Source organism: Beta vulgaris, chromosome 2, assembly GCF_026745355.1.
Source record: "Beta vulgaris subsp. vulgaris cultivar EL10 chromosome 2, EL10.2, whole genome shotgun sequence".
In the NCBI taxonomy this organism is placed as follows: domain Eukaryota; kingdom Viridiplantae; phylum Streptophyta; class Magnoliopsida; order Caryophyllales; family Amaranthaceae; genus Beta; species Beta vulgaris.
In genome coordinates, this window is record NC_079203.1 from 32,080,693 (window position 1) to 32,152,781 (window position 72,089).

The window sequence follows — 72,089 nt, forward strand, 5'->3', positions numbered from 1 at the left end:
GGTCAAATAGAATTTAGTGAATTCATTGACTAATGTCTAAACAAAAAACTAGTTTAAGAAACTTTTAAAGGAATGGGATTGAATAATATGGGGTGACAACTTTAATCCTCAGATAAATGTTAAATTAAATAAAAAATATTTAAAATTAAATAAAAATAGATTCATAATAGTTAAGATTAAAAACAATAGAATTTGGATACACTAAATTACTCGTTAACATAATTTGGCTATTTTCAATGTCAATCATTAATATTTTTTGTCAAATAGTGTATATAATAAAATAAAATGTCAAAAAATATTTAATTCATCTTATTTATTATCACATTTGATGACATACAAATTAAATACAAGTCTACCACATAAAAAAATTAACTTGTGCATTGCACGGGCATCAAAAACTAGTTGATAGTTAAAGTTGAGATTTTATGGTTTAAGTTGAGGATTTACGAAGAATTTTCTTCAGGATCTAACTTAATAAATAAGACATTAATCTTAACATTGGATGCAAAGTATCCCTATTGATTGCTTTAAAGAGATTTAACAGGCTACCCTTTCTAACATGATGCATTTTTTAAGGAGCTTATTTCCTTAGTTACTCCACAGTTAAGCGTGTTTGGATAGGAGTAGTCTTAAAAAGGGTGACCCCTAGGAAGTTTCGCTGGGTGAGCATGAGTGAGGACAAAATGTGTTAGAGAACTTGTGATGGTTATTGAGGTGGCAATATACTCGACTCTATGACTGCATGCTGATTGTATATATAATTAATCCAAGGTTAGCCGCCTAGTGGGGGGGATTTTGGGGATATATCACCAGATGCAATCGAATATGTGATTAGTTTCCATTCTGGGGTGACCCACAGGTTGTTATGGTCGAATATGTGGAGTCGTGAGTCGCAACGAGGGCATTGATGTCCTCAAGTGGGGGTGTATATAATACCTCTCATGAATGCATTAAAGGGATTTAACATGATACTCATTTCAACATGATGCATCTTTCTTAAAAGGATCTTATTTCCTTAGTTACTCCACAATTAAGTCTGAGGAGTCTTAGGATGGGTGACCTCCTGGGAAGTTTGTTGGGGTGCTCATGAGTCAAGAAAAAATGCGGTGGAAGAACTTGTCTTGGTTATTGAGGATAATTGTTGGTTTTGGATGCGCATTGGTGACAATAGACTCGACTCTGTATGAGTTAGATGTTACATTGAAAGTTGTGGAACTTGTAAAGGAGTTAAGGCCAGAGTTAGGAGGAGTTATTTGTGTGTCTCTAAATTAATAAGTTGGACATTTTCTTATCTAAAGCGTGCTTGACTGACAATGGTGTATGAGTGCTATCTAAGTTCCATACCGGTCCTCATGGAATAACGTTGACCATCATGATCAACTCGTCCAAGGAAATACCACATTGACTAGAAATGAGTCAACTACGATACCAGCATCCATATAAATGTCTGCTACACAATCGGAAATCTACTAATGTTCTTTGCTGACTTGGGCCTGATCCAATAGATACTCTTTGAGGCCTATCGGCCTAAAGATAAGTATGAAAAGAGAATAGAACTGTATCCAACCAATAGGAGCATTGTCCAATCTAGCTTGGGACATTGTCGTCTCTTGTAAATACTCATGACCTGAGTCGTAGAGTACGTTCACATTACTAATATACTTTACATGTGATATATCGGCTTTAACACTTTACTGACTTAGGCATCAGAGACACGTTGCTCGAATCAACCCTTGAGGTTAGTTTTACGTGTTCTGTCTTGCTGGATATCAAACCGGCACACGTGATTGAGAGATATCGATTCACCCCAATAACATATATTCCATACTGGAACAATTGGCTCTAGAAGGAGGGGTAAACTATAACTTTAGTCTTAAGCCACAATCTTGCCAGCCAACCTGCCATATGGCTCCTAAGAAAACTTTTGGGATGCCGGAAACGGATGAAAACAACACTGCTCTCGACGACGCACTGCCTGGCTTCAAGACTCTGCAACTGGTGGTTGAGTCTTCCAAACCACAAGCAAACAAGCGTAAGAGGGATACTGAAGCCCCTCAACCTAACATCTTTGGCACGCTGCAGCATATGTTATATCCATGAATAGCTCAAGAGTGTCGTTGAGGTCCTTGAAGTCATGACGAGCCAGAATCCACCGGTCAGTAGTGCCAGCAAACGTCCCCTGAATAGGCCACACGTCACTGTTAGGAAGATTCGGTCTCTTCTTAGTGGCCGATAGGGTGAACAAAGTCGGCATGACCAGGATTAGGCAGAGAACTCCAAGACTGCCATGGGGCCCATGGTGGACGAGGCGGAAGAGGATTAATATGACACTAAGATCCATCAATCATCCCAGCAAGGTAGAGAAAGTGAATATGTCCGGCGTCAAGCATCGGTATCTCTCCGCACTTCCCCTTTCTCGACTAACATACTCCAAGAGCCCATGGAGAATAATAAAATGCCAATATGCAAGTACGATGTCAAAACAGATCCTAAGGACCACATATCTACTTATGAAGGACACATGCTGCTATAAACCGACACGTGCTCTATCTGGTGTAAAGTGTTCTCTTCCACTTTGTCTAGCCTAGCACAAACTTGGTTCAAAAGCAACCCGCCGGCAATTGTTCATGATTTCTGGCAACTCACCGGCTACTGCCATGTTTGTCACGCACTTCGTCAACAATAAGCCGAGAGAGATAACGATTGGTGAACCGATGTCCATTAAGCAGGGAGAAAAGGAAAGGCTGAGGGATTATATGGGTCAGTTTAACTCTGAAGCCGTTACCATCCCCAGCTTACAGCAAGAGGTCGTAGTCCTAGCACTAATGATTGGTTTGAAGGAAGGCACTGCTTTTAGGAGTTGTTAGGGCAGCAAAAACTTGACCATCCTAACTGAAGTTCTCGGTAAGGCCAATGAGTTCATCCGAGGAGAGGAATTTGACAAGGTGGCAACATCCAAACAGTCCGAAGGAGATGGCAAGGAAAAGGAGAAGGAGATTTAGAAGGACAAAGATAAGTACCAGAAAGATAAGAAGTATGACAGTTCCGGCGGAAGAGAGTAACTCGGTGAAGAATAGCTAGGAAAAAAAGCTAGAGTGCTACCACAATTTAATTCCCCTAACGGTTTCAAGGACAGAAATATATGAGATGCATAAGAAAGATAATAAGTGGCCGCGACCCAGGAAGATGTTCTACAAAGACCATGATAAATCGAAGTGGTGTGATTTCCACATATATTACGGCCATGTTATAGATGATTTTAAAGATTTGAAGGATGGGATCGAAGATTTGATACGGAGAGGCTATTTCAAGCAGTATCAAGCTAGAACTGACTAAGAAGGGTCACCACAGAAGATGACGGTAAAATAAGGCTATGAATGAAAGAATCACTGAGATACATTTACTCTCAGGAGGACGTGTTCATGGTGGTAGTATACATGCTGCCAAAGGCAGTTTGAAAGAAATAAGACAACAGGTAAATTACCACAACACTAGACTGGCCGGCACCGCCTGAGATGTCATTTGCTGCTTTTACAGGAGAGGACGCTAAGGGGATCATTTATCCTTATGATGAACCTTTAGTAGTATCTCTTCATATATCTAATGTGATCGCATCCTTGTTCATGTTGGCAGTTCCGCCACCATTCTATTCATGCCGACTTTCGAGAAAATGGGCTTGCGAAAGCCGTGCTTGAAATTGGTCGCATACCCAGTGATCAGATTCACAAGGGCATTTTTTGTCCCTGAAGGCACCTTTTCAGTTGCCGATCAGATTAGGAGAGGGACCCCAGTCACAGGATCTCATGGTGGAATTCCTAGTTGTTAATGTATCGGCATCCTATAACACCATCACAGGACAACCATTGATTCATGATGCTCATTCTGTGGTATCTGCGTGGCACTTGACAATGATATACACGTCGAACAGTGGAAAGTCGAAAGACTGAACGAAAACCATAAGTTATCTCGGGCATGTTACCTTACAGTGTCGAAATCTTCATCTCATAAAAGACTGGCAGAATCGCCACCATCAGAAAGAAAGAGGCAGAGAGTGGAGAATGAAGCCAACAAAGATCTCTCGATGGAGAATTTCAAGGGAAGGCCGGAAAAATTTGTCGCGACCTAACACAAGGAGAACCTGAAGAAGTAAGTCCAGAAATTAATAAACATGAGAGAACGATTGAGGTGGGAGCTAATTTGAGGAGATGTTAAGGTAAACTTGATAGGTTTACTAAGAAAAAATGCGGATGTCTTCGCATTCTTAGCTGATGAGATGTCGGGAATTAATCCCGAGTTTATGGTTCACCAGCCGAATATTAATAAAGATGTGAGACCGGTTAAGCAAAGGAAGAGAAACATTTCCTCCGAAAATAATGTTGTAATCAAACAAGAGGTTGATAAACTGCTAGCAACATATTTCATCGAACCTTGTGTTTACATGGAGTGGTTGACCAATGTGGTAATTGTTAAGAAGGCCAATGAGTCATGGCGGATGTGCGTCAATTTTACAGACCTGAATAAGCCATGCCCCAAGGATTGCTACCCACTGTCGAGAATCGACATACTAGTAAATTCAACTAGCGGTCACGCACTACTGAAATTTATGGATGCTTTCTCAGGGTACCATCAGATTAGCTTCCTAGAGTCTGAAATGAATGAAGCTGCATTCATCATTGATGTCGGAGTTTATGCATACAAGGCCATGCCATTCGGATTGAAGAATGCAGGAGCCACCTACCAGAAGTTGGTGGACAAGATATTCACGGCTCAGAAAGGCCGAAATGTGGAAGTTTATGTGGACAATAGCATCGTCAAAAGTGTCACGGAGGAAGCCCACATTATTGACCTGGAAGACACTTTTGCAACCTTTCGTAAGTATCGGATGAAACCTGACAAGATAAGGAAAATAAGTGAAAGGGGGATAGATGCAAACCCGGACAAGATCAGGAAAATAAGTGAGCTATCGGAGAAGAGCATTCGGGATATCCAAAAGCTTATCAGAAGAATGGCGGCCTTGACCGGGTTCGTCTCCAAGTCAGCTGAGAAAGCCCTATCGTTCTTCAAAGTCTTGAGAGGGAATAAAAAGTTCGAATAGGGAGATGAGCAAAGACAGGTTGTTTTGCCTGTAAAGGAGCACTTCAAAAAGCTCCCGACTAACAATAGACCGAAAATGGGGGATAAGCTCCAGCTATATGTACCAGTTTTGGTGAAAACAGTAGCAACAATATTAATGGTTGAAAAGGACAAACCATAACATCCTATCTATTTTGTGAGCCAGGTGCTCGCAGGAGAGAAATAAAGATACAGCTGTTGAAAAAGATGGCATACGCCGTACTGATAGCGACAAGGAAACTCAGGCCATATATAATTTGACTTTCACACCATCCAGGTAGGCAGGTACTCATCAATCAAACCCTAGAGAAAGCACTCAATAAGCTAGACACTATCGGTAGGTTACTCAAATGGGTAATTAAGTTATCAGAATTCGACATATAGTACCGGCCACGTACAACCATCAAGGCGCAAGCTCTGGCCGACTTCATCGTCGAAACAACATATGAAGATATTGAGGAGCCTACCGGCACATGGCTGATAGCGGTAGACGGTTCGATGGCTCAAATAGGAGCTGGAGCTGGGGTGGTCATGACATCACTAGAAGGGGATATATTCGAATATGCCATCCGCTCCCGGTTCAAAGCGTTAAAAGACAAAACAGAGTATGAAGCAGCTATTGCTAGGATCAATCTGAGCACCGCGACAATAGCTAAAAGAGTGACAATAGACTCCCAACTCATAACAAGTTAGATAGAGGGGACAAACGAAGCCGGAGAGCCGGCTATGAAAAAATATCTAAGCACGGTAAAATAGATAACGACCCCACTGTAAATATTTAAGGTAGTCTTTGTACTGAGAATAGAGAACATGGATGCAGATGCCTTCTCTAAGCTAGCTAGCTTGAGTTCGATCGACGTGAAGAGAAGTGTAATGATCAAGATTTCGGTGGAAAGAAGTGTCGATGCCATCCAATCAGAGGTAAACGTGATTGATCAGCATAAAGAATACTACGACTAGATTGGCGGCGAAGAAGATTAAAAGAAGAGACTATGTGGTTTTGCATACCAGCGATAACTTTACAAGAAAGGTCTCTCACCTCCATTCCTAAGGTGAGTAACGGCCCACGAGAGCACAAAGATTATAGAAGAAATTCATGAAGGAGTGTGTGAGAATCACATAGGAGGAAAAAAATTGGCACTAAAGGCCTTGAGAGTTAGTTTCTACTGGCGAGCAAAGTTGGCAGACACGCAAGCTTATGTGAAAAAATGCGACAAGTGCCAAAGATTCGCTCCAGTCACTATCCATTAATCAGCAAATGATTTGCAGCCGATCATAGATCCAATCTCTTCCGCTCAGTGGGAGATGGGTATCATAATACCATTCACACTGGCATCTGGGGGAAGAAAGTTTCTGATATTAGGTTTTAATTACTTCACTAAATGGATTGAAGCAGAACCGACCACAAAGCTCACAACCAGTCAAGTAAGAAAATTCATCTAACAGAACCTCATCACAAGGTTCAGAATTCCCATGGTGATTGTTATGGACCATGGCGTCCAGTTTGATTGCGGACATATCAAGAATTTCACGAGTCCTTCCGGCATCAAGTTTGTATACTTATCAGTGTGCCACCCACAAAGTAACGGCCAAGCTGAGGCCGCTAACAAGCAAATCTTGAACGCACTGAAAAGAAGCTAGATGACTTAAAAGGGGCATGGGTAGTTATGGTCCCAACAGTGTTGTGGTCCACTAAGACCACTGAGAAAGAAGCAACAGGGGAAACCCATTTCAGGCTGGCATTTGGCACTGAAGTTGTGTTATCCGTCGAAGTCGAGCTACCAAACTGGAGAATCCTGAACTATGATCCCGAGGTAGATGATAAGCTTCATAAAGAAGATCTTGATCTATAATCGAAATTCAGGCTAGTTACAGAGCTCAGATCAGCCGCTTACAAAAATCGGATAAGCAAAACCTACAACAAAAGAGTGTGAAACCGGGTAATAGAGAAAGGAGACTTGGTCCTAAGGTGCACAACAGCTACATACAAGCCCCATGCTGATGGCAAGTTAATAGCTAACTGGGCAAGGCCCTACCTAGTGAAAGAGGAAATCGTTCTAGGGGAACACTGGTTAGAAGACATGGCGGGCAAGCTACGTACTGAAGAATAACTGGAATGTCAGCTTACTCAAAAAATACTTTGTTTAATGTTTTCTTAGTTTTATTTCTCTTAACGCTTTATTAGTTAACTTCCAGTTAATAAAACGACATTGTTGCCATGATTATCATTACTTAGCGATAAGACATTGTAGCCCAAAACTTGTATTATTTTCTTTCAGTTAAAATATTATGATATGACCGAGAAGAGCCACTTATAATAAGATGAGCATCTTCTGACCTACAAAGTGTGTAATGCAAAACTAGTTCCTTTTTGGTCAAAACCAATTGGATCTATCGTTATGAGTAACTAAGTAAACGAAAGACCTTATTGTCGGTCCACGACCTAATTGGATTGGCCAATAAAGGGGCCACAACCAACCACGTGTCCCTTGTCGGTCAATAACCTACTTGGATATGCCGACATGAGGAAGCCATAACCAACTCTCTTATCGTTCTAACCTACTTGGATCTGCCGACATGAGGAAGCCATAACCAACTCTCTTATCGTTCGATGGCCTATCCGGATTTGCTAGTACGAGAAGCAAGTAAGCTCTCTTGCTGGTCCAGGTACTAGTAGGATCTGATGGTATGAGAGACAAGCATGCTGGCTAAAGCTAATCTTGATCGGTCAATGACCTTAATGGATTTGCGGGAATAAGATAGCTTAAAAAAACATTTGTTAGTCGCCTATGAACCTACGCGGATCAATTGTTGTGCTAATACGTTGCCTCTTTTCGTTTGCCAATAGCAGGTAATATAATTGTGCAACCTCCTACATGTTGCAAATATTAAATAAAAGAGGAAGTATAATAATTTGTGGGAGCTAATTTGTCCCTTCAAGAATAAAGATGATATTATTACTTAATAGAAAAAAGGAAGGGGTTTGTGTAATAATGATCTAAATGCTTAATATGAATAAATTAACTATTCACTCCTTGCCACTAATCACAATTCACAACATTTGTTATTCACTCACCAAATCAATATATATATATATATATATATATATATGTATATATATATATGTATGTATATATATATATATGTATGTATATATATATATATGTATGTATATATATATATATATATATATATATGTATGTATGTATATATATATGTATGTATGTATATATATATATATGTATGTATGTATATATATATGTATGTATGTATATATATATGTATGTATGTATATATATATGTATGTATGTATATATATATGTATGTATGTATATATATATATGTATGTATGTATATATATATATATGTATGTATATATATATAAATATATGTATGTATATATATATATGTATGTATATATATATATATGTATGTATATATATATATATATATGTATATATATATATATATATATATATATGTATATATATATATGTTATATATATATGTATATATATATGTATATATATATATATATATGTATATATATATATATATATATGTACATATATATATATTATATGTACATATATATATATATATATGTACATATATATATATATATATGTACATATATATATATAATATATATGTACATATATATATATATATATATATATATATATATGTATATATATATATATATATATGTATATATATATATATATATATGTATATATATATATATATACATATATATATATATATATATATATATATAAAGGAGGAACTTTTTGGGAGCTTAGAGCGTGCCACATAGGATTGCCATTTCATCAAATTTTATTTTAATATTTTACAAAAATAGAGTTCTACATAGATTTAAATACATATGATCAGGAGTTCGAGATAAACTAAAATTAGAGTTTGATTTTGCATGCACATGATAAATTATTATGTTATGTAAATCGTGTATAACTTTTGCTACGCAATTCAAAATATTATAATTGTTTTTCCATCGGATAATGCTCGAAATATGCTCTGAAATATGATCCATTTACAATATAGTTATACAACTTATGAAATAGAGAGTGCCACATAGGATGGTCATATAATTAATTTTATTTTAAATATTTTTAAAAATAGATTTCTACATAGATTTAAAAATACATAAGAAGTTCTAGATAGGCTAAAATTAGAGTTTGATTTTGCATGAACAACCTAAATTATTATATCATGTAAATTGTGTAAAACTTTTGCTACGAAATTTGAAATATTATAATTTTTGCTCCATTAGATAGTGCTCGAAATATGCTCCGAAATAAGGTCCATTTATAATATAGTTCTACAACTTATGAAATAGAGAGCGCGGCGTAGGATTGTCATTTCATTAATTTTTATTTTAAATATTTTAACAAATAGAGTCCTACAAATATTTAAATATATATAATGAGTTTTGGATGACGATAACTCTTTTAAAAAAATTGAGTTCTACATAGATTTAAATACGTATAAGGAGTTTTGGATAAGCTAAAATTAGAATTTGATTTTGCATGAACAACGTAAATTATTATATTATGTAAATTGTGTATAGCTTTTGCTACGTAATTCGAAATACTATAATTTTTGTTCCATTGGATAGTGCTCGAAACATGCTCTGAAATAAGATCCATTTACAATATAGTTCTACAACTTATGAATTATAGAGCGCCACATAGGATTATCATGTCATTAATTTTATTTTAAATATTTTAAAAAATAGAGTCCTACATATATTTAAATACATAAAAGTAGTTTTGGATAATGAGAAATTAGAGTTTCGTTTTGAATAAAAAACCTAAATTATTGTATTATAATTGAATATAATTTTTGCTACCTAATTCAAAACATTATAATTTTTCACCATTTGATAGTGCTTGAAATATACTTCAAAATAAGACTCAGTTACAATATAGTTTTACAAAGCATAAAAATATATTTAACTAGATGAAGGATAAGGCATTATTTAGTCTTTCTTTTAGATAAATATAATAATAGTTATAACTATAGTGTATTGTATGTGACTATAGCATTTTATCATAGGTTCAACTTACATGATTAAACATATTATCTTTCAAAACCTCAGTCTTACGAGTCTGGATCCTCTAGAGTTTTAATACAATTCTACAAGGCAGAGTTGTATATGAACCATACATTTTAAAATCAAGAGCGTGTATTGGTGAACGGGGGGAAATAAGGGGGTGGATTTTGATGAGAAAAAATAGAGTGGGTTTTGGAAATATAATTATGAGCTATTGATTTTTTATTCAATGGGTGATATTGCTCGAACTCTACATTTGTAGAGTTCTTTTAGAACTCTAGAGGATCCAAACACCAACCTTAGTCGATAGAACCAAAACAATTTAGTATTCCAACAAAAATTATTATAGAAATTTTGTTGTTACAACAAAAATTAAAATTTATAGCAATATGATGAGAAAATTAGAGTATGATTTTACAAAAACAACCTCAGAATATTATAGAGAGCTCCACCTAAGCATGACATGTCATTCTTGTTAATTTTATATTTTTTAAAAAATAGTGTTCAACCTAGATATAAGTACAAACTAGTATTTAGGCCCAGGCGATGCCCCGGATTTTCTCTTTGCTACAATTTATTAGTAGTTAAATAAGTATTCTCATACTCATTTAAAAAAGTCATCTTATTCATTATATGTATTTCAAACGTTTTCCATTCATATGTCATCATTAATTTTGATTACAAAATCAATAATGGTATGGTGGAGTAATGGTTGGATTTCTTACTTTCATACTTGAGGTTATGGGTTCGAATCTTTACGTAAACAATTCTTCTTTTTTTTAACTATATGAAGAAGACGTGGATATAACGTTATTGGATGAGGGAGGATGACACATGGCACATATATGTTCTTAGGAACGCCTTTTAATATATTAGTATATAGATAGATAAGGTGTCTTTAATAAGTGAAGATTACACTATGTATGAATAAACAACCTAAATTATTCAACTATGTAAATTGAATATAGCTTTTGCTACATATTCACAATATTATATTTTTTTTACCATCGAGAGTGTTTGAAATATGTTTCGAAATAAGTTTCACATAAAATATAATTTTACAATTTATGAAAATATTTTTATTTAGATGAACAATAACGTATTATAATTTATTTATTTTAAATACATATAAAATTAATTATAAAAATAGCGTATTATATGTAACAATAGCAATTATGCTTTTTAAAATTATACTTTTAAAAATTGAGTATATAAAGATAAAACAGTACAAAAATATAGTTTTGAACCTATATCATACCATGATGATATTACATAAAGAATCAAATGAAAGTTTGTCAACGACTTTCGAGAGGTACTCCCTTCGTTTCCTAAAGATCTTCATTCTTTCCGTTTAAGTGCGTTTCCAAAAAATCTTCCCTCTTTTACTTTATTCCTTATTTGGAAATTTTTTCCCCTTTTTACCCTCTCATGTCCCTATCATACGGTCCACTATTACATTATTAATTCAATTTTGCTCACTTTCTCTATCATACTTTAACCCCTTTTATTTGTTTATCTATCTTAACCCTTTTCTCTCTCCTACTTTACCCACCACATACCCCACACCCCACACAAATGTGTTGAACCCTAGTTTTGATAATGACAAAGAAACAAAAGAACAAACTAAGTAGTGAACTAATGAGTTATTTAAGTGTATGGTGTTTAAGGTATCAATAAAAGGAAGTGGGAGAATACGAAGTCAAGAGAGGATTTCAAAGGCTAAGTAAAGAAGTTTCTATGATACTGGAGCAAGCATTGGATCAAGAAGAATAGAAGCTAGGCGTTTTATTTTCTAGTTCCAATGTAAAGGAACGGAGAAAGAATGGTAAGGAACAGTGGCAGTCTATTTGAGAATGAGAGTTTGTTCTAGAGATGGCCAATAGTGCGGGCCAATCCAGCCCATCCAACCCAGCCCACCTCGTGGGCCGTGTGGGTTGGGATTGCAAAAAGCCCAGTCCAGCCCAGCTCGAACCGTGAAATTGGTGGGTGGGTCGTGGGCCAGATTTCTTGAGCCCAACCCATTAAAGCCCGCTACTAAAACCGCCAAGTCCGGACCACGAAACCGGTCCAGCCCAACCCACGAATCGGACCAGCCCAGTCCAAGTTATTATTGAACCAAATTGTGTATATTTTAATCAAATTGTATATAATTCAATCAAATTGCATATATTTTAATTCAATCAAATTGCATATATTACAATTCAATCAAATTTTAAAATAATGAAATTATTCGTCTAGTTTAATAATTGTATATATTTTTGACCATTTTAAAGATTTTATATAACAATAATGAATAATTTCAATGATTAAATAGTTTTAAAAACATAATCTCATGCCGGCCCGCCAGCCCGCCAGCCCCGTCCAGCCCACTAGACCCACGAACCGCCAGAACCGCTTCCCGAACCGTGAAAACCGGTAACAGACCGGTGTGGGCCAAGATTTTTAATCCCACGGACCAGCCCACCCAATCCATGAATTTCACGGTCCGGTCGTGGGCCATGAAATCTCAGCCCAGCCCGCTACGGCCCACGGTCCGGCCCGCCCAGCCCGCACCAGTGGCCATCACTAGTTTGTTCCTTTGTAAGGAACAAACTAAGTGGCACTAAACGAATATGTTAAAGGAACTTAGTTAATAAAAGGAACTAGACTTAGGCGTGCAACATTATAACGGTTAAAAAGATATTGAGTAAGTCATGCCTAAATTATAGGAAATTAGTTTATCTAATTTCAAATGATAAAATCAGTTTTAAAAAGAAAATCTGTTTAGAAAAAGATTTTATTTTTCGGAAAAATAAGAAAATAAATATCCGGTTGTTAGAAAGATTTTATTTAAAAGATATTATTTTCTTAAAGATTATAAATTCAGTTTTAAAGATTAAAAGAGTTTTATAAAACTGATTTTCGGATAAAGCTCAAGGAACTCCTATTACTTAGGAGTAATGGCTAAAATATACACGTTCATTTATAGTTCATGGGATCATGGGACATGATGTAAAACGTGTTCCTTAGGGGAAGGAACATCATGGGTTAATGGACTTAAACATGTACTCTATTTAATCCCACGTTCTTCATGATTAACACTATAAATATAGAAGTCTAGATAAGTTCCAAATTGTGTCTGACTAAGTAATTAAGTGAGTTTAACTTATTAAGTGTCAGTGCCTTCATTCTCTCATAATAGCCATTTGTTCTTTGCCTTCTTACTCTAATTCCACTAAGCTTATTTCGATCAATTGTATTTTGGTTTTTGGGGTAAGGGAACTTTGAGTGAAGTTCTGTAAGAGAGAGGCTTTGAGTGAAGCTTGTAGTGTGAGAAAACTTCGAGTGAAGTTGAGAGGAACTGCTGTTAAGGGAACAGTGGCTCAGGAACTTGAGTTTAGGAACTCAAGGTGTGGCTCGAGTTAGAATTAGGTTGTAACAAGTTGTTTGGCCTAATTAGTGAAAGTGTTGAGTTTAAAATCCCTAGTGGTCGAGGTTGTTTCTTCTTGTTGGGCCCAAGAAGTTTTTCCTCGTAAAAATCCCTTGTGTTCCTTTAGCTTGTTTATTCGTTTAAGTTTTAATTTCCGCAAAAAGTTACGTTTATTTCTACACCTACAATTCACCCCCCCTCTTGTAGTGTTCCTAGGGAAATAACAATTGGTATCAGAGCTAGAACTCACGTAAGATAGGAAACCCTATTGAGAAAAAGATCCAAGGAACAATGAATACCACCGAGAAACTTGAAGAAGGTTATTCCACTCAAAGGCCTCCTATGTTCAATGGGAAGTACTACAACTATTGGAAGAACCGCATGGAGATATTCATCAAGCTGAAAACTATCAGGTATGGAGAGTCATTGAAGTTGGTGATTTCGAAGTCACAACTACAAATGACAAAAATGAGGTAACTCTTAAACCCCTCTCTGATTATGACAAATCTGATTTTGAAAAAATGGAAGTAAATGCCATGGCTATTAAATTTTGCATTGTGGACTTGGACCCCATGAACATAATAGGATCATGGGATGCAAATCCGCAAAGCAAATATGGGATTTACTAGAAGTAACCCACGAAGGAACTAATGAAGTTAAAAGATCGAAAATTGATTTACTTATGAATCAATATGAACTGTTCTGCATGAAATCCAAAGAAAGCATCCGAGACATGTTTACTCGTTTTACTAACATTATAATGAGTTGGCTTCTCTTGGAAAGTTTATTTCATCTGAGGAACAGGTTCGAAAGGTTCTTAGGAGTCTTCCTAAGGACAGATGGATGGCTAAAGTCATGCTCTTCAAGAAACAAAAGACTTCACTAAGTTCAACTTAGAACAGCTGGCAGGGTCACTTATGACTCATGAGCTTCACCTTGATACTGAATATGGTGAAAGCTCCAAATCAAAATCAATTGCTCTCAAAGCAGATGATGAAGATGATTCGGACTCTGAAGAAGAAGAAGCAGCCCTCATGGTTCGAAAATTTCGAAAGATGTACAGGAACATGAAGAATGGAAACTTCAAAGGTAAAACTAAGAAATTTTCTAACAAAGCTGCTTGTCATAAATGTGGAAGTACAGATCACTTCATCAAGGAATGTCCTCTTTGGGAAAATGACAAAACCAAAGAAAGGAACAAGGAACGCTTTGCTGAAAGGAACAAAGAATCAAAAGCACCTTTCTCTAAGGCAAATGTGCGCAAAGCTATGATAGCTGCTTGGGGAGATTCAGAGACGGAAGAAGAAGAGGAACAACCAACTGAAGAAACAGCAAACCTTTGCCTCATGGCAAACACTGACGAAAAAGAAGATGAAGAAAAATTGAGGTAAGTCAACATGGCTTGAGTCAGACTAGATGGTAAAACTAGGCTGAAATATATGATCTTCTTTATGATGCAATTCTTGAATGTAGAGATGAACGTGAAAAACGTAACAAACGGAACAAGCCTTAAAGTTTGCAAGGAACACATAGAATGGCTTAAGAAAATGAGAACATATGTTGAAACAAGATTCTTTGTCTAAGAAAATGGCTTAAGAAAATGAGAACTTAAAAATCAAAGAATGTTATGAAAGTTTGAAAAATGAAAATTATCTAATTAATTTAGAGATTTCACACTTGAAGGAATTTGTCCCTGTTCTGAGTTCCTTTGATATAAGATCAACCCCTTTGAAAGGATACAGATCTGAGATTGAAAAATGAATAAAGAGAAATAATTTTAAAGGAACAGATCTGTAATCTTAAAAAGGAACTGGTTGTCGCAAGGAACAGAGGCAAAATCATGAAAGTTCCTAAGTGGATTGAGAAACCACAGACCAAAGGAAGGAAGGTCTTGGTTTTGAAAACTACAAGAAAAGGAACAAGACAAAGAAATATGTTGATCTACCTAGTGAAGTTTGTATGTATTGTGGCAAGGTAGGTCATTACATAAATCAATGTCAATAAAATCTGAATGATTGGGAAAAAGTGACAATAAGTAAGAAAAAATGGGTTGTCAAAACAAATCCTAGTCAAGAACAGGAACCCACGAAAGATGGGGTTCCTACAACTAACAACTAGTTGATTTTTGCAGGTTGGAGTGAGGGGGAACAACACTTGGTATCTCGATAGTGGTTGTTCCAAGCACATGACAGGAGACAAAACGAAGTTTCTCTCACTCACAACCTATGAAGGTGGAAGTGTAACATTTGGTGATAATAAGAAAGGTAACATAGTTGCTATGGGTAAGGTCGGTAAGTCACCATTACACTCCATTGAAAATGTATTTTTAGTTGAAGGTCTAAAACATAATCTATTAAGCATTTCTCAATTCTGTGACAAAGGAAATACTGTAAAATTTGATAAAGAAAAATGCTTGATCATCAACATTAAAACTAAGAAGGTTATCTTGGAAGGAACAAGGAAAGGGAACACATACATTGTGGATCTAGACCTTGTTCCTCAAATCAATTTAACTTGTCTTAGTGTTATTGAAGATGATTCACTTCTTGGCACAAGCGTCTAGGACATGCTAGTTTTCATTACTTGAGAAACTTAGATCAAAAGACTTGTTTTAGGATTACCATCCATAAAATTTCATATTGATCAAGTTTGTGATGCATGTGCACGAGGTAACAAGTAAGATCCTCTTTCAAATCTAAAACGATTGTAAGTACCACTAAACCATTAGAATTAATTCATATGGACTTATGTGGACCCATGAGAATTCAAAGCAGAAGTGGAAAGAGGTATGTACTTGTGATTGTAGATGACTACTCTAGGTACACTTGGGTTATTTTTCTCACTAGTAAAGATGAAACTTATGATGAGTTCCTTGTCTTTGCTAAAAGAGTTCAAAACTAAGTGGACATAAAATAATGCACATTAGATCAGATCATGGCAAGGAATTCGAAAATTATAAATTTGATGACTTAAGCAGAGATAATGGCCTAGATCATAATTTTTCTGCCCCTAGAACACCACAACAAAATGGTGTTGTAGAAAGGAAAAATAGAACTTTGGAGGAAATGTCTAGAACCATGTTAATTGCTAGTGAACTTCCAAGGAACTTTTGGGCTGAAGCTGTTAATACTGCTTGTCACATAATTAATCGTGCCATGATGAGACCTATCATTAATAAAACTCCTTATGAACTTTATTTGGAAAGAAACCAAATATCACTATTTTAGAACATTTGGTGCAAATGTTATGTGCATAATAATGGAAAAGATAATCTTGGAAAATTTGATGCAAGGAGTGATGAAGCAACATTTTTAGGATACTCCTCACATAGTAAAGCTTATAGAGTATATAACAAGAGAACTATGTGTGTTGAAGAAAGCATTCATGTAATCTTTGATGAATCTGACAAAATAATCCAAGCATACAGGTTGATGACTATGAGATAGGGTTAGCACAACCAAGTACAAGGAACGCAGATTCACAAGAAGAAGAAGAAGTGAAAGAGGAAAGGAACGAGGAATTTGAAAATAATGACATCAATGATGTTTGTTCCTCAAGGAGGAGAAGATGCTCCTGTCCTCTAAATGAAGGAACTGAGTCCACCGAGGCTAACAGAGGAACAACTGAGCAGAGTTCCTCACACTCAAGGAACTCATGAGGAACAACATGTTCCTATAAGAGAGTTTCAACCAAAACCTTGGAGATTACAAAAGTCACATCCTGTGGAACTCATAATCAGCGACATATCCAAAGGTACGCAAACTAGATCTCAGTTAAGGAACTTTTGTGCATTTCATGCGTTCCTATCAATGATGGAACCAAGAAATCATGAAGAAGCCTTAACTGACTCTGATTGGATTACTGCAATGCAAGCTGAATTAAATGAGTTTGAAAGAAACAAGGTATGGCATCTAGTTCCTCATCTAAACAACAAAAGTAATTGGCTTAAAATGGGTGTTTAGAAACAAACTAGATGAATATGGAACCATTGTAAGAAACAAAGCTAGACTTGTAGTAAAAGGTTATAATCAACAAGAAGGAATGATTATGAAGAAACCTTTGCTCCTGTAGCTAGATTAGAAGCCATTAGAATTTTAATTGCATTTGCTGCTTACATGGGATTTAAATTATATCAAATGGATGTTAAGTGTGCATTTTTAAATGGCTATCTAAACGAAGATGTATATGTTGAACAACCCCCTGGTTTGAAAATAATAATCTCCCAAATCATGTCTACAAGCTTGATAAAGCTCTTTATGGGTTAAAACAAGCACCTAGATCATGGTATGAGAGATTATCAAAGTTCCTTTTAGAAAACAATTTAAAAGAGGAAAGGTTGATAAAACCTTGTTCCTAAAATCTAAAGGAACTGATATTTTGCTTGTTCAAATATATGTTGATGACATCATATTCGGAGCTACTAATGAAACATTGTGCAAAGAATTCTCAAGTCTCATGAGCAATGAATTTGAAATGAGTATGATGGGTGAGTTAAATTTCTTTCTTGGACTACAAATCAAACAAACTGAAAAGGGAATAATTGTTCACCAACAAAAATACATAAAGGAACTATTAAAGAAATATGGCCTCGAAAATTCAAAGATAAATCACACTCCTATGGGAACTTCAACTAGATTAGATGAAGACTCCATAGGAACAAGTGTTGATCAAAAAAAATATAGAGGAATGATTGGTTCACTTTTGTATCTAACTGCTAGTCGTCCAGACATAGCTTTCAGTGTTGGTTTGTGTGCTAGATTTCAAGCAAATCCAAAGGAGTCTCACCTCACTGCTGTGAAGAGAATTCTTAGATATCTTAAAGGAACAGATGATCTTGGACTCTACTATCCAAGAAGTGATACATTCGAACTAAAAGGATATGCAGATGCAGATTATGCTGGAGATCTTGTAAATAGGAAAAGCACCTCAGGTATGGCACAATTCCTTGGTCATAGTTTAGTTTCTTGGAGTACCAAGAAACAAAACACAGTTGCTTTATCCACTGCAGAAGCAGAATATGTAGCAGCTGCTGCATGTTGCTCTCAGATGCTTTGGATAAAACAACAACTTAGTGACTATGGAATAAACCTTGAATGTGTTCCTATTTATTGTGACAATACAAGTGCTATTAGTATATCTAAAGATCCAGTGCATCATTCTAGAGTAAAGCATATACATATCAGACATCACTTTTTAAGAGAAAATGTTGAAAAAGGTTTGATTAAACTTGAGTTTTGTCAAACTGATTATCAGATTGCTGGTATTCTAACTAAGCCATTGCAAAGGGATAGATATGAAAAATTAAGGCTTGAGTTAGGGTTAACAAAAATTAAGTGATTGTTCCTATGTCATTCCCCCCATGTTTGAATCAATTTGAGTGACTTTGTGTGCTAAAAATAATTGTGTTTAATTTCCTAAGACCATTGCAAATTGGAATGTTGCAAAACATAAACATGAATTCAAAGAAATTAAACAACTCACAAATGTCACATAATACTCCCCTTACTGTTCCTAAGGTCAAGAAACATGCATGATATGAAGGACATTGATATGTAGCATTAGTTGTTCCTATAGCACAAGTTCCTTAGCATTTATTTTCTTTCAAAAATTAAAATTCATAAAAATCCGAAAAATCCCAAAAATAAGGGGAACCAGTTTTAATTAAATCTTGGTTCTTATTATCTTTTCGTTTTCTTCCTTTTTATTTTTATTTTTATTTTTTTGCTTTATTTCTTTCCCGCGTGTCATAATTACTATTACATGCAAAACTTCCTTCTTTAATTCATCCTAAGAAACCGTGTTCCTCTCAATCTCTTCATCTTCACCATAACCGAAAACCTCATCACACCCTTTGATACTCCATAAAAACCTCCAAACCTTCACAAATCATGGCAAAAACTTCAAGAAACTCTCCTTTTCCCACATCAAAAACAACCGACACTTCAAAAATGGAAAATACTTCATCTCCAACCAAAACCCTTGAAACCGACATAATTCAAGAAAACCCCATAGAGGAACAGCAATTAGAATCTCTAGAAGGAGTATGCGTAAAAGAAAGTTAATTGGGGAAGACGATGAAGAAGAAACCCCGGAACAATCTTAGGGGGAAGAAGAAGAAATCACACCTGTTCCTTCCAAAGGAACTGTTTCTTCATCTTCTAAGAAACGGGTCGAACACAACAAGAATCCGTGCTTTTAGCGTCTGAATTTACCGTCTGGACCCATTAGACGCAAATTAGCGTCCGTTTTTGTAAAATTAGCATCCATCTTTGAACGGACGCTAATTAACGTCCGTCTGTTCAAAATTAGCGTCCGTCTTTGGAGCGGACGCTAATTAGCGTCCGTTGTACAAGTTTACCGTCTATTATGACGGACGGTATTCAATGGTCATAATGCAAAACACGACGCATGGTTATTTCCAACCCTATCTCTATCTATCCTTATTCTCTCACCTCACATCACAACCGTCTTCTTTCTCGCTCTTCTTTTCTTCTTCCTTTATATTTTTTTCTCTCTCACCGTCGACGGTATTCACCACACTTTCTCTGATTTGAAGGTGATTTTTTTGGGTTTTTTATGTGGTTCGATCGATTTTCGTTTTAGGGTTAGTGATTTTTTTGGATTTTTTATGTGGGTTGTTTCAGATCTAGTTGTTTTTGTTAATTTCTCAATTCTCCTTCAAAATCCCATATTTATCCTCTCTTTTTTTCGATTTTTATTTTCGAATCGTTTTTTCGTATGTTTTTTTCGTTTTCTCGATTTTTATTTATCCTCTCTCTTTTTCGATTTTTGTTTCAGATCTGGTTTTTTCTTAATTTTTTTCGTCGGGTTTTTGTGCTATGATTTTGTGTTGAATTTTTAATGTGGTGGACTATCTGGTGTTTTGATATGATTTTCGATTTTCGTTTTAGGGTTAGTGATTTTTTCTTGATTTTTGTAAAGGAATTAATTTGCGTCATGTGTTTCAGGCATATGGGCATGGAGCTTTTGCGGACATGTGATAATCCACAGTACAGGGTAACATATTGCATTTACTTTGTGAAGAGCAGGCAAACGTCATTTTTAATTAGTTTCAACATTAATATGTTCCTGCTAGAGTCAATATACAAGAAACATACATGTGATGTTATTGATTAATTTATACTATGACTTGTAGGTTACCTATTTGCACTTAGCTAATTTATACTATGAAGGAAAATGACTTGTGTTGTACTTCTGATAAGTTATTGATTAATTAAGTTGAGCGTGATTTAGGAATTGAAATGAAAGCTAATACATATTTTGTGTACAGGCTGCCAGATTTGGAGGAACAAACATTGATCCAACAGCCTGGGAAGACAAAAAGAAGGCTAGCGAATCTTATTTTCCTGCTCAGGTACATTAAGAATCTCTGCCTCCTGTCTGCAAGTTTGTTGTTTCTTTGCTTAATTTCACATATATAACAGGATCTTGCAACACTTGTGATGCATTTGCTTCACCTAAGTTTCTGATCATGAATTTGGGAGTTTTTTGCTGGTTGTGCTGCACAGAGATGATTGATTTCACTCTACAGTACAAGGTGACACCCCTACAGTGAGTGGGACAGGTAGTTTTACTGATCTTGTCTTGTTCTTAATCTTCCTGCTAAACTACATGATCAGGGTGCTTCTTCCTTTGTTAATCCTTCTAATATACTATGCAATTAGACCTCAGGTTAGGAATATAAGTCATAAAATGTAATACTTCCTTATTACTTGTTAAGGTATATATAATCTACCTAGGCTAAGATTGTTGTAATACTAATTACTTATCTGGTACATGCTCAATTGTGAAAGACCAACTATTTTTAGTGTACATGTGTGGGTTTTCATGAAACATATATATACATGCTCATTGTTAAGGGTTTGTATTAATATATAATTATATAGCTAACATAATGCTTAGTTGATCATTATCTTATTATTAAAATAAGTTATTGTTTGGTAGCTGAATCGAACATCTTTGCCTTTTGTAATCAAATATATTTTTGCAAGAAACCACCCAATAGAAGTTATATATTACTATAGAAATACAAATTATATTCTACTATGACTATCACTGATTTGCTTTCTCTAGCTAGATGTTGTATACTTGTATATTACTTACAAGCTGCAAGCAGTGTAAAATTGGATTTGATATTGAAACTGACTATTGTAGAAGTATTAGCCTACAATATCCTGATATAGCTTAATAGTAGTTTGGAATATAATTTGGGATCAAAGAGCTAATTTCTGTGCTGTTGCATTACATTTGGCTATCCAGTGTTCCTTCACAATACTCAACACAACTTGATTGAAGTTTGGAAGCTAGAATACGATTCGTGTCAGATATACAATCCTATAGCAACCTACAATAATGGAGACACCGACATAGACACAGTGATCATTCTGAACCAACCAGGGTGAAGATACTTTGTTTGCAGCAACCTGTGCACCCTGGGCTTAAAGATGCAGGTCCAAGTTCTTGACGACGCTAGCTCTCAGTCTCCGAGCTCAAGCCTACTGCCCAGAAATTGTGACTTAAACAGTATCACAAACCTCCTTGGCCTTCCCCCAATTCAACTCGAACTACCCGAAATCAGTGATCATTGCAACAAGCATGGTAGGAAAAGGCGTTACAGTTGTACGCAACGGGGACATCCATCCAATGGTTACAGAAATATCCCATTTGGCAATTTCATACTGTACGGGTGCTGCAGGGCGCCATGACCATTACCATCTACGTTATCATGTTGGCACTTTGTTGGATTTTGATTACCCAAAGGCCATCACCATCACCGGATTGTGGTTAATGATGAACATAATTTCCGGCACTACATTATGGTATTATGAGATTTGAAGTTGGTTTCGATCCAGATGCACTAGTGGAAAAATGAAGAAGGGCTGCGCTAAAAAAAGCATGTAGGGCTGCGCTTTTTGACAGCAGCCCTTTCAGTAGCAGCCCTTCACTTTTTAAGTAGGGCTGCGCTAGAAAAGCGCAGCCCTTAAGCTAGAAGGGCTGCGCTAGTTAGGAAAAAGCGCAGCCCTTCTAGCCCAGAAGGGCTGCGCTAGTTAAGAAAAAGCGCAGCCCTTCTGGGCTAAAGGGCTGCGCTTTTTCCTAACTAGCGCAGCCCTTCCTACCAAAAAAAATAAAAAAAAAAAATTTTTTTTTGTCATTTTTTTACTCATAATCTCACATTTTCTGAAATTAAACAGAAGAGAAGAAAAACGAAACGAAAATACTAAACCCAAAACAATAAAAAGAATGAAACAAAAATGAAAAAAAGGAACAAAAACTAATATACAAAGAGAAGTATACAATAAGTATACAAGAACATTAATCAAAACAAAGATGAAAATACAAGAAATTATATAGAAAGAGAAGTATACAAGAACATTAATCAAAATAAACAAAGAGAAGCATACAAGAATAATATTAATCAAAATAAACAAAGAGAAGTATACAAGAACATTAATCAAAACAAAGAGAAGTATACAAGAACATTAATCAAAACATATAAACAAAGAGAAGTATACAAGAACATTAATCAAAACATATAAACAAAGAGAAGTATACAAGAACATTATAGATCTGAAAATACAAGAACTACAACCTAATAATGTTTAAATACATAAAACAAAACCCAAATACATAATTTAAGGAAAAAAAAATTTCGGAAAAACTTAAAATGGGTATTTGGAGGCTTAAACGAACTCGGATGGCTTAAAAAGCCTAAACGTCACGGCGTAGCGGTGAGTTTGACTCGTTGGCTCGTTCAGCTTCCGAAAAGGTATCACAATAGGCAATCGGACTCCGTCGCCATGTTTAGTGCAAATCATTTCAAGGTTTTTGTCGCAAATGTTTATGGGAGATTTTGAGAGAGAAGAGAGGATGAGAGAGAAGAGAGGATGAGAGAGAAGGAGGAAAGGAATAATGAGGGACGTGAGAGAGGAGAGAGAATGAGAGATAATATATTTGACGAATCCCCGCTCAATATTTCAAAGCCCGCGATTCCGAAATTTCAAATTTTTTCAGGAAGGGCTGCGCTTTTTTAAAAAAGCGCAGCCCTACTAAGCAGAAGGGCTGCGCTTTTTAAAAAAGCGCAGCCCTTCACTTAGTAGGGCTGCGCTTTTTTAAAAGCGCAACCCTTCTTACCTACAGAAGGGCTGCGCTTTTTTAAAAAAGCGCAGCCCTACTAGTGAAGGGCTGCACTTTTTTAAATAAGCGCAGCCCTTCTGCTTAGTAGGGCTGCGCTTTTTTAAATAAGCGCATCCCTTCACTAGTAGGGCTGCGCTTTTACTAAAAGCGCAGCCTTTCCTGCGCAGCCCTTTATGTTTTTTCCCCTAGTTAAGCCAGATTTAAAGTCCATTTTGTTCCAGATTTTTGTTGTGGAGTTTGAGGTGTACATGTAATTATATGAGATTTGTATTAGATTTTGTTCTAAGTATACTAGAATTATTTTTTCACTTGTATCTACATTTATTATCAATAATAATTGAATTGATTAATTTGTTTGCCTTAATAAAAGAAGTATGGTATTTGCATAATTTAATATCAATTAATTAAAAGAAAAAAAAGCTTCCAAGAGCAGCGTCGTGAAAAAAAAATGAAGTATGATATTTGTGAGAACGGTTGCTAATTAGCGACCGTGTGCTTGGCAGTCGCTAATTAGCGACCGCTTAGGCTAAATAGCGACTGCCTAGGCGGTCGCTAATTAGCGTCTGCAGTTGACGGTCGCTAATTAGCGACTGTCACGACGGACGCTAATGAGCGTCTGTAAGGAAACGGTCTCTAAATAGCGTCTTGCGAGGAATCGGTCGCTAATTTCGAACTATCGGACGCTAAATATTTAGCATCCGCATTATTTGGAGAATTAGCGACCAAGGGTTTTGCATCAGCCGTTTAGCGTCCGTTGGCGGACGCTAATATATTTAGCGTCTGATTCCGTGTTTTTAGCGTCTGATTTTTGCGGACGCTAAAAGCTAACATTCTTGTTGTGGAACGAAGTGAATCTAGGTATGTTTTGGGTTTTTGCGTCGATTTAGAATGGGCTAATAAAGTAGAATTTCAAGAATTAACCTCCATTCTAAAGGAACAAGGCATGGAATTCTTGTTTGAATTCGCCTTTAATAATGCTCTTGTTCCTCTAGCTATGGATGAGTTCTGTGCAAACTTTGTTAATACTAATGGAACTTGCACAACTGAGGTTAGAGGAAAGAAAATAAGGTTTAATCAAGCCACTTTGAAAAGTATGGGAAGTTCCTTGTAAAGGAACTGATTTGTTATTTAAACGGAAAGGAACTGTTCCTTTCCGAATTTTCCTCAAGACAAAATCTTAGAATATTTTGGAGGAACAGCTGGCCAAAACAAACTTAACCATAACCTACTCTCTCCCCTTCACAAAGTGCTATTTAATTTAGTTTGGAGAGCACTCATTCCTCGAACTGAAAAGAGGAATGAAGTGGGTCTCTGGATATGTGTTACATGTTTTGCTTGGACCACCACATACAAATCAATTTCCCTTCCCTCTTCATTCAACATTTAACTCACTGTATTGAGAACATTGTGTATTGGGTACGGTGCCTTGATAACTTCTTACTTCATCACTTTGAAGTAAGACTTACGGGTTGGACCACAATAGGAGTCAAACAAGGGAACATCTTGAATGAGAAGACCCTAAATGGACTTGGCTTGTCTGTCCAAGAAGGTGTTCTCATCAAGGAGAATGGCTTCCAGTTCCTCAGAAAAGAAAACTGCCTAAACTGACTTAGAAGAGAGATAATGAGTTATCTTGGATAACCCTGTTCCTAAACCGAGGAACCGAAACCTAAGAGGCGCAAACACATTGCCATAAGCCTAAACCTCTGTTCCTCAGAGAGTGAGGAAGAGCACTCGTAGAAAAATTGCCTAGTTCCTGTTCCTTCCAACGAGGACTCTCCATTAGTCCTTTCGGATAATGAGGAACAGGACCCTCACTCTCAAGGAACCTACTCCACCACCATCTCCAAACTCTCTGTTCCTTTCACAAAATCCCTCCATTTCACCTTCATCCTTCTCTGTTCCTTCCATTTTGAGCAGTTGAAGGATGAAATAAAAGGCCCAAATCCTTTTGCTTCCACCTCCACAACTCTTCCACCCACACCACCATTCCTTCCTCCCATTTATCACCCTTCACCTTCTGTTTCCATTTCGGAAAGATGACCTTCCACTCAACCCCTCCAGTTCCTTCACAAAATCCCCATCTGCCTCAGTTCCAAGGGTAAGGAACAGGAACTCCGGATGAATGCAACTGGGTTAATGAGTTTGCTTCCTGCTCAACATATGATAAATTTTAATCATCTTCATTGGACTTTGGATGCCAAAACTGATACATGATAAGTCTTATGAAGACTTGAGTGATACGTGGTTGCGCGCAACAAAAGAAGATGGACTCTATGGCTCGTGCCTTGGAGGAGTGAAGGAACAGGTTGGACTCAATCATGGAGTGAAAAATTAGAGGATGTGGTTAAAGAAGAAGTTGTAGAGGAACACCATTCCCCTTCCCTTTCTTAGTTTTTTTTTGTTGTTTTGTTGTTCCTGTTTCTTTAATCAAGGAACACAACTTTTGTTTAATCCTTTTTCTTTTCTTTCTTTGTTTTGTTATGGAACAAGTGCTATATAATCAATGACTTTTGCTATATGTCTATGTTTCTTGCATAATTTCTTCCTTGGAATGGCTAGTATTATGTGATTGATGTTTGAGCAAGTTTACTCTTTGATTTTCTAACTTAACCACCAATGGTGCTTGTATATTGGTCTTAAGGTGTTAAATCAATTCATCAATACATGCAGAGTCTATTCTTTTTGAGGATGACAAAGGGGGAAAATGATTTAAGGAACAAACTGTACATAAACTTGAAAAAATTAAAAAATGGATAAGGTAAATGAAAAATCAAAAATAGGTTAAGGTAAATGAAAAATCAAAATTCAGATACTCACATAATTGTGTTTCATAATTGGGTTTTATTTTTCATTTTCTTCTTTATGTTTTTGTCATTATTATTCACTTATATTATTTGTTATTTTCCTTAGTTTGTACCTTTGTTGTCATCATCAAAAAGGGGGAAATTGTTGAACCCTAGTTTTGATAATGACAAAGAAACAAAGGAACAAACTAAGTAGTGAACTAATGAGTTATTTAAGTGTATGGTGTTTAAGGTATCAATGAAAGGAACTGGGAGAATACGAAGTCAAGAAGAAGTCAAGAGAGGATTTCAAAGGCTAAGTAAAGAAGTTTCTATGTTATACTGGAGCAAGCATTGGATCAAGAGAATAGAAGCTAGGCGTTTTATTTTCTAGTTCCAATGTAAAGGAACAAAGAAAGAATGGTAAGGAACGTGGCAGTTATTTGAGAATGAGAGTTTGTTCCTTTGTAAGGAACAAACTAAGTGGCACTAAACGAATATGTTAAAGGAACTTAGTTAATAAAAGGAACTAGACTTAGGCGTGCCTAAATTATAGGAAATTAGTTATATCTAATTTCAAATGATAAAATCAGTTTTAAAAAGAAAATCTGTTTAGAAAAAATTTTATTTTTCGGAAAAATAAGAAAATAAATATCCGGTTGTTAGAAAGATTTTATTTAAAGATATTATTTCTTAAAGATTAAAATTCAGTTTTAAAGATAAAAGAGTTTTATAAAACTGATTTTCGGATAAAGCTCAAGGAACTCCTATTACTTAGGAGTAATGGCTAAAATATCCACGTTCATTTATAGTTCATGGGATCATGGGACATGATGTGAAACGTGTTCCTTAGGGGAAGGAACATCATGGGTTAATGGACTTAAAACATGTATCTCTGTTTAATCCCACGTTCTTCATGATTAACACTATAAATATAGAAGTCTAGATAAGTTCCAAATTGTGTCTGACTAAGTAATTAAGTGAGTTTAACTATTAAGTGTCAGTGCCTTCATTCTCTCATAATAGCCATTTGTTCTTTGCCTTCTTACTCTAATTCCACTAAGCTTATTTCGATCAATTGTATTTTGGTTTTTGGGGTAAGAGAACTTTGAGTGAAGTTCTGTAAGAGAGAGGCTTTGAGTGAAGCTTGTACGTGTGAGAAAACTTCGAGTGAAGTTGAGAGGAACTGCTGTTAAGGGAACAGTGGCTCAGGAACTTGGGTTTAGGAACTCAAGGTGTGGCTCGAGTTAGAATTAGGTTGTAACAAAGTTGTTTGGCCTAATTAGTGAAAGTGTTGAGTTTAAAATCCCTAGTGGTCGAGGTTGTTTCTTCTTGTTGGGCCCAAGAAGTTTTTCCTCGTAAAAATCCCTTGTGTTCTTTTAGCTTGTTTATTCGTTTAAGTTTTACTTTCCGCAAAAAGTTACGTTTATTTCTACATCTACAATTCACCCCCCTTCTTGTAGTGTTCCTAGGGAAATAACAAAATGAATCCTCCTTGGTATCTGTAGGAACAGTAACAAGGAAGATTTTAGGAAACAGAGTGAGTATTATGCAATTGACTAATTATTTCATTCTTAGAATATTTGTTGTATATATAATTATTTATGTTTTTATTTTTCATATAGCTATATATCAAATATTATTCTTTTCTTAATAAACTTAATTATACTAAGGGTCTGTTCTATTCGGAATAAAATAGCTGAATTGAACAGAACTGAATTGAATTGAACTGAACTGAAATGAATAGTGATATGTGAGAGTAAAAGTATTGTCCACAGCTGAACTGAATTGAATTAAAGTGAATTGAACTGAACTAAAAATAAGATGGGGAGAATAGAACCAAAATCTAATTGGAAAATCAAGGCTCCAAAACAATAATCCGTGGGAGTTTCAAAATTAGTATACAACATATAACAATAACAATTAGTAACATCGCTTACGCCAATCACTAGTTTATCGGCCAATTGAAACCAACATAAAACTAAAATAAGAAAGGAAACCACTAAGAAAAAAAAAGGAAGGGACCCCCATGGCGCCTACCCGTTGCATGAATATGATATATAGTTCACTTTCCCTCGCATTTCCATTGACCAATTGTATTAAAAAAAACAAGTTGAATTATACAAGAAGCTAAGAAGTTGGACGTTAATGACAATGACATAAATATATGATTAATCAACATGCAAAATCTTGAATACATAATTTGTGGGGAAATTTATTTTTAATGGTGTCACAATAACTCATAACCTTTGGCGGGCCGGTTCGATTTTCCAATGTCGGCCGGTCAGTCTTCTCATCTTCCAACTTAACACGAAAAACATCCAAAAACATTTTCAAAATTTTTCTTTAAGTTTTTTCGTCATAATCTTTCTTAAAAATTTTCGTCGAATTTCTTCTTAATTTTCTCTTCTTCCCGCAAATCCGGGATTCTGCCCTCTTTCTTTCCTTTTTCATTTTGATTTTTGATTTTTTATTTTCGGGCGGAATCCTTATTTTCTTAATTTTTGAATTTTTGTGATTTTTTAGTCAATTTTATTGTTCTTTGAGAAATTCTGGCGATTCATACTCAACTGGGATAAGGTCAGTTCTTATTCATGGGCTAGTTGCAATTTTTATTCTAAAAATTTGCTACTGAATTTTGTGCTTACTTTTGAAAGTGGGTTTAATCGAATTTTGGGTTCTAAGATTTTTGATTGTTGTTGCTTATTTTTAGATTTATTAAAGATGAGTTTCATTGTTATAGTGTAGTTGTTGGCAAAATTAAAGTAATAATGGTGAACTAATAATTATGTCTGTTGTTTTGTGATAATAATTTCATGGTTTCATTATTATTTCAGTTGTATGATCAATTTGTGGCCACCTGTTGTTCCTTACTAATCTTAGGGTTATGGGTTTTTGCTTTGCACTCTTTCATTATAATTTTCATAGATTTTTATTTATTATTTTAACATTTAGAAAAAAGAGATGAAGTGCTACAATTGATTAACTTTGTTGTTTGATGGGGAAGGATAAATGCAACTTTGGTTTCTTTGCTTTTTAATAAATTATGTAGCAAATTCCACTTAGTGGGTTATATTGTTGATAATGTATGTGGCTGAGTATGCAGATTCAACCATTTTTTATTAGTACAGCATTATATTTGTCTTTGCTAGCTTTGAGATAAAATAATTCAAGGATGAGTTGTTATTAGTGTATGCTGTCCCTGGCATTTTGGCATTCATACTTTTTTAAGGGTACATAAATCTGAACTTAGTCACATTTTTGGAATTTTCGTGTTGATTTGTTCGATCTTTGATATGCATTCAGTGCGTTGAGGCTATATGCTAGGAGCTGAATAGAGTTATTGGAGAAATGTCAACTGAGAGACATATGTCGAGTGTTCTTGCAAAGTTGATGGGTATTGATAAGCCATCAACGCCGCATGCTACTCATCGAAGAGACAGAGGACTTTCTGAGAACTATCTTCAGAATATTGCTTTAGTTGCTAAAAGGGAGAAGGTTTTAACGCATTCCAATGACAATCAAATTAACATGGATGTTAGTCAGCATGTAGTTGAATGTTTACAAGTAGCAAGTGTGATTGAACCCCAGAATTTGGTTTGTGGAACTGGGAAGCCCTTTCTTTCTGGAAGATCATTTTTGCCATCTACTTCGTCATCTGGTGACCGGATACAAAAGAAATCTGTGTCTGAGCACATTAATAGAAAGCATATACAAGAAAGAAGGGCGAATAGCTCGCGTATCAACATAAAATCTGCAATTCAAGGTACTCTGTCATCTCAGGAAATAGCTAAGCAAATTGCTGGGCAAGTAAAGAATAGTGTATGGCATAGTTGTGCAGAATTATCACGAAGTGAAGAGAGTTTTAAAACTGCAATGGAAGTAAAAGTGAGTTCACCTGTATGTTTATCTGATTTAGAACAGAAACATGATGCTTCATCATTCAATCCAGTAAAGGGATCTACTAGCAGGAGAAGCCGGAATTCCACAAAACAGCTGTCAGAAAGATGGAGGACAGGAAAATACTCTGAGGAAATAAGAACATCTTGTGGAAATAAAATGGAAGATGAAGTGCTCAATACTAGTGATGGAAACCTTACCACTTCTTTTTATACTGCTAACGCATATGAGTGGCCGGTTCTTGCTGCCAGACACTTATCGAAACCAGCACTCTTTCCTTTTGCTTGGGTTCCAAGAAGAAAAGCAAGAGATTTTAATTTTGATAAAAATTGGTGTGTGAGACCAGGAAAGAGGGATATTAAGCAGTGCCATGCCACAGAGTCAGAGGAGGACGATCTTGGGCATAAAGGTGTACAGTCTACATCTGAATCAAGTATTTGTAGCTTGGTCTCAGAAAATGCACGCAATATTCATCAAGCTGCTTCATCAATCCTTAATGATTCAGTTAAGCTTGCTGAAGAAGCTTTGGCACTGACCGGGTCCTTAACCGACATGTTGGCATCTTCAGATATCACAAGTCCCACATCCCATCATACTCACATAATTCTGAATGACACTGGGGAGAGGCATCTTAAGGAAGATGTTTCTGAAAATAGTTCTGTTGACTCCCTCTCTTTATGTTGTAACTTTGCTTTAAATTTGGAGACTGGGGAAGGTCCTGATGAACAGAATAAAAGAATGAATATGTCTAAGAATTTTAGATGGGAGAATTTGTCAGCTAAGTCAACTGCATGCGTTTTGTTGGGCGATAGAGAATCTTGGAAACACCAGGTAATTTTCAGATTTTTTTATTCATTATAATACTTCATTGTTCAGAAGTGATCATCACTCTGCTAGTTTAGCTTTGGACTACTAATGTTACCTTATATTATTGTTAAAGAGCTGAATATGAATGTGCCAAACCCTTTTCCTGTATTTTGTTTTATATTCTTTTTGTTGCAGATCAATTTTCAGTCGTGCATTTTATGTTGGTGAAGGTTTTGGTCACATTACATCTTATTTTTCGAGATCGAAAGTGCCATCTTTTTTTCTTTTGCATATTGTATTGGCTAAACTCTCAATTTCAGTAGAGAAGTATGTATAATATTTACCCTGCCTTAGTCATTTCTTGGCTGTTCACTCTGGGCATTAGCAAGTTGTATTTGACATCTGGTCTCGTACGCTATGAGCCTACGACACAGCTTTTCTCAAAAGCATTTAAGCCTTCTAGTTATGTTTAGTTGTGTTTCTATTACATTGTGTTTAAAAAAAGAGTATCTGAAGCTCCAAGATAAATCTACACGGGTTTATTGTGAGAGTATTGTGTTGGAGGCTTACAGGTGTGGCTTAGAAGTCCTTACGGATTGTAAGTAATTACAATATTACCGCTACCTGCCTCCAAACCCACATACTAGATACAAGTTTATCAAGAATAATCATGTTAGCAAAGGTAAAGTTCCAGCAGATTCTTACGGGAATTGCATCAAAATTTCCTTAGCTGGTATAAACCATGGAAATGCACTAGTTTTAGGAAATACCTAATCAAGGTTTCAAGTTTCACAAAATAGCCATGTTGCCTCAATAGGATGCAAACTTGGAGGTTATCACTTATCACCTCTTGGTAGCTGGACGTAAGTCCACATGGATAACTGACAAAGACATATACATGGATTGCCAACTACACACATTTTTTTAACAACCTTCATTTGTCAGATCCAAACCTACTAGTTTTTGGTTATTCTACTTCAGTCTTGTAATGAGCTTTATTTGGCAGATTTTTATTTATAATGAATATTTTAAGAAGCTTAGTGTGCCTTATATTTTACTAGTTTTACAACTTCCTTTACGTTGGTTCCTTTTACCAATTCTTTACTCCTCTCCTCATGCTTTGGGTGCCTTTTTTTGCAGGTCAAAAACAGAAGCAATGTTTCTGAACCAGGTTCTCCTGTGAGCTCATTAGAAGGGCCAGAGGCTTGTAGGCATGTTCCAAATGAAGAACATTTGTCTGTTTCAGTCTCCTTGGAGAATGATGCTCATGGTTAGTTTCTCTTATATTATTAAGAATTCTTATTTTCTGAATTCTCATCCACAGTTGAAATTCTATCTCTGAACTTTAGAATCTCTTGCGTTTGTAGGATTGCAAAGAAAGCTTCAACTCATAGAAACCATGTCTCTAGAATCAGGATCTGAGGGACCTGAGATGGTGGTATCTAGTGATGACGGTGATGATGGAGCTTCAGTTGGTTGCTACCATAAAGATCCGCAAATAATGGAAATCTATCAAACTTTAATCCAAGAAAGCATGGATTTCTCTTATGTAGTTGATGTGATCGTGGAGTCGGGTCTTCAGATGAGAAACTTAGAGATGGAAAGTAAAACTTGGTTGTTGCAGGGTTATGCATTGGACCCTTTGGTATTTGACTCACTAGAGAAGAAGTACGGGAAGCATATGCCATGGGAAAAGTCAGAAAGAAGGCTCTTATTTGACCGTCTAAACTCAGGACTCCTGCAGATAGTCAAACCTTTTGTTGGCTTAAATTCATGGAGAAAACCCATAGCAAAAAGATTCAGCTCGAGGCACAAAAGCCAGGAGGTTATCGAGGAAGAGCTTTGGTCCTTGTTGGTCAACCAACAAAAGGAACTCAGTACAGGATCATTGGATAAGGTGCGTGGATGGGAAATGGAATGGTTAGACTTGGAAGAAGATACAGATTTGATAGTACAAGAAATACAGAGTTTGCTGATAGACGAAATCATAGAGGAGTTTGTGTTCATGGAGGTATGGTTTTTTGGTTGAAAGTGTGTTTGTATAGGTAGATGAAGTCATTGAATTGTACAAAAGTGCATATATATTTTTTTGGCAGAAAGCATTTGTAGTGTGTAGAGTCTGCATGTTTCCAAATTTTGAGGAACAAGCACATAGGAGCATTGGTTTGGTGAGTTTTTGTTTAGGCAAACAATTCTTTTTTAGATTCATCACTTCTTTTTTTGGGTGAGTTTTCAACGTTGTGCATTGATTGATTTATTCTTCTATAAAGTACATATTCTATAAAGTCTGTTGAAAAAATTCCCATGTAATTCTCTGTCCTTTAAACTTGGCTAATATTAAGACTAGTGATTCGTTGGAAACAATGTTGTCTTCTAGCCAGACTTTATAAACATACTTGGAAGTTTTGATTGAAAGGAAAGCTTGGTCATGCCGTAACAACTACATTTGGGTTGTTCATAGTCGTACACTTGGACTAGGGATATAAGGGGACTTAGTGACGGCAACGGGTCGGACTTGGACCGGATTATGCGTAATCCGACTTCGACCATACAAGAAGTCGGATTTTAAATCCGAGTTCGACATCCGACTTCAAAAATCCGAATTTGATCCGACTTAAAATCCGTACATTCGACTTTGAATCCGATCCGACTTAAAATCCGAACATCCGACTCCAAACCCGATGCGACTTATTTTTCAATCCATTTTTTATAATAGATCAGCCTTCTATAATACAATAATCTAATCATCAGAATTTATTTCTATAATCATATGGAAATCTTATATTATACAAATAATCTAAATATTACTATTATTTTTACAATCATTTCTTCAATGGAAAAATCCTATATAATATAATTGGCTGAAAGTCGAAGTCAGGTTATACATAAATAATACATTAACATAAACAAGAAAAAAAGGATTGGTTGATTCAAAGTTGGAGTCGGATTCGGATGTCAGATTATTTATAAGATTTTCCTCCGACCCTCTCCGACTCGGAGTCGGACTTTTTAAACGTAGTTGGAATCAGATTACTTTTTTGTCGGAGTCGACTCAGATTTTTTCCTTCGAATGTGGACTGGGTTGCCATACCTAGGACTTAGAGTGAAGAATAATACTTCACAAATAGATCATTCGTATTTTGAACAAAGTAGTCTCTCTAAATCATCCCGATCACGTCTCTAACTTGACCGTCGGAGGGGCTTCCTCAAATCCCCCGGAGGGCAGTTACGCGTGTGGTTTGCCAAACATTCTTTTACGGCCACTTCCAAACATAGTTGGCGACACTTCGTGAGAGTGAAGAAAATAATCGGATTCGTCCAAGATCGACAAGTTGATAGGAATTGAAGAATTATTGCGTTCGGAGGCGAATTGAGGGTAGCGGCTACATCAATTCGGGTCTACATTCATGAGTTTTCTCTCTCTTCTATTTTCAATTAGTTGTTCTTGTGATTGAACTGGATTTTATCTGAATTTATTCATATTTTCAGTTTCTTATATTTCTATTAATTGAGTCTAATTGGTTAACGCTGAGTTGATTGAATTTAATTATTTAATTTAGTATTTATACAATTCATACTATTGTTGGTTGGTTATGAAATTTGATATCTTTACTTGTAATTGGACGCAATTAGTTGTTTAGATACTCAAATTGTGCTATATGACTATTAGGCGCTGCGTTTAATAGTTGGATAAAGAGGACGACTTGAGATTAATAAGAGTGAGCGGCTCATCTTAATATTCTTAAGTGTGTGAATTGTGCTAATAAAACAAGTTTATTAGGGTTGGATTTGTCTTAGCATGATTCTAGATTTTTAGTGAGTAAGACAAGAATTGATCGCGGCGATAATTCACCAATCTAAGTGCTAAGTTAACTATTAAAGTGGTCTCAATTATAAAGGTTAAGAAGCTAAATTATGTCTAAACATTCTATGATCGAATCGGAAATTAATAGAGTTTGTGTGTCGTCACTTGTAATTATTAGGTTAGTAGTAGTTTTAATTTTACTTGGTCTAAGTAGTTGGTTACAACCGAAACCCCCCTAATCGTATATATGTGAATAGTGTAAATAGTGTAAATTTGTATATAATATATGTTTTTGTCACTTAGTTGAATATTTGAGTTTAGGAATTATAATAATTTTCTCGTGGGATCGATCCTTTCTTACCCTTTTACTAGTTATTAATATTGTTGAAGGTTTAAGTTAGGTTTTTAATTTTATACGGTAAACGACACGTATCAAATTAACACAATCGATGACTTGTTTCCATACCAGAACACTAGGCAAAGTCCAACTTGAGGCTGTTTGTAATTTCATTCAGTTTATTGAACGTTTTTCATTAAATAAAGAAAAAGATTGAAGTAAATGTTTCTACAAGTATGGAGGGCCTAGGCCGGGCCAGCACGCGGGCCTGTTTGGGCCTGGCATGGCACGAGCACGCTCAAAGTTTGGCCCGTTGCCCGCTACGTGGACCACAAGCCTGTCAGGTCAAGAAATTTTATTTCAGGCCCGCAGCGGCACGAGCCTGCCTAGATGGCCCGTGCGCTGAATGCCCCTTTCTTTTGTTTTTTAGCCTAGAACTGTCAAAAATCCAAAAAAACAACATAAAGCACGGGCTAGGCCTAAAGGAGGCAAGAGCCCGGCCAGCGGGCCCGTGAAAAAAATCTGTAATTTTCAGGCCCAGCACGGCCCGCCACTCACGGGTCCGGGACCGGCCCGTCTCACCATTTCACTAAGCATGCGGGCCGAGCCCGTGAACAGGCCCGGTCCGGCCTATGCACAGGTTTATGTATGGCTTGTAGGAGGGTAACTGCGGAACTTTTTTTTCTGTTTTGTGCAAATAATTAATAAGATGAGACAGAGGTACTATTTGCCATCATTAGAAAGAGAAATAAATCCAAGAAACTCTTTATATTAAGCATATAATTCCTGATTAACTTACAATAATCACATGATTATACATACAAATTACATACACCGACGTAATCGGAACTCCAAATTACTGAAAAGCATAAACATTTATCAAATAACCCAAATTGAAATTTCGCAACTGCATGCTTAATTTTAAACTAGTAGAGGTAGACACTAAAATGGGCAACAGTGTCAACACCATCAGTAGTGTGCTGGTTCTGGTCAGGCATGGTTTCAATAGTAGCATACCCTTTAGCATTCTCATACTTCCCGGTTCCACCAATGATGGCGATCTGCGATATCGGAGAGGCGGTCCGGTGAACCCCGAAGAAGCTGATAGTGTCATCGGCAACTTGCTCGTGTTCCCCACCATGGAAGACAGCTGTGAAGGCCATGGTATGACTTTCGCCATCAAGGGAGCTAGCAAGGTAAAAGCCTTGTCCCCTGCCTATGACACCAGACCCGAGCTCGTGACCTTCGGTTAGCTCATCGTCAATGACGGTAATGGACCCGAACAGAAGCTTCTGGAGGGTTGTACCAGTGGGCAGCTGACCAGGGGTGACGAATGCTTGGTTGTTGTCACCACCGTTGACAACACTGTTGGTTCCAGCGTTTTGGATGATGGTTTGGGCTTGAGGTTGGTTCTGGCCCGTGAGCCCAGCAAGGAAGGGGACGTTGTTGTTGTTCAGGACGTTGTTGAGGTTGCCATTGTTCATGAGGGGTACACCGTTGGTAACCGGGAACACTTGATTGTTCGGCCTCGAGAAGGGGATTCCATTCATGTCGCTGGTGGCAATCAGGCCGGTGACTATCCTGCCAGAGGCGCTGGATCCACCTAGGACGTCGTGCATGAAGAAGGAGATGGCTGGGTGTCCTGGATGCTCAGCCCCGCTTGCTGCAGCTGCACCACCTTGTGCAGGTCCTGCAGAGAGTGGAGCAGCAGAAGTGCCTTCTTCTGGGGCAGCCGCGGCAGGAGTGGCCTCTTCTGGGGCAGCTGCAGCAGGAGTAGTTGTAGGCTGGTCGGGTTGAACATCCGGGGTTGGAATGTCGTCATCAGCTGGAGCCTGATCTGCAGCCGCAGCTGGAGCCTCTGTGCCTGCAGCGGGGGCTTGCCCACTTGGTAAAAGGGTTGCAGTACTTGAATCATCTGCTGGTGGTAGTGCTGGCAGTTCGTCTGCTGGGGTAAACATCGGGCCCACCTGCTCGAGGAGCCGTGCTGAGTTGGCAAATCCTAGGCATAGTAGTAGTAGGCATATGGTGGGAAGAGAGAACAACTTAGCCATTGTTGAGTTTGGGAGTTGTTAATCGTACTAACAAAGATGCTTTGACAGATGAGATTGGATATTTGATGAAGGGAATGATGTGTTGTTGCTGGTGATGAAGGGAATGATGTGAATGAAGTTATATATAAGATTTGCTGAAGAATTTGAAGAAGTGGGATGTATAATGATAAACTGTAGTGGAGCTGATGGAGGTAGAGAAGTAGTTGTGCAGATAATAATAATACGTTTTGGGTTAAGTCAACCTAAACTTGCTAGTTTGAGGTTGTTTGTAAAATTGTAAATGGTTAGGTAGTGTTCATTGGTGTTGCAGGTTGAAAAGTGCATCGACAACATTGTTTATTTTGTCTTGGAATGGCATACTTAAGCCATATATGGGTGGAATATGGGTAGTTACTAGTTAGTTACCTTAGATTATTGTGCATCGGGTGGTGAAATTATTAACTGTTATCAACTTTCTTCTCAATCTTCCTTTGATATTTAGCTCGAACAAGGGGTTCAATCAAGTGAATTGGATGAAGTGTAAAATAAAATGTAATCAGACTATCTTACATCTTGAAAGGGTTTGGATTAGGTTCCGACAAACTCAAAGTTGTGTGAATTATGGAGAGAGAAAAGCTATATATATCAAAGAGTGTATTGTATTCGTATTGATATAAAACTGATTTCTTACACCAGTATTTATAAGCAAAAATTCTACTGTTTACCATTACATATTCAACATTTCCTACGCGGAAGAAAACTTTTCCTAACATGCATTAAATGCATGTTAGGACATTCACCATATTTAAACAGTGGAATTTGCCATTCCATTGTTTCTCAACACTCCCCCTTGAATGTCCATTGATAACTCATAATAGATGTTGTCTCAATAAGAACCTTGTTAAGAAAAACCCTGTGGGAAAGATCCATAATTAGGGAAAAGAGTACAATTGTTATGTATCCTTATATGCTTAAAATTAACTGCCTCATTAAAAACCTTGTCAGGAAAAACTCGGTGGGATAAAAACCTGATCGAAGGGAAAAAGAGTGCAGTGCATATAATACTCCCCCTGAATTTAGCATACATCACGAAGATGACGCATTCCAATTTTTCGGACTAATTCTTCAAAAATTTTCGCCGGAAGGGATTTGGTGAATAAAACTGCAAGATTCTCACATGATTGGATTTCTCGGATGTTTATCGTCCCTTCCTTTTGGAGGTCATGAGTGAATAAGAGCTTTGGTTATAAATGTTTAGTTATGTCTCATTTGATGTATCCTTCGCTTACTTGGGTGATGCATGCAATATTGTCTTCGTAGATGATAGTTGGATTTGTTGTTATTGTTTCCATCCTACATTCTTCTTGGATATTCTTGATCATTGACCTTAGCCATACACATTCCCTTCCAGCTTCATAAAGAGCAATTAATTTTGCATGATTTGATGATGTGGCCGTCAAAGTCTGCTTCGTGGATTTCCAAGATATTGTAGTACCTCCATAAGTGAATAGACATCCCGATTGAGAACTAGCCTTTTGTGGGTCTGATAGGTAGCCAGCATCTGCATATCCAATGAGTGACACATTTGGTCTCGATTGATAGAATAATCCGAGATCTTGTGTTCCTCGAAGATAACGTAATAGGTGTCTGACTCCATTCCAATGTCTCTTTAATTTGTTGGTGCATTGATGTATCTAGCTAACAGGCTTACTGAAAAAGCTATGTCAGGTCGATATTGTTAGCCAAGTACATTAAGACACCAATTGCACTTAGATATGGTACTTCAGGACCAAGAATTTCTTCGTTTTCTTCTCGTGGTCTGAATGGATCATCTTTCTTATTCATGGAACGAACTACCATTGGAGAACTTATTGGGTGGGCTTTGTCCATGAAAAAACGTTTCAGAATTTTTTCTGTATAGTTTGATTGATGGACAAAAATCCCATTTCTTAGATGTTCTATTTGCAAGCCAAGGCAATTCCCGAGATCTTTCATCTCAAATTCTTTCATTAAATACTTTGCAGTCGCTTTAAATTCTCTAGGAGTTCCAATAATGTTCAAATCATCGACATATACAACAATGATGGTGAATCCTGAGTTAGATCGTTTAATGAAAACACTGGGACTGATTTGATTATTTTTTAATCCTTCTTTCAATAGGTATTCACTAAGACGATTATACCACATTCTTCCAGACTGTTTTAACCCATAGAGTGATTTTTTCAATTTTATTGAAAACATCTCTTTGGGCATGTGATTTTCTGGTAGTTTTAGTCCATCAGGAACTTTCATGTAAATATCTATGTCAAGTGAGCCATACAAATATGCGGTCACTACATCCATCAATCTCATTTGCAATACTTTCGAAACTGATAAACTTACCAGAAATCTTAGTGTAGTTGCATCGACTACTGGAGAATATGTCTCATCATAACCAATCCCTGGCATTTGCGAGAAGCCTTGGGCTACTAATTTTTCCTTATATCTAGTAACCTCATTTTTCTCATTACGTTTTCTCACGAATACCCATTTGTACCCAACTGGTTTTACACCTTTTGGTATTTGAGTTATTTGACCGAATACTTCACGTTTTTCAAGTGATTTTAATTCTGCTTGAATTGCTTCTTTCCATTTTGGCCAATCTTTTCTGCGGCGACATTCATCAACTGCATTTGGTTCTATATCATTCTCATCGTATGTCATTTCAACCGCTATCGAGTAAGCAAAAATTTCATTCAAGACAACATCTTTTCGATTCCATTGTCTCTTTGTAGAAACATACTTAATTGAAGTTTCATTGTTGTCTATGCTTTCATGTTCCTTTTCTTCTGGAACCTGTTTGTCCTCATTTTTGTTTTCATTATGGATTTCATCATGCTCCGTTGGAGGATTTATATTAATTTCGTTCGTTGTCTCCCCTTGCCTTTTCATTTTTCTCGGTTTTGAATCTTTAGAACCAGGTGGTCTGCCACGTTTTCGACGTGCTATTGACTCATTTTCAATGGCCTTATTGTCATTAGGAATTTCAATCCGTTCCGAAGCATTCGCAGCAGGTACATGTGACTTTATCACTTTCTTAGTATTTGTGAATGCATTGGTTTGCAATACTTTGCAGATGAACAATTTTCTTGACTTCTTGTTCACATGAATTTGTTCTCGGGTCCAGAAACGACATTTGCGATGCGTTCCATGTAATTTACGATTTTATATTTTGTGGGTCCACTTTCTCTCCCCCTAAGGATGGGAATATTGACTCATTAAAATGACAATCGGCAAATCGAGCCGTAAATAAATCACCAGTTGTTGGCTCTAAATATTTGATAATTGATGGAGATTCGAATCCAACATATATTCCCATCCTTCTTTGTGGACCCATTTTAGTACGTTGGGGCGGAGCAATAGGTACATGTACAACGCACCCAATATTATCAATGCTGCTGCATGTAGTATAGCATGACCCCAAGTAGTGGAGGGTAATTTTGACCTCATTATTAATGGTCTTGCAATTAATTGTAGTCTTTTGATTAATGATTCAGCAAGACCATTTTGTGTATGTACATGAGGTACAGGGTGCTCAACAATAATCCCAATAGACATGCAATAGTCATTAAATATTTGGGATGTAAATTCCCCAGCATTGCATTGTCTGATCTTATTCTCTTTATGGTATGATCTGGGAATTGAGTTCTTAATCGAATTATTTGAGCCAAAAGCTTTGCAAATGCAACATTTCTGCTTGACAAAAAGGCTCATATGTGACCATCGAGTAGAGGCATCAATTAATACCATGAAATAGCGAAATGGTCCGCATGCAGGGTGAATAGGCCCACAAATATCTCCTTGAATTCTTTCTAAAAACGTTGGAGATTCAATGACAATCTTATTTATAGATGGTCTGATTATCAATTTATCAAGTGAGCATGCAGAGCATGTTAATTCATTTGACCGAGGAATTTTGACATTCTTTATAGAGTGTCCATTTGAGTTTTCAATGATTCTATGCATCATTCCTGTGCCGGGATGGCCTAATCGATCATGCCATAGAGTAAATGATTTTCTGTTATCTAACTTCTGATTAGATATCATATTAATTTCAATCGGACGTATATCTATGCGATATAGTCCCGAGGAAATTGCTGGCAATTTTTCATAGATGTATTTCTTGCCGTATTTCTCTACTATGAGGTATATGAATTCCTTTTTATTCACCGTCATTGTTTCCAAATGGTAACCATTCTGACGTACATCTTTGAAACTTATGAGGTTCCTTCGAGATTTACTCGAATATAATGCATCATTGATTACCAATTTTGTCCCATTTGGAAATATAATGCAGGCTTTTCCAGAGTCTTCAATTAACTTGGTTGTCCTAGAGATTGTACTAACATTTGCTTGGAATATTGTAAGTTCTGAAAAATACTCTTTATTTTTCAATATGGTGTGTGTTGTCCCACTGTCCAGGAGACATTGTCTTTGGTTCCAACTTCTGATGAATTCATATCTTCATAAATAATAAATACGATGATCAGTATAAGAAAAATACATATTTTATTAATAATCAGGGAACGAATACATGAAAGTGAGTATTGAAGCAATTAATTAAACTAAGCACATTAATGGATTGTCATCTAAATAAAGTTGTTTTGTGCTTTAGCATCATCCATAAAAAAATCTGAAACATCAAGGCTGGGCATGAATGTAGTAGCTTCATTAACAAAGTTTGCTTCAACATTTTTTCCTTTGTTTTTTATTAAAGCTTGATATAGATCTACCAAATGTTTAGCAATACGACATGTGCGGCCCCAGTGCCCAGTCATGCCACATCTGTGGCAAGTATCATTTCCTTTATAGGACGTCTGCCTCTGAATTCCAGATGATTGTCCCCAATTTTTATCAGAATGTTTAAACTTATTATTTCTTGGGGAAAATCGACCTCTGCCACGTCCACGCCCTCGGACACGGTAATTACCGCGTCCACCCCTATGTATAACATTTGCTTCTGGTGGATTAGAGCTTTCTATTGCATTAATCTCATGGGTGGCTGAAGACCCCGTATGTCTAATATTATGATTTTTCAGCAAAAGATCATTATTTTGTTCAGCCACAAGTAGTACTGAGATTAGCTCAGAGTACTTTTTGAAAGCTTTGAACCTGTATTGTTCTGCCAGTATGATATTGGAAGCGTGGAAAGTGGAGAGCGTTTTGTTTATCATTTGCTCTTCTTTGATGGGATGATCACAATATCTCAACAATGATACAATTCTAAACAATGTTGAATTGTAATCATTGACTGTTTTAAAATCGTGGAACCTCAAATTGGTCCAGTCATAATGTGCCTTTGGGAGGAGCACATTTTTGTGATGCCCATATCTTTCATTTATGCTATCCCATAGTTCTTTTGGATCCTCCACAAGTCGATATTCAGTTTTTAAACTTTCATGTAAATGATGTCTTAGGAGGACAAAGGCTTTTGCCTTTTCATGTAAACATGGGTTTATTTGTGCTATTGACCTAAACTATGTTCCTCTTAATAATAATGAGTAAAGCTATAATAAAAAAAAACACATAGAAATAATAATAATAATAATGATATAAAAATAAATAATAATAATAATTAAACTAAATTAGACCAACATAATAATAATATTTAACAAAATGGTTATAAAAGAATGGAGTTGAACTGAACTGAACTGAACTGAATTGAGCTGAGCTGAGCTGAACTGAACACCTGATAACAGTAGAGTAGAAGGAGTACGCCACTATGATCCAAATAACATTAGTTGCTAAACCTAAATAGAAAGAACCAAAGCAAAAATTAAAAAGACCAAAGAAAAGACACTGAAACTTTGAATCGACATTCCCATAGAGGAGCTTTAAACAAATCACATTACACTTGTTTCTTATTTATATATATCATATAGTATTTCAGGAATTATTTGGCTATTTTCACATCAATATTTTAATGTAAATTTCACTAACATATTGAACGAACTTAAACAATCTGAGTTTATTTTTATATTTGAAGTTAAGTTATCAATATTCATTATCAACACATATTTTACTCAACACAATGGACCCCACATCATCAACTGAGAATAAGCGATTTTTTTAATATGTATCTTAGAAAACTGATATAGATATTTGAATGAGTATATGGAATAACTGTATCATAAAATTTACATGAGTTTGAGATAAGCTTGAGCAATAGAAAGTTAGTTAAAATTAATTGACTTACGCTAAGTATATACATACTTATTGTAGGACATTATATTGTGAATTTGTAAAAGAAATCTCTAGTAATGCTACTTCATCTCACATATCTATTTTCTTCCTAAACTTTTATTACCATTTATTATCATTATATATGTCAAAAAATAGATTGTAAGTATTCAAAATTAATTAGTTGGTTTTCCTCGCATAAATGAACACTAAGTTTCGGTTGCTTCTTCACTTTTTGATTTTCTAGAGAGAAAGATGTTTTTGAAGGAGGAACATGTTTATTTGGATGTTGAGAGAGAATGGAGTGAAACTGTTTCGCGAGAATTGGATAAAGTTTTTGTATTGGTTACAATTGTTTTGTCCATATACTTTTGTTTCCACATTTTCTTATATAAAAGCATAACAATAAATTGTAAATCATACGAAAAACTCACAAAACACACATATGTTATACACTAATACGTATTTATATGTTCCACATTAGTTTAATTAATATAAAAATTGGTGTTGACTTGATAAATTTTAAAATCGTAACTCCATATTTTTTTTGTTCTCTTCGATTTCTTTTTAGAAGAAATCAAGGAATAAAGGTTAATGGTGGGTTACAGGAGTCATTTAGGATAATTTTTGGGAGGCGAATGTAAAGTGGGAAGTACGAACATGTCACACCCAGAAAAAAATTTAGGAGGAAAAAAACCAACAAGGAAAAATTATATTTATCAATTTTTTAATCACTCTGATCCATTATGCAGTTCAAGAGTATAAAAGTATCAAACGTTTACGATAAATGAAGATACAAATAGAAGCATAGACTAAATACTAAAGAAATATTGAAATTCGTACACAATAGTGACCTTTTAAGGGTCTACACTATGATATTAATATAAAAACTATATACTGACTAATTTATATCGTAAATAGTAACGTAATATAAGGATTTGGAATTTGGTATTGCAACGAGTTTGATCAATATTGGATTTGAAATTTTGATATTTGAAATTTTGATCATCATCGTTAATATCCATATCATAATTGAGCTTATAATAATATGTAAGTTATTTAACTTTGGACAAGAGTATATATTATCGCACACAACTATATACTCATTGTCAATTTTATACTGTAGGTAGTAATGATCTTATATCAACTATAGTGAATAAAAACATGTAATCGGCCACCTCGAGGATCATTTAGAGGAACGTAAGTATTTTCAAATGATTGATATTCTTGCTTCGACAGATGAGATAGTGGAGACGGTAAATGATCATGTGTTGTATGAATTACCTAGGGAATTAATTGAATATAAAATTATTTAAATGCAATTTATAAGGAAAAGTATAACTTAGAAGTGGATGAATATCTACTTCACTAAATTCCTAAATACCATTAGATTTTCATTCCGATCCGTTCTAATTAATCACTATATAAGACTGATGGTTGGTACAATAGTGATGCTAGTGACGAACATTGACCTAACGTACATTTGGTTTAATATCATCGAAAGGGAACTATATACACTAGTGGAAAAATGCAGCAGAAGGGCTGCGCAGAAAATGGCATGTAGGGCTGCGCTTTTTAACAGCAGCCCTTAACTTTTCAAGTAGGGCTGCGCTAGTCAAGCGCAACCCTTCAAGCTTAGAAGGGTTGCGCTTTTTGCAAAAAAGCAGCCCTTCTAAGCTTGAAGGGCAGCGCCTTTTTAACTAGCGCAACCCTTCTAAGCTTGAAGGGCTGCGCTTTTTCAACAAGCGCAACCCTTCTAAGCTTGAAGGGCTGCTGGCTCCAGGAGCCATGCTAAGAAGAAGGGCTGCGCTAGTTACAACTAGCGCAACCCTTCTAAGAAGAAGGGCTGCGCTAGTTACAACTAGCGCAACCCTTCTAAGAAGAAGGGCTGCGCTAGTGGAAACTCGCGCAGCCCTTCACTGATAGTTTTTTTTTTTTTTTGCCTGCATTATTTGCTCATGCACCAGCATCATAGCAGCCCACCCCTGCCCACCCCTCCCACCCTCACACCCACCCCTCCCACCCTCACACCCCCACTGCCCACCCCTCACACCCTCACTGCCCACACTCACTGCACCCACCCCCCACCCCACTGCCCCCTCCCAGCCCCCACCCCCACTGCCCCTCCCAGCCCCACCCCACTGCCCTACAGCCCACCACCCCACCCCCACCCCCACTGCCCACTCCCAGCCCCCAACCCCCACTTCCCACTCCCAGCCCCCAACCCCACTGCTCAGCAGCCCCCACCACACCCTCACTGCCACTCCCAGCCCCCACCCCCACTGCCCCTCCAGCCCCCACCCCACCCCACTGCCTAGTAGCCCCCACACCCCCACCGCCACCCAAAACCTCCCTTGGACAAAAAAAATTGCAAATTGCAATACGATAATATATGACAAGTGGAGAAAGGTAATAATTAACTTCAGATATATTTAATAATGTAAAAAGTGTACATAGGATTGATAGAAACTAGTACATTCGAGCTAAATCTCATCCTATGCAATCATCGGTAATGTGGGACGCCAACTTATCCCGAACTTCATCAATTTCTTCTTTGGTGAAGTTCCTCAAACGTGGTGTGGAATTCGCATAAACCTTGCAAAACAACCAAGGAATAAACACATATATAAGAATTCAATCATTTTACCGTAGTTAGTACTTCTAAAAATGCCATATACCTTCACGAAATTGAATCAAAATAAAATGCAAGCCTAAAAGTCTACGCACTAGTTATAATATATCTCATATAATCATGTTCAAAGAAAATTTGGGGTTAAATGACTTGATAAGTACATTTTGGGAGCGAAAAGTCCAAAATAGGTCGGAAATGGCCTTTTCGTTCCCGAAATGCAACCAACAACAATGCAAGCCTAAGAATCTACATACTAGTTATATTATGCCTCATATAATATGTTCAAAGAGAATTTGGGGTTAAATCACTTCATAATACATTTTGGGAGCGAAAAGGCCAAAATAGGCCGGAAATGGCGTTTTCGTTCCCGAAATGCAACAACAACATATGCAAGCCTAAAATCTACATACTAGTTATATTATGCCTCATATAATCATGTTCAAAGAAAATTTTGGGTTAAATCACTTGATAAGTACATTTTGGGAGCGAAAAGGCCAAAATAGGTCGGAAATGGCCTTTTCGTTCCCGAAATGCAACAACAACATATGCAAGCCTAAGAATCTACATACTAGTTATATTATGCCTCATATAATCATGTTAAGAGATTTGGGGTTAAATCACTTCATAACTACATTTTAGGAGCGAAAAGGCCAAAATAGGCCGGAAATGCAACAAACAACAATTGGAAACCTAAAAGTTACATACCTTTCGAAGATCACCAACATCTTTGCAATGTTGACGATATCGAGCATGAACCTCATGACGTAATACCCACACGCACGTTCACCTTCTTGTACCGGACACTAAAATTCACCAAAGATGCAATAAATGACATGTTAGATGTGTATTATGTGTTTCTATAAATGGATGCAAAAAATTACTTATGTTACCTCGACTAAATGCCAAAAAGGAGGTTTTGGTTGTCGAAGTCCAGATGCAGTAATCCCCTTCATCACACTACATCAATACATTTTATAAGATTAGATGTACATTTAATATTAATAAGTGTGCATATATTGATTTCGATTAGGCTACCTATTTAACAATGATTGACTAGTAAGGACCGTATTGTTTTTTACGAAAGAATCAAAGTGGTAGACTTCGTTACGTGACAAACATATGGCAATCAGTGTCCAATGGTTCCTACAACAATAAAAATTTTATTATTATCGTAGAACAACTAATAGGTCAATTTAATTAAAGTAAAAAGTGAGTTTAAGAAGCATACGATTCAATGTAAGGAAAAAGAATGATCTTATATCCAAGACGAGAACATGCTTGAAAGAATCCTTGAGATATGCTTTCACCTCCTTTTGTTTTGTACGCAACTGTATCTCTACTAAGCTTGGACATAACCAACCAAACATTGGCTCACGATGCCTCAAATCATTGTATAATAGCCTGAGAAATCATATTGATTAAAAAAAACTTACTTATTATGGAAGTTATTAGTTGGATTGATACTACTTAATTAAGGCTATATGTATATTTATTAATTTATATACTAATAAAGTATTACCTCATGAATGTTTGTATCATGGAAACATTCAACTCTTCCTCAAGTAAGAATTCTTTAATATCAACCTTAGAAATGAAGGTCGATGACTCCTCAAAGTAATGGAATTGGTGGTGCGACAACTTAATCTCAATCATTCCTTCATCGTCTACATCGCTAGTGCACTCATGTAGCCAAAAGCACGGTTGAGTAAGGCCTTGCACCACCTCGATCTCCGTAATATGAGTGGAGACTTTGCCGTAGAAATATTTATCCACTTGGGCACGTCGGCCTTCCTGAGGTGAAGCTACCTTCTTTCCCTTCCTGTCGGCCTTCCGCACCATGTATATTACTAACAATCATATATAGGAACTATAAAAGAAAACTATGTATATAACTTATGTTAATCATTGTACCTGATCTGATAACCGCACGAATGCACACGGCCATAAAACATAACTGCTAAGGGCATCAGTCACTGATGTACACCAACTTCTGCATTCGGCAGCGGAAGATAAACTTCGAAACCGGGCACATGTCTGAAACGCTGACCACATAGTGAATATCAGCGATTGGCTAGTTGTGCAATCGTACCCGACCCCTAGGGGGTTGTGCAGAGCCATAAGCAACGACAATGAAACTGCCATGACCATCTCCTTGAGCTAATAGCTCACATGGTGTCTCTTTCTTTAAAAAAAACTCTATTCATAGTTAGTCTATGAAACAACATATTTAAGAACAATAGTTGTGATATTAAATGATTACCGTGAACTCCGGATCTGGATGAGGCTGCGTAGGAACAGGCTGCATAGGAACACTGCCTTGCGAGAAAGCACCAAAAGTCGGTAAGCCCATCTGCGCCAAAATGGCGTTGAAATTCTGAGTCATCTCCGCTCTGAGCTCCTCCCGAATCTGGGTTTCATAGCCTCCACATCTATGGAAGCTGCTGAATTGACACTGGAGGCACTGGATTTTGACGAGAGGTGTATTGATCACCATACACCTTTCCACCCCAGGCGGACACCTCCTAGCCCCTCACACGTCCATACTGGTCCCGTCCTAGAGTCTCGTGTAAGGCATCAACTTGTCCTCTAGGAGTGAACTTACCAGTTGCCTCCTTTTCCTTCAAGCCAATCTGCATAAGGATAAGAGAGAAATACTCGTGAGCGCACAAGTTATATTATTATGTATACCTTATCAAAAACTTATAATATGTACTTACAATGGCATTAGCTATCTGTTTTGTTCCGGATAGGTATGACTCTCTGTCCCTTTGCATCAACCCCATGCATGGAACACCACCAATCGAGCACTCTATCTGGTTGTCGAGGCTGTGCAACTGTCGTCGTAGAGCTAGTGCCCGATGTCGTGGTCGACGCAATCGTGGGGTAATGTCTATACATCCACGATTCTCTCGCCTGACCATAGGACTGAGAACCCAGTAGGTGATAGTATTTCCTAGCTTTTGCATTCGCGCTATTTTTCTCACGAGATGCCTGAAACACACAAATATAAACAAAGGTTAGATATGGTGTTATACAATAATATTAGATCTAAAAGTATTAAATCTTAGCTAGTAAAATATTCTTACAACAGCTTCCGGGGTTTTTTTTGTGCAACAAATGCATGCCACTCCTCAGGTGTGATATGCCTCAATATCTGATATGGAAACTTGGAGGGTGCCTCAAATGATGTGTCCGGTGAAACCTCAGAAGAAGAATGTGTTGCTCCCCCGTAGATGTTCTTCTTCTTTGTACCCCCGACTTTTCTCCGCTTCGTGATCCACCCCGACACTAGCTTGGCCTTGAAGAAAAGGGACCTTAATGCCATACAATGACTTGCAAAAAATCCGTTTCTCTGCACGCGACATCGTGTAGCAAGCCGATGGCAAATAATTCTTCTCCGAATCCTCCACCTTTTTACTTTTCTGAGTTTCATCATCAACCCTTTCCTCCCCTCTCTTCTTCTTCCTTCCGTCCCTTTTCAGAGCCCACAACTCTGGTCGAATCCCCTCTTTTTCCAAGTAAAGTTGTGACGCCTTAACATCTTTTGTCTTGCCCGGAATATTCATAAGTGCCGCGATAATAGCTTCACAAACATTCTTCTCTATGTGCATGACATCCAAACAATGTCTGACCTTTAGATCTTTCCAATATGGGAGTTTCCAAAAAATGGACTGTTTTTTCCATAATCCTGTAGGTCGATCAACCTCACTAGCAGGTTTACCAAAGACTTTTCAATGCCCTTCACCTGATTATAAACTTAGTACCAGTTAATGGTCTATGAGCAACTTCTTCTTCAACCGTCCCATCGAATGCCTTCTTCTTAAACCGATAGGGATGGTCGCGGCTGAGGAGCCTTCGTGTGCGCATATACACATGTTTGCAGCCCTTAAGATGTATAGATTTCATGTCATCTAAACAAATCGGGCAAGGTTGTTTTCCTTTAGTCTTATACCCAGATAAGTTCCCATAAGCTGGATAATCGTTCATAGTACAAAAAAGCATGGCACGCAGAGTGAACATCTCATTAGCATACGCATCAAATACTAACACTCCTTCGTTCCACATCTTCTGTAAATCTTCAACAAGCGGTGAAGGTATACATCTATGTCATTTCCAGGTTGTTTGGGCCCCGATATAAGCAACGACAGCATCTGTACTTGCGTTTCATGCACAACCAAGGAGGCAAGTTGTAAACCACTAAAACTACTGGCCATGTCTATGCTGCGAGCTGAGATTGCCAAAAGGGTTCATGCCATCCGTACATAATCCAAGCCTCATATTCCTATCCTCATTACCAAATGACTTATGCACCCTGTTGATTGTTTTCCACTCAGGCGAATCAGCCGGATGCTTGAGCAGACCGTCTTTCTTCCTACGATCTGCATGCCACCTCAAATTCTTCGCATCTCCTTTAATTGAGAACATGCGCTTAAATCTAGGTATTATGGGTAGATACCACAACACTTGGCTGGTGGTCCTTCACTACCTCCAGCTCCTTCACGCTTGTACCTCGACAATCCACAACGTGGACACTCATGTAAATGGTCAAACTCATTACGATAAAGCACACAATCGTTAGGACAAGCATGTATCCGCTCGTACTCTAAACCCAAAGGACACATCAGCTTCTTCGCATAATAGTATGACTTTGCAGTTCATTTCCATCAGGGAGCATCTCAGCTAAAACTTCCAACAACGATGTGAAACTAGAGTCCGTCCAACCAGCTTTCGACTTAATGTTGAACAGTGTTACCACCGCGGAAAGTTTGGTGTACTTTGTACAACCTGGATACAATGGCTTTTCAGCAGCCTGAGACATAGACTTAAAAATACGAGGTCGTCTACACGACTGATCTTCAACCTCGTGTATCATCTCGTCTACCCGATCCCTATCGTCATCTCCAAATTCATCATCCAAATTCTCATCCCCTAACTCATCATCATCCTTCTTTTTTTTCTTCACATACATCATTCTTTATTCCAGAACTTCCCATATACCTCCCCTGCTCACCATGCCAAACCCATACGTGGTATTGAGGCCTAAACCCACGGCGAAAGACATGCTCCCTAACCACATGTATACTAGTAACCTTGCTCACATTTCTACAATCCAAACAAGGACAATAAAAGTCGACTGCTCCAGAGGATGTTTGATATTCTAATGCACTTCATAGAATTCCGAGACCCCATTCACAAACTCAATCGATTCACGACTACCATACATCCAAGTACGATCCATCTCATTCAAGAAGACCACCTCTAATAATTAAACACAACATTCATTATACTGAATCAATCATTATTAAAGTACACACACTCACATATTCAAATCACATACGTATACAGCAAGCTAAGATAGTGACATGTTCAATTGTATGCATGCAGTCAAAGGTCCTTATCACTCTAACCTAACCCATCCTTGGACGTCTAATCTCACTAGTGAATATATGCCAACTTTTCAATTCTAAGGAAAATCCGGCAGCATTTCCCTACAGTTCTCCAAGTACACAATGTATAATTGCTTATCTACATATGTACCCAGAGAACAATGTTGAGAAATGATAAGCCAAGATTTTCCTCAGAATTGAAAAGAAGACACACATTCACCACCTAAGTGAGATCAAACGTCCAAGAACAGTCCCAAACCGGGACTATTCAAGACTTACTCCTAATGAGTAAGTCTTGAACGGGTATCTAGGCATATATGATGATGATTAAACAACTTGTAGATTTCATATATAGCTAAATCCATTGCGTTTTCATACAATCTCATATCAACAAATATATACACATTATAAAAATACATATATACATTCAATAAATTCAACTTTGTCTACATGTTAAAGTAGTTACCTCTTAGCACCAACGACGAGCAATGAAGAGAAAAGAGATACTTGGAACTTTACTTGCCTTCCTTAGCCTCTTCTTCCTACAATTGACAAAACCCACATTGCACATTAACCATTTAATTCAATTAAGAAAAACAAAAGTAACTTAAAAACAAAATTAATTCATACCTAATTAACCACTCAAATGGTGGAGATCGAGAAGAGAAGGGTAATGGTGCGCAAGGTGGTGGGCACAATGTGGTGGGTGCTGCGCAAGGTGGTGGTGCGCAATGTGGTGGTGCGCAAATGTGGTGGTTCGCAAATACCACTCAAATTAATTGGTGGTGGTGGAGCAAAGTGTTGGCAGCAGTAGTGGTGGTGGTGGTGCTCGAATTAGGGCAGTAGTAGTGGTGGTGCACTCGAATTAGGGCAGCAGTAGTGGTGGTGGTGGTGGTGTAACACTCGAATTAGGGCAGCATAGTGGTGGGTGCTGTTTTTTCGCTCGTAATTCTCTAAGGGAGGGAATGTTGTACTCGAAATAGAATGCTCTACTGTACATGCACGCAATTATTCAAGCAAAAAAAAAATTTAAGTAGGGTTGCGCTAGTTAAAAAAAGCGCAGCCCTACTAAGTCAGAAGGGCTGCGCTTTTTTAAAAAGCACAGCGCTTCTCAAAGTGTAGGGCTGCGCTTTTTTCAAAAGCGCAACCCTTCTAATGTGAGAAGGGCTGCGCTTTTTCATAAAGCGCAACCCTACTAACTGGAGGGCTGCGCTTTTTTAAAAAAGTGTAGCCCTTCTGTTTTGTAGGGCTGCGCTTTTTTACAAAAGCGCAACCCTTCAATAATAGGGATGCGCTTTTGACAAAAGCGCAGCCCTTCTTGCGCAGTCCTTCTGTTTTTTTCCCCTAGTGATACTCATTGTCAATATAATTTTATGGATGGTGGAAATGATCTTATATCATCTATGATGAAGAACTTATCTAGCCACCTAGCTAGAGGATCACTTGGAGGAATCTAAGTATTTTCAAATTATGAACATTCTTGCTTCGACTCATGAAATAGTGGAGATGGTGAATGATCATGCGTCGTCTGAATTTCTCGAAAAATTAATTAATATAATAAAGTTTAAATGCAATTTATAAGGAAAAGTGCAACCTAATTATACGAGCATGAGAATCTACTCCATCGAATTTCTAAATATCATTAGATGTTTCGGTCTAAAGAATCATTATATTATAAGACTAAAGGTTGATACACTACTGATGTACTGAGGAATATTTATCCAACATCTTGTTTATGTAGCAGTATTAGGCTGGTATTCAAGCATGTAAAAAAATCAATCATCCAAGTTGTGGTCATTTCAGATAGCAAGGTAGAATAAGGTACTTATACCTCGTGTGATATCCATTAAATGAAACAAAATTTCCTACGAGGTTTCAAAAAAGGCAATTTCTATTGGTGGTATTAAAAGTCAAGGACAATCTGTATCGCATGTGGGCTTGTATCTCTAGAGACTAGTTTACATCAATAGCGCAGCCAATTTTATGTAGTTGTTTCTAGAGTCACGAGTAAAAAGTGCACAATAGTATTAATTTATAAGAAAGAATATGGGATGTCTAATACTACGATTAATATATAGCATATAAAAAAAACTTCCAAAACATATAAGCTATATATATCTGCTAAGTAACTTTATAACTAATTTAAAGGAGCCTTTTTATCATACAAAAAAGTTGTTGATCGAATAAACGTAAAAAATTGTTTATATGTTTTGAATATAGTTGGTATATAAACATTCTTATTGGATAATATTATATGTAAAAGGGATAATATTATCCAATAATTCTTATTAAACTAAAAAGTTTTCGTGTAATATGCACATATCCAAAACCAAAACCTAGTATATATCTAATGCACATTTCTAAGTTCTTTCATATACATTGATGAGTATCATTATGTGCAGTTAAAAAATGAAAATATCATTACTTTATTAGAGCTAAAGTTGTGTTAGTTACTAAGCTATATGGTATGCCTAGTCAAACGCATAAGTAGATTCATAATTCATATTATTCTAATTTGGTGTTCTCTACCAAAACGCTCACACTTTGTCTGGATACACCAATGTTGAGCGAAGGGGAGGAAAGAGTGAGGTTGCATTCTCTTCACAAAATCTTCCAAATTTGGTAGAGTCATTACTCATCCCCTTCCTTTTCCAGTTTCCTCAACGTTGTATGAAAATGAATAAGATCCCCTATCTCAATTAGGGGTACTTATCGAACGAGTCGAGCCGAGCCCGAATGGCACTTGACTCGGCTCGGTTCGGCTCCCGCTCGTGATTAGTTTTTGCTGCTCGTGCTCGGCTCGAGCTCATTTTCAGGCTCAGTTCAAACTCGAGTTCGATTATGTGCTCGAGCTTGTTTGGAAAATTGATTTTGCGAAAAATCTGTATAAAGTGAGTTCAATGATTCCATCATCATTGATGATTCCAATATAAAATATCTTTTTAATGTAAAGTATTTTTTTAATATAAAATATTTTTTTAGTATATAATAATAATCGAGCTGTGCTTAGCTCGACTCGGCTCGTTTAAATCTCGAGCCGAGCCCGAACTCGAGCCGACTTACAATGAGTCGAGCTTTGACCGAGCCGAGCCCGAACTGTTCACGAGCTTGTCAGACTCATTCACTCCTAATCCCAATAGTTTATAAGGCCCTGTTTTTTTGGACTAATTTCCAGTTTAGTGTAGTTCAGTTCAATTGCTCCTTGCACTTTAGTTTCTCTCAGTTGAATTCAGTTTCTCCGAGTTCAGTGTCTCGCGGTCTAATTCGGTTCAATTTAGTTCAATTTCTCCCCGTTCAAAAGAACGCGCCTAAGTGTATTATTCTTAAAGATATATGTTTTTCATTGGGTTGATGGTACAAACACACTCAGTTGCATTCAAAATGCACAAGAACTTGCAATTTAGACTATTTTACACGTATACGTGGAAGGATTTCACTTACTAGATAGCCTGAACCAAGAAAAAGTTGAAAGATTGGAGTAATCGTTAATTTCATTTACAATCACTTATAAGTGGAAGGATTTCACTTGCTAGCCTAAACTTAGAGACAGTTGAAAGATTGGATATTTGGAGTGCTTGGTTAATTTCATATACAATCAATACATATTCAGATAATTATCCACTTTATTATGGGTGTATTATTTCAATAAATATTACAAGGGAAATTATCCATGTTACCTATAACGAAATTCTAGCTGTAAAATGTAACTAAGTCCCAAAATTTTAACAGTACAGAAAGTTTAAATCAAGAACTAGATTAGTCCTATATATAAAACATACAATTAAATAAATATCCCTGTACAAATACATACTTAATTTAGCTAAGATAAACATTGTACAAAAGCATCATTTTTGCATCTTCACTTGACTCCTCAATATCATAAGATCCTCTATAATTTCTGCTCACTACTCTGATAGCAGCATATCCATTAGCATCTTTAAACTTGCCTGTCCCACCAATCACAGCAACATGACACTCTAAAACATCTTTATTTTCATGAACTCCAAAAAACTTCAAGCTATCAATCTCATCATTACTCTTATTATAATCTCCATTTTCAATAGTGAAACTTGCAGTCATTGCCATGATATGATAATTTGCCTCCTCTAGTGAGTTCATGGACACATAAATCCCCCTAGCTTTTCCCACCAACATCGGTCCATACACCGAGTTTTCAACGTAAATATTCTCTTCAATGTTGGTGACTAACCCATATTCTAGCTCTTCAAGGAGAGTGCTTGTTGCCGGGAACGACATCTCGAAAGTGGGCATATCTAGTGGTGTTTGTGTAGGAGTGTTATGATTTACTGGGTTAGTTTGGTAGGGTAAAGGTATGCTCCCAAATGTTGAAGGGTATGTTCTTAAAGGCTTTGAGAAGGGAGGTGCTTGTTGTTGTTGGTTTAGTGTGTTTCTTGTTGATGAAGGTTGTATATCTTGCATTAAGAATGTGATTGAGGGTTGAGTTGGATGTCGAAATGGTTGAGGCGGGTTGGCGGCTGCCAGGAGAATTCGGGCTGAGTAAGAGAAAGGTATGATTGAGAAGAGGAAGAAGATGAAGAAAGTTATTGACATACATGGAATTGAGGTGGTGGACATGATTTATGAAGATGGTAGAAGAGAGTGGGAGATCATGTTCATTGCTTGTTCTTTTGGCATTGATTTGCATAGAGATTTGTTTATATATCGACTATCGAGTATAGCTTTGGTGGAGTAGCTTTGGTGGAGTAGCTTTGATGGAGTAGTTTTGGTTTTATTACAAGTAAAACTAACCATGGAAGAAAGTGTACGTTGCAAATTTGGTTTAATAACTAGTAGTTGGCTGCAGCCTGCAAGTAATATGCAAATGTTTTCCTTAAAAGGTAGCAAAATTCATAAATATCTCTCTAGTACGTGAAGGGAAACTGATGTCCGGCCTATAAAATTACATATTTAACCATCAACCTGAACAATATTACATATTCAATAATACCCATCAACAAAAATACCACGTAACATGCATTCCTTGTCAAAGAAAAAGATTCTATCAAATTTCATTCATTGTCCGAAAATATTCAAAACCAAAACTTACATACATAAACTTGCCCAAAAAAATCAATAAAATTAATTTATAGCCCAATCAACTCATGTTTGACCGAATAATTCAAAACCAGAATGTTTACCATAAAATAACACGGAAACAATAATTAAAAAGATACACAACACTCAGTGTTGGAGCCACGTGCGTGGTAACAAGGGGTAGCACGTGCTACCCCTGTTTTTTTTCTTAAAAAAAAAAATCCAAAAAATCGCAAAAAATCAGGCGACCTAATACTTCAGCGCCGTTTCATTTGAACATCTTCACTCTCTCAAACTCAGTCACTCTCTCTCTCAACTGATCTCAATTCTCGGAGATCGCTCTTCAGCTCTTCGGCGACGGTCGGAGTCTCGCTGGAGTCTTTTCTCAACTCTTCAGGTCTCGGTCGTCGTCTCGTCCGACAAAATGATAAGTTTCTTTTTCCGCAAATTGTAATCTAGATTTAGCCCTAAATTTGAGTCTCCTCTTAACTTTTATTGTTAGAAGATAAATCCAGTCCTAAATTTCGTGATTCCTGAATTTTCTTAGTCCCCTCTTAACTTTCTTTCTCTTTCCTCTCGGCTCTCTAATGGCAGTTTTGGTAATTGCTATGGGCTATGGCCTGTAAGTCGACTGTTGAAGGCTTTCTTTCTCTTTCCACTCTCTGAGATTGGTCGGCGTTCAGCACTTCGGCCTTCGGCGTTCAGGTAACTTTCTTTCTCTTTCCTCTGAGATTGTTAGTTGGCAGTTTTGATTGTTGTGATATCTCAAGCTTTGATTGGCACTTGGCACTATCAACAAAATATACATGTTTGAATCTTATTCGGAGAACTTACAAATGAAACTTCACTAAGCAATTAGTAGTTGGCAGTTCAAGAATCCTCTCTAATGGCAGTTTTGATTGTTCATTGTTGTGAAGTATGATTGTTATTTGTTAGTTGGGTTGAAATTTTGATTGTTAGGTTGAATTTTGATTGATTGTTTTCGTTTTTTATTGTTAGTTAGGCTGAATTTGTGGAAATTTGATTGATTGTTATGAAGTATGATTGTTAATTGGGTTGAATTTGTGAAAATTTGGGAGTGATATATGATATATCATATGGTGTTGAAATTGGGAATTTGTGGAATTTGTTAGTTTACTATTATTATAGTTGTGGGAATGGATGATTAGTGAATGAAAATCTATATTTCAGAATCATGATTAGTTACTTTTCTTGAGAAAGATTTGTTTTGTGATGTAGAAGTTGATGCGATTGTAAATCGGTTCCAAAATTTGAGAACCCGACGTGAGCAATTTTCATTTTCTTTTATTGTTGTTTTGAAGGTTGTTTTTGGATTTTGTAACATTTTGAATTTAGTACTTACGAACTTTTTTTTTTTTTTTTTTTTGAGTTCCTAGCAATGTAAAGTTGCGCTACCCCTGGTTCGGAACCCTGGATCCGCCCCTGACAACACTAATATAGATACAACACTAATACAAAATAGGGGAACACCGTGCTCCCCTCCTTTAGTCATATAATAGAGATTACAAACACAAATTCAAAAATTTAAAAATCAGTGTATTATACATTGCTTGGGGATTCACATCGTTCTCAATTTGTAGATACTATATTGTTAATCAGGTACACAATATGTTAGTTGATGATAATAATTTGTTCTATAAAAAAAACTAGTCAATTAGATGAGAATAATAATCTGCAGCATGAATAATAATACAATACAATCCCCTTTATAATACACTGTTAAACTTCTGTAATTTAGTGTAATTGTAAGATCTGCTTTTGCATTTTGATTTGTGTACTATCGAGTAACAATTAAGTCCAAAATATCGCCGCACATATAAAAAAAAAACTAGTGTGATACAAATTAATAAAGTTTGACTTTGAGAAAATGTAATTGATCCAATATTTTTTGACATATGTATTACAGGACATATAAACTATTCTGGAAAACTTATTCTTAAAGCTTGGTTTTTTTTTTTTGAAGCAAGCCTAGTAGACTTAATTGAAACTACGGTTTTTTCACCAAGTATCCATGAGGTTTCTTAATATTCACCAGGCACCCTCGCATTTTTCAAAATTTACTAGGTACCCTTGAAGATTGTGGTGGGAGGGTGGGGGAGGCGATGGTGGGAGGGTTAGGGTTAATTAAGTTTTTTTAGGATCATATTTAACGAAAAGTTGACGATAGGGTTACGTTTGATGTTTTTCAAAACCACAGGAGTACTTGTGAATTTTGAAAAATGTAACTAGTAAAAAAACCGTTGAAACTAATAAGATGACATATATCGTAACTTATTTGAATATAGTAGAACTTAGTTACATCGTGGGACTTAGCTACTGGTCCAATTCATTGCTTAAAGGATATACTTAGTTATTGGCTATGGGAAACTATATTACTCATGTAATACTATCAGAAGTCTTCTTCGAATTAGGAACATATGTTATTTCCCTAGGAAAACTACAAGAGGGGGGGGGGTGAATTGTAGGTGTAGAAATAAACGTAACTTTTTGCGGAAATTTAAACTTAAACGAATAAACAAGCTAGAGGAACACACAGGATTTTTACGAGGAAAAACTTCTTGGGCCCAACAAGAAGAAACAACCTCGACCACTAGGGATTTTAAACTCAACTCCTTCACTAATTAGGCCAAACAACTTTGTTACAACCTAATTCTAACTCGAGCCACACCTTAAGTTCCTAAACTCAAGTTCCTGAGCCACTGTTCCCTTAACAGTAGTTCCTCTCAACTTCACTCGAAGTTTTCTCACACTTACAAGCTTTACTCAAAGCTTCTTTCTTACAGAACTTCACTCAAAGTTCCCTTACCCCAAAAACCAAAATACAATTGATCGAAATAAGCTTAGTGGAATTAGAGTAAGAAAGCAAAGAACAAATGGCTATTATGAGAGAATGAAGGCACTGACACTTAATTAGTTAAACTCACTTAATTACTTAGTCAGACATACTTTGGAACTTATTTAGACTTCAATATTTATAGTGACAATCACAAAGAACGTGGGAGTTAAATCGAGTTCATGTTAAGTCCATTAACCCATGATGTTCCTTCCCTTAAGGAACACGTTTCTCATCATGTCCCATGATCCCATGATCTCATTTTGAACGTGGATATATTTTTGCCACAACTCCTAAAGATTAGGAGTTCTTGAGTTTTATCCGAAAATCAGTTAAACATAAAAACAGATTTATTATTAAAACTGAATTTTTAATCTTTAAGAAAATATTATCTTTTAAACAAACTATTTATAAAACCAGATAATTAATTTCTTATTTTTTCCGAAAAACAAAATCTTTTCCTTAAAAAGATTTTCTATTAAAACTAATTTTCATTTAGATAAAAACTGATTTCCTATTATTTAGGCATTACTTACTCAATTGCATAATTGTACCGTTATACTTCTGCACGCCTAAGTCTAGTTCCTTTTATAAACCAAGTTCCTTTAACAGATTCATTTAGTGCCACTTAGTTTGTTCCTTAGAAAGGAACAAACTCTCATTCTCAAATAAAACTACCAATGTTCCTTAACATCCTTACTTTGTTCCTTTACAATGGAACTAGAAAATAAAACGCCTTGCTTTTATTCTTCTTGATCCAATGCTTGCTTCAGTATCAACTTATAGAAACTTCTTTACTTAGCCTTTGAAATCCTCTCTTGACTTCTTCCTTGACTTCGTATTCTCCTAGTTCCTTTCATTGATACCTTAAAAATCATACACTTAAATAACTCATTAGTTCACTACTTAGTTTGCATCTTTGTTTCTTTGTCATCATGAAAACTAGGGTGCAACAACATAGATGCTGGATAGGCATCAGTTGGCTACAAATTCGAAAGTTGAATGGGGTAACAAGCTCTCATAATGTATTGCACAATTAATTTGTTCCCATTTTAGTACTGGACATTTTGAAGATTTGTGCTCTGCCTGCTTTCATTTAATTTTTTAAGTTTATTTACGAGACAAAAGTGATCGAATGTTGTTAATAACTATTACCTCTGCATCTCATTACATAATTTACTGTTGCAGAGACAACGGTCGGGTATGGAATGATAATTTTTGGGATTGACTTACGCCTTTCCCAGCATCTCATGATGCATGCCATAGACTTTTATGTCTTTGCCAATTATTAATTTTGACAAAAATAAGGTTGACAAGCCTGTCTTTGCAGCTGCATTTGACAAACAACTTCCACAAATACGTTCATATATATGTATGCTGGCACTGAGTTAGAGGTTGAAGTTTGGCTTATGCTGGTGTGTATAATTTATATCATGACCAATTATTGGAATTGGATGAACGTGCTTACTCTTTTGTTCATTTGCAAATATGTGTGTATATATATGGCTTGTCTTACCAGACTGAGAGCGTTAGCCAATACTATTCATTAGTGTCTCGACCTTTTAGCTTTTGGAATTTTGCTAAGATCCATAAGGGTGAAATTCACTATTGGAGGCAAATTGACAGCGCCAAATGACCCATATACAACATGATGATCATTACTCTCATCAGATAGCTAATAGTAGCTTCATCAAAGTTTTTTATTGAAATCTTTTATGACATGATATCACTTATACACAATCGACCACCAAACTTGCCCAACATTTGTGCTGCACATCCAAGGTTGCAAATCAAATCACTTCATGAAATTATTAGTTGGAATATTCAAGATGCAAAATAAAGAAATGCCCTTAGTGAGCTTCTCTTTTGGCTTACCAGTATTTATGCTTCAACCTAAAATATTGATAAAGGTCCTTTTTGGACAGAGGACTGAATTCTTTACAAATATTCACCTACCTTGGTGCCTTATTGGTGATTTTAACGAGCTCGATCTTGCACATCAGTGACAAAAAAGGGGGGGACATGTACCACCCCCTCACGTTCCCAAATTATGTCGAAATTCATGATAACTTGTCAGGCACAAGATATTTCTATCTCTCCTAACACATTCTCTTTGAAAAAGAGACATAATAATCAATATATATATATATAATTATATATATAATATATATATATTATATTATATATATATATATATATATATATATATATATATGAAAAATTTGACTGTTGTATAACCTCCACTATGTGGGCAGCATATTATCAGAATTCTTTCACTATGATGCTTACACCTGTTTGGACCATGCTCCCATGATATTAGATATATCGCGAATAAGGCAACATAAGCTGCCTAGATTTTGGTTCCAAAATGCATGGACTAATGATCCTAATACACAAAAAATTATTAACAAGCATTGGTACAGACGACATGCACATTTACATTTTTATAATATAACTAAAAATCTCCAGTTTATTAAACAAGACCTCAAATTATGGGTTAGAAAAAATTATAGTCACATCCAACAAAAACATGACCAAAATCACTTTAGATTGGTAAATGTCCAACAACGATGGATTCAGTTTCCTAGCCATTCGCACATTGAACAACACTTAGGCCACCTAGTGCGGCCACAAGAACGTCTCTTAGCATTTACCCAAAAGTATTGGGGCATATATTCTCGAAAACAATGGTTGACAAAAGGAGATCGAAATACTTCGTTTTTCCATTCCAAGATAACAACTCAGATCAAACGGCAACATATTTTATGTATTAGCAATTATTTAATCAATAGGTTGATTCCCCACATGATATTCATACCCCCTTTCTATCTTAATTTCAACAACGATTAAAATCGCTCACCGTTCTCCTCGATCTATATTTATACCTTGTATCTCCGATACAATATCTGATTTTGACAGTTCCAATTTAATAGCCCCTATTACTCACAAAGAAATTTGAGATGCTATATTTAACTTAGATCCCACCAAGCCAGGATCTGATGGATTCAGATCTAAATTCTTCCAAAAATATTGGGATATTGCAGGTTCGGATATTTGTAAAGCCATTCATGATTTTTGAATCATGGGTTCCTTCTTCGTAGTGTTAATCATACGTTAATTTCTTTGATGCCAAAAGTTGCTACTCCTGAAAAACCGAATCAATTTAGACCTATTAGCTCATGCACCACATTATACATAGTCATCTCGAAAATCTTAGTAGAATGCCTACGACCAATACCTGTTAAAATTGTTAGTCCCTTCCAAAATGCTTTCACTCCTGGAATATTAATCCATGATTATGTCCTTATTGTCCAAGAAATCCTCAATATCTTTAATAAATCAAAAAGTAAAATGGGTTGGTTCGCTCTTAAACTGGATATATATGGGAAAAACATATGATCGTATAAGATGGGATTTTTTACACCATGTCCTCCAAAGTTATGGTTTTCATCACCAATTGATCAAATAGGTTATGCAATGTATTTCCACCGCCTCTCACTTTGGAGGACATGATGTAAAAGATACTAGTTCTGTCTTCCAACCTTCTCGAGGCATTTGCCAGGGTGACCCTTTATCCCCACACCTCTTTATTTTATGTATGGACGTCAAAATCAGGAATCGGAATTGAACTTACCCCACATTCTCAAGCAATTCCTGGAATTTTTTTTTGTTGATGATGAGTTATATTATTTTGTAAAGCCAACCTGGATTATGTCCACCGCCTAAAAAATATTCTAGAAGACTTCTATCTTAATTCAGGACAATTGGTGAATTTTCATAAATCGTCAATCATTTTTTCAAAACACATACCCAATTCTAGACAAAGAGTTATTGCTAGTATTTTCAATATGACACTAAAGGTTGTCTTGGGAAGATACTTAGGTGTTATTTTTTCAAGCTATAAACCGACGATTACTGATTTCCATCTCTTAGTTCAAAAAGTTGATAACAAAATAAATTATTGGCAAAATCATTTTCTTTTGAAAGCAATAAAGTCAGTACTTATTCAAAGCCACCTAGAATCAACCCCGACCTATCTTATGGCACAACTAAAGTACCAAAAAAAATATGCTCTACAATTGATAGCATTAACCGAAATTTTTTTCTCGAACTCTTCAAGATTACCTTTAGTGGCATGTCAAAAATTTCTCACTCGAAAAAATATGGTGGCCTGAATTTCCAGAAAATGGCTCATCTTAATGAAGCATATATAGCCAAAATGGGTTGGTGAATCCTCAATGACCAACATTCTCTTTGGCCTATCCTTATGCACCAAAAATATCTCCGAAATACATCTTTCTTTGAGTACAAAGCAAAGCCATATGACTCTCAGATTTGGAAGGCCATCCTTCGGTCTTGAGAACTTTTCAGGAAAGGAATACGATGAAAAATTGGATCTGGTACAAATGTTTACTTCTGGATAGATAACTAGTGTGCCACTCAAAGTGTCATTGAACTATTAGATATCCAAATATCTTCTATTGCTAATTTAAAGCTCACTGTTAATAATGTGATGCTGCCTTCGAGCACTGGAATGTTCTGCTCCTAAATGAATCAGTCCCACCACATATTGTCCACATGATCTTGGGAATCCTTATCCATAGTCCTTGTTGGGGGCTTGACTAGTTCTGGTGAATTTTCCGTTACCAGTATTCCCTGACAGTTCAACTGGATATGGAAAATTGACGTAGCCCTAAAAATCCAGATCTTTCTCTAGCAATGCTTGCAAAATGGTCTTCTAATAAAATCTAATCTGGGCCACCAACAAATCACTAATGATACCCTCTGTCCTATTTGTAAATCTACTAATGAAACTATTGGCCATGTATTGTTCTCTTACCCATCCATTTGTCAATATTGGAATTCACATTTTATACGACGAAAAATTCGTAATATAGTGTCCCAAGAGCTTGCTTAATTCCTTACTTGTCTCGGTCCCTACCCAAAAGCATTACAATTATTCTATAATAATCTCTAGAGTATTTCGAAGGAGTGTAATTCAATTGTATAGGTCGGGAGGTGTCCAAGGGTGGGGAGGTGGGAAGGTGTAGGGGTGTGTAGAGGGTGTGGTGGGAAGTCTGCCCACCCTGCACTAGGGATGGGCATGGGCTGGATCTGGGGCGGGTCCAACTAAACCTAGACCCAGACCTGCATTTTTTTATTTGGACCCAGACCCGCCCTAGACCCAAAGGGTCTAAAATTTTTGGACCTTTACCCAGACCCAATGGGTCTGGCAGGTCTTGGGTCAAAATGGGTCCAAGATGGATCTCAAGCATATTTTGACTTTCTATTTATTTTTTTAACTTGCTTTTTTTACGCACATTTTTCTTAGTAATTAAAATGATATGGGACCAAAATAGTAGTTTAATTCTTCCACAAAATATCCTAAAGTAAACAACCACAACAATATAATACTCAAATTCATAATTGGTATACAATAAGTTTAAGTTACTCAAATTCATAATAATAATAAAAATTCTTACAAAAAGTTGAATTAGGGATTCGAAGTTCGAAGTGAAGTAGAGAGACAGAGAGAAACAAGAAGGTCGAAATTCGAAGTGATCGTTTGTGGCCTGTGTGTATTACTGTATTAGGGTGTAGGGATTTAGGTAAAATTAATTTATATATTTTTTATTATTTTTTATATATTTATATGTTAAAAAATACACTGGGCCTCTTGGTCGGATTTGGGTCTAGAATTATCATACTCGAACCCGTTTTAAGACACTTAGACCCTGATCCGACCCGGACCCAATGGGTCTCAAAATTTTAGACCCAGACCCTGAAAAATGGGCTGGGTCGGGGTCGGGTTATGGACCCATGCCCATCCCTACCCTACACACACCCACACCCACCTCCCCACACCTAACCCTGCCCACCCCACATCTTCCCACCCACAGCTCCCCAACCATGCACACCCCTCCTCACCCACACCTCCCCACCCCACACCCCTGCACACCTCCCACACCTGCCCACCCACACCTCACCACCTCCCCACCTCACACATGCCCACGACACACCTCCGCACCCCTACACTCTTCCCAACCCCTGCACACCTCCCCACCTAACACCCCTGCCCACCCCACATTGCCCACACCACACCCCCCACGCACCTTCCCACCTCCCTACCCTTCCCACCTCCCATCCCTACCACAACCCCCACCCCTGCACACCCTTCCCCCACCACTGGCAGGAAAAGGTCGAAACAGACCTAAAATAACATTGAAGTTCCCAAAACTCAACCAACAACTAATGCAAACCTAAAAATATATATACTAGTTATATAATACCTCATATTATCATGTTCAAAAATAATTTGGGGTTAAATGACTCAAAAAGTACAAATTGGACAGGAAAAGGCCGAAATAGGCCTAAAACCACATTTACGTGTCCGAAATTCGACCAACAACTAATGCAAACATAAAAATTTACACAGTAGTTATATAATACCTCATATTATCATGTTCAAAATAAATTTGGGGTTAACTGACTCAGAAAGTACAAATTGGATGGGAAAAGGCCGAAATATGCCTAAAATCACATTTACATTCCCGAAATTCGACCAACAACTAATGCAAACCTAAAAATATAAACACTAGTTATATAATACCTCATATTATCATGTTGAAAAAGAATTTGGGGTTAAATGACTCGAAAAGTGCAAATTTGACAGGAAAAGACCGAAGTAGGCCTAAAATCACATTTTACATTCCCGAAATTCGACCAACAAGTAATGCAGACCGAAAAATCTACACACTAGTTATATAATACCTCATATTATCATGATCAAAAAGAATTTGGGGTTAAAGGACTCGAAAAGTACAAATTGGATGAAAATCGGGGACTATTCAAGACTTACTCTTAATGAGTAAGTCTTGAACGGGTATCTAGGCATATGAGGATGATTCATAGCTAAACTAAATTGTTCCCATACAATCTCCTATCAAGAAGCATACATACATCAATAAATTATCACAACTTTAATCAAATTGAAATGCATGACAACTTTATCTAGCTCATCAACAAATCAAATAAAAAAAAACATGCAAAGATAGTAAACTAGTTACCTCTTAACACAAGTGACGAGAAATAAAGAGAGAAGAGATAGTTAGAACTTTATTTGCCTTGCTTAGCTCTTTTCCTACAATTAATAAAACCCACATTGCACATTTAATCACATAATCAGTTAAGAAAAGCAAATGTAACTAAAAGAGTGGACATGGGTTATGCAAATAAGATTACGCATGATCATTCGACATCCATGTGCTACATTAGAAGATAATTGTGCGACTAAGGGAGTTGTTAACATAATGAAAGTAATAAGTACAATGTACTGAAGTATATAGGATTAGCAATGGCATTTCCATAAATCACTCTATGGCCTCATCCGCATCAAGTAAAAGACCTATTCTTCACTTAAATTCTACCCCCTGCCCACCCTCCCCCACACCCTTCCCACCCTCCCCCACACCCTGTCACCCTCCCCCACCCCCTATCCAGCAACTACAACCCTCCCCCCACCCCCCACACACCCTCCCACACCTCCTGCCCACCCTCCCCAGCCATCCCCCACCCCTGCCAACCCCCTGCCCACCCTCCAACACACAAAAACGAACATTATTTTGTAGTAATCATAGTAGAAATAACTAACAATTTGCATTAATATTTTTGTAAAGTAAAAAAAATGAAAAAGAGGGGAATTACCAGTAGAGGAGGAAAGGAGAGAGTGAAGGTGGCGCTGCGCCGTGGTGGTGGTGCGTGGTGGTGGCGCATGCAACTAGAAACCCGCAATGATCTTGGAGTGTGCATAAGAGAAGAGGAGAGAGTGAAGGTGGTGTAAGAAAAACCGTCGTCGGTGGTGATTGAATTAGGGCTCCAGTGGTGAGTGTGCGTAAGTGAGTATGAGTGAGAGGGAGTAAGTGAGTGAGTCAGTGAATGAGCGAGGGAAATTCATGTAGTTTTTAATAAATTAGTGTGCCCCCATTTTTTCTAGTCAGCGGATGGGTTGTGTTTAGCCCTTCACCGCAGCCCTTTTAAAGTGAAGGGTTGAGATTTTTGGGCTAAATGCAGCCCTTCACTTTCTGGCGTCATTAAACTGTAACCCTTCGTTTTAAAAGGGTTGCGGTTAATTGGGAAACCGCAGCTCTTCACATAAAGGGTTGCGGTTACCTTAAAAACCACGTCCTTCGTATCAAAAGGGCTGCGTTTTTTGGTTAACTGCAACCCTTCATACTTAATTAAGAGTTGTGTTTTCTAAAAAACGAAGCCTTTAAAGCGCAACCCTTCCAGTTTTTTCCTCTAGTGTGAAATAGGTATAACCAGGTCTTCAACAGATTGCTCGATGAAGGAATCATGCTTATGCCAAAAATAGCCAATGAACAAGGATTGGAAGATATGTGTAGATGGCACATGAATGGGTGTCACATACAACAGACCAGTGCCAAGTGTTCGTAGGATTTCAAACTAGGCAATTGAATCTTAAAATATTGCTTGTCTCATAGATGGAACAACACGCCATGAAGCTGGAAGAATATCATGCCAACGTAGCCAAAACTAAGGCGCGTGCTAAGTCTAGTCCAACACCAAAACCAGTATTGCGTGAGAAAAGAGCTAAAACCTATAAAGATGCAGCGCAAGAATTCCCATTACAGGCTAGGGCAATAGAAGGGTTGAAGGCTCTAAGGAACGGAATGTGCTCACAATGTGCTGACATGCTAACCTTCGAAACGGTTAGAACACAAATCATTCTAAATGATCCCACTTATGTGTCTGCTTACGAGCATCCATTTCAGAAAAGGTACAAAACTCAAGGACCAAGAAAGTATAATAACCCTAGTTAGTCCCTTCCTCAAAAGGAAAATAAAGGGAACCAAGTCATACTCATGTTCTTAAAATTATTAACAGAAGGTGAACCCCCACAGGGACTAATGAGAGATAAAAATCTAACCCGCGGTTAATCCATTGCCACTACAAGATGTTCAAAACTTACCTAAGAGTAGGACATCCAAGATGAGAGACCTACGTGCAAAAGCTGCTGCAACAAGGGGTCAAATTAGCAATCAAAATATACAGGAGTCCCTCATTGCAAATGTAAGAATTGATGAAGAGGCCCTACAAACTTGCATCACTAAATTGTTACCTCTGGAAGAGGAACAATGTGGTGAATCATCTACATAGATTGATGATCAGCAACCTCAAGGAGGTGATTCTCTTATGAAAGTGTTACCAGGAAATGACTTTAATCAGGAATATGTTTTAGAGTTTGGGCCTAAAGATTAAGACTTACTGGTTTCAAACAGTGACTTGATGTTGGATGGGGACAAGCTGATGAATGAGCCTCAAGCATAAATGAGAGATAGCCAGAACGAGTAATGTAATGTGGTCATGCTCCGAATATTGTTTAAAAAGTCATAAGATCAATTTTAATTCCAGACCAACACCACATTGTGGGCAGATGAACTTGACAAAGAAGAGAGGGCATGTAAATTTAAAAGTTTTTTCTTCCCGAAGTTTGTCATCTTATTTAAACGCACCTACAAGAATGTGCCTAATAATACATCTCTAAAAACTAATCTAGAGAAATTAATCATAGATAAAATCTTTAGGTCAGTCGATGTTTAGGCACACTAAAGCTTTATTTCTAAATGTTGATTTTCAGGGAGTTCGTTTAGGCAAAGTATTGGTGGACATCGGGGCTACGATTAATATTATCTCACTCTATGTGTTTAGAAAGCTAGGAAAAATCAGAAGGGATTTGCATAATATACAAATCAACATAATCGATTTCTCTTGTTTGTCAGAAAAAGTGGAAGGAATGGCTATCCTAAAAATTACAGTAGGAATGAACTAAAACTACTTTTTTATTGGTTTCTTCATAGTCAAAAGCGACACTAATTATAATACAATTTTGAGAAAAGATTGATTACACCATAACTATGCTATTTCATCACCACTCCACTAAGTATTAATATTGTGGAATGGTAACACATATGAAATAGTTCAAGCAGATGTAGAAGATTGTCTAATTACATCTCCTGATTCTGTGTTTATTAGGGACTCTCTAAAGTCATTTCCTACTATCAAAATTGAGTTTGCTCTACAACTTGACCCACAAACTCACCAAGAGATGGAAGACTCGGATGCAATCCTCATTGGAAGCCGAGGACGTCTCTGAAATTGAAGACATTCAATCAAAATAAGAATACACTTAACAGGCGCCAAACTATGATAAACCCTCTGCTCTTATTAGTTTATAGAGTTAGGATGTATTTTTCTTATAGAAATTTTATTATGTTTATAAACCAAGAAGAAGGTTGTAAGGGGTTCACCCCTATTGTCGATCAAGTAATGAAAGATTTAGATTTTAGAAAATACTAAAAGGATATTCTTATAAATTTTAATGTATGTTACTCAAATTTATACGAAATTGAATCCTTTGAAGAGGAAGATGAAAAAGTATGGGCAAAAAGTGAGGATACGTAGAGGAAGTAAATTTAGGGAGCAGTGAAAACCAATGTGTTACTTACATAAGCAAACTCCTTACTAACCAAGAAAAACCGAAAATAATAGAAATTCTAAAAGAGTTGAAAGACTGTTTTGCATAGGAACATCATGAAATGCCTGGCATTGATAGGCAAATAGTAGAGCATAAACTGCCTATCAAGGACGAATTTAAGCCTATGGCACAAAGTCTTAGGAGTTTGGTGCCTGGACTAACAAAGCCTATACAAGAGAAGATAGACAAACTCCTCAAGGAAACGTTCATAAGAATATGCTGACTGAATCTCCGATATAGTTTCAGTGGTTAAGAAAAATGGCAAAATACGAATCTGCATTGACTTTAGGGATCTAAATAAAACTATACCTAAAGATCAATATCTCATGCCAGTGGTTGATTTGCTAATAGATGCAACATGAAGATATGAGTATATATCTTCTATGGATGGTTATGCAGGACATCACCAGTTAAGGATTGCACATGAAGACTATAACAAAACAACCTTTAGATGTCCAAAGTAATTGGGATTCTTTGAATATGTGGCCATGCCATTTGGGTTAAAAAATGCTGGAGCCACATACCAGCGATCAATGGATACAATCTTAAATGACATGATTGGAAAAATCATGGAAGTTTTTGTGGATGACATACTTGTAAAGTTAAATGACTTTTAGGACATAAAGAGCATTTGGTTAATTCATTCACCAGAATGAGAGAATATCACCTTAAAATGAATCCACTGAAATGTGCATTTGGAGTTAAAGCTAGTAACCTTTTAGGATTTCTCATTCACAAGAATGGAATGGAAATTAACCAGAATAAGGCAAAAGCGGTATTGGCAGCCCAGCTTACAAAGATTCCTTAGACATGTCCATTATGTTAGAAGATTCATGGCTAATTTAGCTGGAAAATTAAAAAGTTTTCATCTTTGTTAAGATTAAAACATGAATCATAATTCAAATGGGAAGAGGAACATCAAAAGGCCTTTGACCAAATCAAACATGATGTGGCAAGTTCTTGTATATTGATTCCTCCAAGGCAAAATGGAAAATCATTAAGACTGTATCTATCTACATGTGAAGATTCCATTAGTAGTCTCCTTACTCAAGAAAAAGGACATGAGCAGGCCACATTCTACCTAAGTAGAATCCTGCAGGATACAGAGAAAAGATATACCATGGCAGAGAAATGGTATTTGTGTTTATATGATGCATCAGTTAAAATTATACATTATTTCATCGTCATTACAGTAAAAGTAGTATCTCCAACAGATGTTATAAAATATATGATAGCTCAACCTTTTATAAAAGGAAGATCAAGCAAATGGAGTTTACATTTACTATAATTTGACCTCATATATGTGCCACAAAAGGCAGTAAAAGGTCAAGCTCTAGCTGATTTCTTGACAACCCATCCTTGTTTTGACTCGGGAATCATTGATGAAGATGTCCTTCCATGGACCTTATTCTTTGATGGGCCCAACACTAGAAAAATAGCAGGAGCTGGGATTTTTTATTTTATCTCCTGGCAGGATCTCAACTAAGCTAGCAGTAGCCCTCAAAGGTCCATGTACCAATAATAGAGCTAAATGTGAAGCTTTAATAATTGGACTAGAGATGCTGCTAGAATTAGGAGCCAAAAGAGCAAAGATATATGGGGATTCACAATTGGTTGTTTACCAAATAAATGAAGAATTTAAGAGGATATCTTTAAAAAATATTTTAAAAAAAGATATAAAATCGTGCCTAACTCCTCACTAGTAACTAGGGTTTTGTTATTTCCTCACTACTTCTCTCACACAGCCGACTTCTCAGTTCTCACCCATCCTCCTCTCCCCTTCACCTTCCACCCTTCACCCTCCCTCCTCCCGTCATCATCATTCACCGTCACTCCTCTCGTCATTCGAACCTTCAGCCTCCCTCCTCTCGTCGTTCACCCGCCCTCCTCTCACACACCGTCAACCATGGCGAAACGAGAAACACCATCTTCGCGGTCCAAATCTGGTGGGTTTCGACTGACATGGCTC

General features: G+C 36.8%; 3 protein-coding genes across 4 annotated transcripts; 1 reads left to right on the top strand and 2 right to left on the bottom strand.

Annotated features, from left to right (window-relative positions):
- Positions 1-28,716: 28,716 nt before the first annotated feature.
- Positions 28,717-33,474, top strand: LOC104906118 (hypothetical protein). 2 transcript variants are annotated; one of them, XM_019252313.3, is made up of 4 exons: positions 28,717-29,119; positions 29,846-31,270; positions 32,387-32,516; positions 32,596-33,474. In XM_019252313.3, the coding sequence occupies exons 2-4, from the start codon at positions 29,891-29,893 to the stop codon at positions 33,273-33,275; spliced, it is 2,190 nt and encodes a 729-aa protein (XP_019107858.2). In that variant the 5' UTR covers positions 28,717-29,119; positions 29,846-29,890; the 3' UTR covers positions 33,276-33,474. The 2 variants fall into 2 exon arrangements, with proteins under 2 accessions (XP_019107858.2, XP_010693137.2); XM_010694835.3 differs by having other exon boundaries at positions 28,729-29,119; positions 32,614-33,474.
- Positions 33,475-36,137: 2,663 nt separating this feature from the next.
- LOC104906119 (dirigent protein 9) lies at positions 36,138-38,007 on the bottom strand. The gene has a single exon (XM_010694836.4). It carries the CDS (start codon positions 37,437-37,439, stop codon positions 36,315-36,317), a length of 1,125 nt encoding a protein of 374 aa, XP_010693138.1. The 5' UTR covers positions 37,440-38,007; the 3' UTR covers positions 36,138-36,314.
- A 17,465-nt stretch (positions 38,008-55,472) lies between these two features.
- On the bottom strand, positions 55,473-55,913 carry LOC104906124 (dirigent protein 9). Its single transcript, XM_010694840.2, has one exon. The coding sequence runs from the start codon at positions 55,911-55,913 to the stop codon at positions 55,473-55,475; it is 441 nt and encodes a 146-aa protein (XP_010693142.2).
- Between the last annotated feature and the right edge of the window lie 16,176 nt (positions 55,914-72,089).

What these genes read in the sequence shown, in the direction of transcription:
- LOC104906118 (XM_019252313.3), top strand. Translation starts at nt 29,891, where the DNA reads ATGTCAACTGAGAGACATATGTCGAGTGTTCTTGCAAAGTTGATGGGT. An exon ending in GAGAATCTTGGAAACACCAG is followed by an intron (nt 31,271 to 32,386) that starts GTAATTTTCAGA and finishes CTTTTTTTGCAG; the next exon opens with GTCAAAAACAGAAGCAATGT. An exon ending in CTTGGAGAATGATGCTCATG is followed by an intron (nt 32,517 to 32,595) that starts GTTAGTTTCTCT and finishes TCTGAACTTTAG; the next exon opens with AATCTCTTGCGTTTGTAGGA.
- LOC104906119 (XM_010694836.4), bottom strand. Translation starts at nt 37,439, where the DNA reads ATGGCTAAGTTGTTCTCTCTTCCCACCATATGCCTACTACTACTATGC.
- LOC104906124 (XM_010694840.2), bottom strand. Translation starts at nt 55,913, where the DNA reads ATGTCGTTCCCGGCAACAAGCACTCTCCTTGAAGAGCTAGAATATGGG.